The sequence below is a fragment of the Triticum urartu genome, chromosome 5A, assembly GCF_056163025.1.
Source record: "Triticum urartu cultivar PI428250 chromosome 5A, HENAU_Tu73, whole genome shotgun sequence".
Classification (NCBI taxonomy): domain Eukaryota; kingdom Viridiplantae; phylum Streptophyta; class Magnoliopsida; order Poales; family Poaceae; genus Triticum; species Triticum urartu.
The window spans coordinates 40,653,920-40,726,008 of NC_141877.1; the positions used below are offsets into that span (position 1 = coordinate 40,653,920).

The 72,089-nt window shown below is 45.1% G+C and overlaps 1 protein-coding gene across 1 annotated transcript; it reads left to right on the forward strand.

Moving 5' to 3' along the window:
* The first annotated feature begins 25,480 nt into the window (after positions 1-25,480).
* Positions 25,481-31,645, forward strand: LOC125507724 (importin subunit beta-1). The gene is made up of 3 exons (XM_048672216.2): positions 25,481-25,702; positions 27,168-29,581; positions 31,205-31,645. The coding sequence occupies exons 1-3, from the start codon at positions 25,529-25,531 to the stop codon at positions 31,302-31,304; spliced, it is 2,688 nt and encodes an 895-aa protein (XP_048528173.1). The 5' UTR covers positions 25,481-25,528; the 3' UTR covers positions 31,305-31,645.
* Positions 31,646-72,089: the final 40,444 nt, after the last annotated feature.

A 72,089-nucleotide genomic window follows, 5' to 3' on the forward strand; every position in this document is an offset into this window, starting at 1 on the left:
TGTTTTCAATTTTGCCGATGATGTTGTAGTTGATCCGTGCATGCTATGCTATTGTTCTTGCCATGTCTGGCTTGCATTTTGTGTGTTCTTGATAGGTGTATGCTTAGCTTATCATGACTTGCTCCGTACTGAGTGCATCGAGCTCATAAACATGCCTACTTGAGATCTGTTTTCAGCATGTCCCAGTTTTCACCAAGTCTGAAAACTGATTATGTTTTTGCCATGTTCACATGCTTGCAAATGTATTTTGTGATCCCTTTTGGCTCAAGGTCACTAAGGGACTTTAGTTAAGCTCTTTGAGTAGCTCCATGCCATGCTTTACTTTGTCATGTTCAGGTCCTGTAGCATGTTGTTTTGTTGCTCCGAAGAGGGCTACCTGATCCGAAATTCCAGACAAGTGTTAATTTCACTAAGTCTGAGATCTGTTTACCATATGCATTTTGCCATGCTTGTTTGAAACTGTTAATGGATAAATTGGCCGTAGCTCAGTGCTAGACTTTTGTTAAGAATCCTGAATGCATACCTGCCATGTATTTTGTTGCCATGTTTGGGTGCTGTAGCATGTTCATCTCATTGCATTTAGTTGGCTACTTGCTGTAAATCGCAGATCGTGGTCATATTTGAATCGCTTGCCATTTCCAAACCGTAACTCCGATTCCGGTGATCTTTATATCGTTTTCAAGCGATTTCATCTCATATTTCCAGTGGCACACTTAGTTTTCGAAGTTAAGGCCAGGTTCTTGCTTTTCCTGCCACATCTTGCATATGCATCCCGCATCGCATCCCGCATAGCATATCATCTTTGCATCATATTGTTTGATCCTTGCACGTGGTTGATTGTGTTCTTGTTTCTTGTTTGTCTTGTTTGGGTAGAGCCGGGAGACGAGTTCGCAAATGAGGAGCCCGTTGAGTTTGCTTTCGAGGATCCAATCAACTCTGACAACTTTGCAGGCAAGATGATCATACCCTCGAAATCACTACTATCTTTGCTTTGCTAGATGCTCGCTCTTTTGCTATGCCAATGCTACGATGCCTACCACTTGCTTTCAAGCCTCCCAAATTGCCATGTTCAGCCTCTAACCCACCTTTGTCCTAGCAAACCGTTGATTGGCTATGTTACCGCTTTGCTCAGCCCCTCTTATAGCGTTGCTAGTTGCAGGTGAAGATTGGAGACCGTTCCTTGTTGGAACATTATTTACTTGTTGGGATATCATTATATTGCCATGTTATCTTAATGCATCTATATACTTGGTAAAGGTTGGAAGGCTCGGCCTCTCGCCTAGTGTTTTGTTCCACTCTTGCCGCCATAGTTTCTGTCATATCGGTGTTATGTTCCCGGATTTTGCGTTCCTTACGCGGTTGGGTTATAATGGGAACCCCTTGATAGTTCGCCTTGATTAAAGCTTTTCCAGCAATGCCCAACCTTGGTTTTACCATTTGCCACCTAGCCTCTTTTCCCTTGGGTTTCCGGAGCCCGAGGGTCATCTTATTTTAAACCCCCCCCCCCCCGAGCCAGTGCTCCTCTGAGTGTTGGTCCAAGCAGAGCCACTTGCAGCGCCACCTCGGGGCAACTCGAGGGTTGGTTTTAGTTGTACGTAGTGTTCATCTGAGTGTGCCCTGAGAACGAGATATGTGCAGCTCCTATCGGGATTTGTCAGCACATTCGGGTGGTGTTGCTGGATTTGTTTTGACCTGTCGAAGTGTCTTGAAGAACCGAGGTACCGAGTCTGATCGGAACGTCTCGGGAGGAGGTATATTCCTTCGTTGACCGTGAGAGCTTCTCATGGGCTAAGTTGGGACTCCCCTGCAGGGATTTGAACTTCCGAAAGTCGTGCCCGCGGTTATGGGCAGATGGGAATTTGTTAATATCCGGTTGTAGATAACTTAAACATTAACTTAATTAAAATACATCAACTGTGTGAGTTACCCTGATGGCCTCTTCTCGGCAGAGTCCGGGAAGTGGACACGGTGTTGGAGTAATGTTTGCCGCAGGATTGCCCTCTTTAGTTATGCGTTCGCGCTTTGCCTTCTCTTCTCGCTCTCTTTTGCGAATAGGTTAGCACCCTATATGCTAGTCGCTTGCTGCAGCTCCACTTACATTTACCTTGCCTTACCTATTAAGCTTAAATAGTCTTGATCGCTAGGGTGCGAGATTGCTGAGTCCCTGTGGCTCACAGATTACTATTACACCAAATGCAGGGCCAGATGATACAGCTCCAGATGGCGCGCTTGAGCTCAAGTGGGAGTTCGACGAGGACTCTCAACGTTACTATGTTTCTTTTCCTGATGATCAGTAGTGGTGCCTAGTTGGGGTGATAGGGACCGTGTCGCATGTTGGGTTGTCTTTTATTTTGGCGCCGTAGTCGGGCCATGAGTGTTTGAATGATGTAATGCTATTTATGTACTTGATTGATGTGGCGAGTGTAAGCCAACTATGTTATCTCCCCGTTTATTAATTATTTTACATGGGATGTTGTGCAGATTGCCTAACTTGCGACATATGCCTTCAATGCGATTATGCCTCTAAGTCGTGCCTCGACACGTGGGAGATATAGTCGCATCGAGGGTGTTACATAATTACATGCCTCCCTCCGAAGACGAGGCAAGCCTCGGTGACGACGAATTTGTCGTGCCTGAGGATCCCGTCGAACAAGAGCGCCTTAAGCGCAGGCTTATGGCCACGGCAAGTAGCCTTAAGAAAAAACAGCAACAGCTTAGAGCTGATCAAGATTTTCTAGCTGGCGGATGGACTGAAGTTATTGTGGCCGAGGAATACGAACTCGAACGCCCCTCCAAGAGCTACCCAAAGCGCAGGTTGCTACCCCGATTAGAGGAGGAAGCACCTAACCCTACATCACCAGCGCATGATGCGGCTGACCGGCCACCTCGCGGCCGCGACAAAGAGGCCTCTCGGCCCTCCACTCAAGCCGCACCTCGGCGTCGCTCAAAAAATACCAAGGCACAAGGAAACGCGCCAGACCTGCGAGATATGTTGGAGGACAAGGCAAGGCAAACTAGATCGATCTACGGATCACGCGGGCGCCCCACGACACGAGACGATAACCATCACACCGGATACGGTAAATCCGGCTGGGCCGAACACAGCAACAAAGCTCATTTGAGCTACGTCGTGATATAGCCCAGTACAGAGGCGCCGCACACCCACTATGCTTCACAGATGAAGTAATGGATCATCAAATCCCAGAGGGTTTCAAACCCGTCAACATCGAATCATACAATGGCACAACAGATCCTGCAGTATGGATCGAGGACTATCTCCTTCATATCCACATGGCCCGCGGCGATGATCTACAGGCCATCAAATACCTCCCACTCAAGCTTAAAGGACCAGCTCGGCATTGGCTTAACAACTTGCCAGCAGAATCAATTGGTTGTTGGGAGGACCTGGAAGCCGCATTCCTCGACAATTTCCAGGCCACCTATGTGCGACCCCCAGACGCCGATGACCTGAGCCACATAATTTAGCAGCTAAAAGAATCCGCCAGACAATTCTGGACACGGTTCCTAACCAAGAAAAATCAAATCGTCGACTGTCCAGACGCAGAGGCCCTAGCAGCCTTCAAGCATAACATCCGTGACGAGTGGCTGGCCCGGCACCTTGGACAGGAAAAGCCGAAAACTATGGCCCCCTCACGACACTCATGACCCGCTTTTGCGCGGGAGAAGACAGCTGGTTGGCTCATAGCAATAACATGACCAAGAGCCCTGGTAATTCGAATACCAAGGACAACAATGGCAGGTCGCGTCGCAACAAGCACAAGCACCGCATTAACAGCGACAATGTTGAGGATACGGCAGTTAATGCCGGATTCAGACGCTCTAAACCCGGTCAGCGGAAAAAGCCATTCAAAAGAAATACTCCGGGCCCGTCTAGTTTGGACCGTATACTCGATCGCTCGTGCCCGATACATGGCACCCCTGAAAAACCAGCCAATCACACCAAGAGAGATTGTTGGGTGTTCAAGCAGGCCGGCAAGTTAAATGTCGAAAACAGAGACAAGGGGCTGCACAGCGACGAGGAGGAGGAGCCCCGGCCGCCGAACAATAGTGGATAGAAGGGATTCCCCCCACAAGTGCGGACGGTGAACATGATATATGCAACCCACATCCCCAAAAGGGAGCGGAAGCGTGCACTCAGGGACGTATATGCGTTGGAGCCAGTCGCCCCAAAGTTCAACCCATGGTCCTCCTGCCCAATCACTTTTGATCGAAGGGACCACCCCACTAGTATCCGTCATGGCGGATTCGCCGCATTGGTTCTAGACCCAATCATTGACGGATTTCACCTCACGAGAGTCCTTATGGATGGTGGAAGCAGCCTGAACCTACTTTATCAGGATACAATGCGGAAAATGGGCATATATCCCTCAAGGATTAAACACACAAAAACGACCTTTAAAGGCATCATACCAGGTGTAGAGGCCAACTATACAGGCTCAGTTACACTTGAAGTGGTCTTCGGATCCCCGGATAATTTCCGAAGCAAGGAGTTAATCTTCGACATAGTCCCGTTCCGCAGTGACTATCACGCACTGCTCGGACGAACCACATTTGCAAAGTTCAATGCGGTACCTCACTACGCATACCTCAAGGTCAAGATGCCAGGCCCTCGAGGAGTCATCACGGTCAATGGAAACACCGAACGCTCTCTCCGAACGGAGGAGCATACGGCGGCACTGGCAGCGGAAGTACATAGCAGCCTCTCAAGGCAATTCTCCAGTCCGGCTTTTAAACGTCCGGACACCGTCAAGCGTGCCCGGAGTAACCTACAACAAGACCGCCTGGCACGTTCCGAGCAAGCGTAGCAATATGGCCCCAACCCCAGCCCTCACGAAACTGCAAAATCAGTACCACGCGTATATAACTACGCTCTGAAAATCCCATGGGCACAGGGGGAGGGGCACGGCCACGACATGCCCTAAATGCGGCTCAACCGCACTAGGGGCTCCCGATTTCATCATTTTTTTCTTACTTTCAGGACTCCACTATCCGAAAGGCCTGTCCGGCAGGACAATCGCCGAACACACGATGCAACAACCAAAGAGGCAGAAAGCTACGTTGAATTCCCGGGTGGTCTCTATAACGAGCAAAATACCTGTCTTACATACCGTCTTGCAGCTCACCCCTAGAGGGGGGCATGTCAAATAGTCCCATCTCTTGCTTATCGCACTATTTGTATCGTTCTGCTTTTACAACAGCATTTTAAAATAAACAATGCTTAGCTTCAGCTTATCATTGCATTCTCTATTCATTTATTTTTCAATACATATGTTCAGTTGTGACATTTAGCACCCGTACACTTTGGTACGGTCAATACGCCAGGGGCTCAAGCACCCCATAATACGGTGTGAGAAGTCCGAACACTTTCACAAGTGCGGCCCTCCGAACTTATAGCATTATATGCATCACCTCCGAATCATGTCTTTGGTCAATAGTTGGGTTTTCCCGGCTCCCATGTTTTGGTACCTTGCGTTCCGCTATATCGGCTAAGGTAGCGCTGGGAGAACTACTGCGATTGTGCCCCGGTTGAGCTGGACTAAGCACCTCAGTAGAGAAAGCTAAAACTGACTGTCATGATAGGGCGAGAGCTGGTCGCTATTCGCGAGGTTTCGAGTCCCTAAAGACTTATGACGCTTCAAGCGAGGAGTCGGCTTTGTCTGGCCTAGGCGTGTATAGCGCCCCGAATTTGGTCTTCCGAACACTAGGGGCTTCGCCGAAATTTAAAATTATAGAATTCTCTGGCTAAGTGAGAGTGATAACGCATTATAGTCCGATTGCCTTGTTCGTTGTGCTGAGCACCTCCCTCGAAGGACCCAAGAATGGGAAAAAGAGTGCTCAGGTTTATCCCGAACACCCCAGCACTCGTGGCATGGGGGCAGAAGCCGACGACTCGCCATCTCTCAAATTTAATAAATGGCCACATAGAAGGTAATATTTTAAATTAACAAGCGTTGCATAGCGCATATGAACAAGTTTTCAGCGTACAGGATAACACGAGCGAGTTTACTCAAATATCACATCTCTGGTACATTCATCCGCCACAAGGTGGGCACCCTTCAGGACACCCTCATAGTACATCTCGGGGTGGCGATGCTCCTTGCCCGGCGGTGGCCCGTCCTTCACCAGCTTCTCTGCATCCATCTTGCCCTAGTGCACTTTCGCGCGGGCAAGCGCCCTACGGGCACCCTCGATGCAGACGGAGCGCTTGATGACTTCAAGCCACGGACAGGCATCCACCAGCCACCTCACCAGCCGGAAGTAGCTCCCAGGCAGGGCCTCTCCAGGCCACAGCCAAACTATAAATCCCTTCATGGCCTGTTCGGCCACCTTGTGGAGCTCGATCAGTTGCTTCAACTGGTCGCTCAAAGGCACCGGGTGTCCGGCCTCAGCGTACTGAGACCAGAAAACCTTCTCCGTCGAGCTTCCCTCCTCGGCCCGATAGAAGGCAGCGACATCTGACACGCTGCGGGGCAAATCTGCGAATGCTCCTGGAGAGCTCCGGATTCGGGTAAGTAACAAGTAATTCACTTTCACGTGCTTGCTTTGCATACAGAATGCATTACCCGCCGCTATCTTCTTCATCGCCTCAACTTCCTGGAGGGCTTTCTGGGCTTCGGCCTTGGCAGATTTGGCGCTTTCAAGGTCCGTCGCGAGATCGGACTCTCGCGTCTTTGAGTCAAGCTCCAAACTCTCGTGTTTTTTCACGAGAGCCTGGAGCTCTTGCTGCACCTCGCTAACCCGTGCCTCATGCTTCTCCTGCTCGGTGCGCTCCGTGGCCACCCTCTTTTCAGCCTCAGACAGCGCTTGCTTAAGGGTCACCACCTCAGTCGTGGCCCCTAGGACACCAATAGCGATCATGTCATTTTTTGCAACTGCATCTTTTTAAATATACTCCACAAGGTTACCTTCTCTTTCCTCGAGCTCCTTCTTGGCAAGGCCGAGCTCTTGCTCGGACCGCTCGAGGCTCTGCTTCAGTGCATCCACCTCTGCAGTCAGTGCGGAAGAGGCTAGCAGCGAAGCCTGCATACGCATATTGACTTAATTCTATTAGACTCCTGCGAATGTTATTAGATCCTCTATTCGACTTTTCTTTCCGAACGCCAAACAGAGCATCAGGGGCTACTGTCTATGCGGTAATACTTTCACATATTTTTTACATACCTCAAAGCCTGTTAGAAGGCTGGCACAGGCTTCAGTCAGCCCGCTCTTGGCGGACTGAACCTTTTGGATCACCGCACTCATGATAGTGCGGTGCTCCTTGTCGATGGAGGCGCCGTTAAGCACCTCCAACAAGTTATCTGGTGCCTCCGGTTGGACGGAGGTCACCGGCATCGTAGGCTTTCCCTTCTTAGGGAGCCGCCTGCCGGACTCTGGAACCTTTGAAGGTTCCGGTACGGTGTTCGGCCCAGGGCCGGGCTTGGAGCCCTTGGGGGTCTTATCCCCTTTGCGCCTGGAATCCGGGAGGCCGCCTTGCGGCGCTTCCAGGACCACCTCCTCCTGGCTTGGAAACTTTTTGGGATAGCACCTCGGCGTCGTCCGTAGGGCGAGGGGAGGTAGCGGTCGGAAGTGAAAAACTATTCACATCCGACGAATCTAGGGAGCCGCTCGACGACACGTCGAGCCGGGCCTTGGGCGGACTGCACAATTATATTCGGCGTCAGAACATACTGTGCAATAAAGGAACACCATGAGTCATGCTAGTATCTGAATAGTTACAATTTCACGAGGGGCTTGGCCCTGAGCGGCCATTCCTCTTCGTCGTCGGCGGCGTTGGTGGAGTAGTCTGTAGGAAGGGTCCTCCCTTTCTTGGACCCTCCGGCCTCCCCGGTTGGGGCGTCCTTCCTTTTCTTCCGTCCCCCCGCTAGGGAAGAGAGCTCTCTTTCCTCCTCCTCATCTCCGTGGGAGGAGTCCGCCTCGGAGTCATCGGATGATGAATCCGACTCCACCGGGCACCGGGAACTCTTCCGGGTTCCCGTGGCCTTCTTCTTGGTCTTCTTCTCCAGCACCACGTAAGGTGCCGGAACCAGCAGCTTCGCCAAGCGGGCGTCTGCTGGGTCTTCGGGCAAAGGATCCGGACAGCTGATCTGCCCGAACGTCTCCTGCCACTCCTGTCAAAGGTACGGGAGTTTAGATCCCGCATAGAGTCAAACTATGAAAGACTAATATCCTGTAAGTAAAAACAGCTTACCGCATTAGCTTGACGCTGCGCGCTGAATCCGCGATCCTCGGTAGCGGATGCGGGAGCCTCGGCGCCCTTGAATAGCACCTTCCAGGCATCTTCGTACGTTGTGTCAAAGAGCCTGCTCAGAGTTCGGTGCTGGGTCGGGTCGAAATCCCACAAATTGAAAGCCCGTTGTTGACACGGGAGGATCCGGCGGATGAGCATAACGTGGACCACGTTGACAAGTTTGAGCTTCTTGCTCACTAGGTTCCGGACACATGTTTGGAGTCCGGTCACCTCTTCCGAACTGCCCCACGCCAGGCCCTTCTCTTTCCAGGAGGTGAGCCGCGTAGGCGCTCCAGATCGGAACTCAGGGACTGCGACCCATTTCGGGTCACGCGGCTCGGTAATGTAGAACCACCCCGACTACCACCCCTTTATGGTCTCCACAAAGGAGCCCTCGAGCCATAGGACGTTGGGCATCTTGCCCACCATGGCGCCTCCGCACTCCGCCTGGCGGCCGCCCACAACCTTCGGCTTGACATTGAAGGTCTTCAGCCATAAGCCGAAGTGGGGCCGGATGTAGAGGAAGGCCTCGCACACGACGATAAACGCCAAGATGTTGAGGATGAAGTTCGGGGCCAGATCATGGATATCCAGGCCATAGTAGAACATGAGCCCCCGGACGAATGAATGGAGGGGGAATCCCAGTCCACGGAGGAAATGGGTAAGGAAGACGACCCTCTCATGGGGCCTGGGGGTGGGGATGAGCTACCCCTCATCTAGGAGCCGGTGTGCGATGCCGTCGGGCAGGTATCCGGCTCTCCTTAGCTTTTTGACGTCTCCCTCCGTGACGGAGGAGACCATCCACTTGCCTCCCGCTCCAGACATGGTTGGAGAAGGTTGAGGAAGAGAATGGGGACTTGGGCGTTGGAGCTCGAGTGTGCAAAAATGGATGAGCAAAGGAGGAAGAAGGCGTAGGTGAAAAGGTGGATCCTTATCCCCTTACATGGGCGGATGAAACTACGTGTCCCCACCAGCCTGGTAAAACTCGCTTATCTCCCAAGCGCCGTAATCAATGGCGCGGTTGGGTTACCCATGCCCGTATTGATGGGAATCCCGGAATAAGGGGACACGATCTCTGCTTCGACAAGACATGCCAAGGAAACCGCCTCGCTAAACGCGCTGAGGTGGGACAGTAAAAACGATTTGAATAAAGGGCTTGGCTGTGGTGTGATGACACACTACGGAATACGTCAGCAGATTAGATTTGTGTAAATACTATTCTCTCTATGGCAGTATGTGGAACTTATTTTGCAGAGCCGGACACTATCTTGTGTTCAAAATCTTCTATGAAGTATTCGGAGGAGGAACCCGCCTTGCAATGCCGAAGACAATTTGCGCGCCGGACTCGTCGTCATTGAAGCCTGGTTCAAGGGCTACTGAGGGAGTCCTGGATTAGGGGGTGTCCGGGTAGCCGGACTATAACCTTTGGCCGGACTCTTGGACTATGAAGATACAAGATTGAAGACTTCGTCCCGTGTCCGGATGGGACTTTCCTTGGCGTGGAAGGCAAGCTTGGCGATACAGATATGTAGATCTCCTCCCATTGTAACCAACTCTGTGTAACCCTAGCCCTCTCCAGTGTCTATATAAACCGGAGGGTTTTAGTCCATAGGACGAAGAACAATCATACCATAGGCTTGCTTCTAGGGTTTAGCCTCTCGGATCTCGTGGTAGATCTACTCTTGTACTACCCATATCATCAATATTAATCAAGCAGGAGTAGGTTTTTACCTCCATCAAGAGGGCCCGAACCTGGGTAAAAACATCGTGTCCCTTGTCTCCTGTTACCATCCGCCTAGACGCACAGTTCGGGACCCCCTACCCGAGATCCGCCGGTTTTGACACCGACAACCATGAATAAAGTGTGAACCACCATCAGTCATTAAATATCTAGGGACTCCAAACCTCGGAAAAATAACTTCCTTAAGCATTTTAATAGAAGTGTTATAATCATCACTACTAGTTGGAATAGCTTCTACCCACTTAGTAACGTAATCAACAGCCACTAAAATATGTGTATATCCATTAGAGGCAGGAAAAGGTCCCATATAATCATAGCCCCAAACATCAAATGGTTCAATAACAAGAGAATAATTCATAGGCATTTCTTGACGTCTACTGATATTACCAATTCTTTGACATTCATCACAAGACAAGACAAACTTACGGGCATCCTTGAAGAGAGTAGGCCAATAAAAACCAGATTGCAATACCTTATGTGCAGTTCTGTCTCCAGCATGGTGTCCTCCATAAGCTTCGGAGTGACACTTGTGTAGGATCTGTTCCTATTCATGCTCAGGTACACAACGTCTAATAACACCATCTGCTCCTTCTTTATAAAGATGTGGGTCATCCCAAAAGTAATGCCTCAAATCATAGAAAAACTTTTTGTTTTGTTGGTATGTGAAGCTAGGTGGTATAAACTTAGCAACAATATAATTAGCATAATCAGCATACCAAGGAGTACTACGAGAAGTACTTATAACATTTAATTGTTCATTAGGAAAGCTATCATTAATAGGTAGTGGGTCATCAAGAACATTCTCTAACCTAGACAAGTTGTCTGCAACGGGGTTCTCAGCTCCTTTTCTATCAACAATATGCAATCAAATTCTTGTAGCAGGAGAACCCATCTAATGAGTCTAGGTTTAGCATCTTTCTTTTCCATAAGATATTTAATAGCAGCATGATCAGTGTGAATAGTTACTTTAGAATCAACTATATAAGGTCTGAAATTATCACAAGCGAATACAACTGCTAAAAGTTCTTTTTCAGTAGTAGCATAATTTCTTTGAGCATTGTCTAGAGTCTTACTAGCATAATGAATAACATTTAATTTCTTATCAACTCTTTGCCCTAGAACAGCACCTATAGCATAATCACTAGCATAACACATAATTTCAAAGGGTAAATTCCAATCAGATGGCTGAACAACAGGTGCAGAGACTAATGCTTTCTTAAGTATTTCAAATGCTTCTACACAATCATTATCAAACAAAAATGGTATATCTTTTTGAAATAAATTAGTCAGAGGCCGAGAAATTTTTGAGAAGTCCTTAATGAACCTCCTATAAAATCCGGCGTGACCAAGGAAACTTCTTATACCTTTGATGTCCTTGGGACATGGCATCTTTTCAATAGCATCGACCTTGGCTTTATCAACTTCAATACCTCTTTTAGAAACTTTGTGCCCCAAGATAATACCTTCATTAACCATAAAGTGGCACTTTTCCCAATTCAAGACAAGATTAGTTTCTTCACATCTTTGCAAAACTCGATCAAGATTGCTCAAGCAATCATCAAAAGAGGAACCATAGACGGAAAAGTCGTCCATGAAAACCTCACAAATCTTTTCACAAAAGTCAGAGAATATAGCCATCATGCATCTTTGAAAGGTAGCAGGTGCATTACATAAACCAAAAGGCATACGTCTATAAGCAAAAGTACCAAAAGGGCATGTAAAAGTAGTTTTTGATTGATCTCTAGCCGACACAGGTATTTAAGAGAAACCAGAATAACCATCTAGAAAGCAGTAATGTGTATGTTTGCATAATCTTTCTAGCATTTGATCAAAAAAAGTTAAGGGGTAATGATCTTTCTTAGTAGCTTTATTTAATTTGGGGAAATCAATTACCATCCTATAACCGATAATAATTCTTTGTGGAATCAATTCATCTTTATCATTAGGAACAACAGTAATACCTCCCTTCTTAGGGACACAATGGACAGGACTTACCCACTGACTATCAGCAACGGGATAAATTATACCTGCCTCCAGAAGCTTGAGTATTTCTTTTCTTACCACTTCTTTCATTTTAGGATTCAGACGTCATTGAGGATCACGAACTGGTTTGGCATCTGCTTCCAAATTTATTTTATGTTGACATAGAGTGGGACTAATGCCCTTAAGATCATCAAGAGTATATCCAATAGCAGCACGATGCTTCAGAGTTTTCAATAATCTTCCTTCTTCATGCTCTGAAAGGTTAGCACTAATAATAACAGGATATATCTTCTTTTCATCAAGATAAGCATATTTAAGATTATCAGGCAACGGTTTAAGCTCAAACACGGGATCACCCTTGGGTGGAGGAGGATCCCCTAAAATTTCAACGGGAAAATTGTGTTGCAGAATAGGTTCCTGTTTAAAGAATACTTCATCTATTTCCCTTCTTTCATTCATGAACATATCATTTTCATGGTCTAGCAAATAGTGTTCTAAGGGATCACTAGGAGGTACGGCAATAGAAGCAAGACCAATAATTTCATCCTTACTAGGTAATTCTTCCTCATGATGTTGTTTACTAAATTTAGAGAAATTAAACTCATGAACCATATCATCCAAGCCAATAGTAACAACATTCTTTTCGCAATCTATCCTAGCATTAGCAGTGTTCAAGAAGGGTCTACCAAATATAATGGGACAAAAGCTATCTTGCGGAGAAGTAAGAACAACAAAAATCAGCAGGATATTTAGTTTTCCCACACAAGACTTCAACATCTCTAACAATTCCCATCGCTGAAATAGTATCTCTATTGGCAAGTTTAATTGTGACATCAATATCTTCTAACTCAGCAGGTGCAATTTCATGCTTGATTTCTTTATACAAGTCATAAGGTATAACACTAGCACTAGCACCCATATCACATAAGCCATGATAACAATGATCTCCTATTTTAACAGAAACAACAGGCACGCCTACCACAGGTCTATGTTTATCTTTAGCACAAGGCTTAGCAATTCTAGCAGTTTCACCATCGAACTGAATAACATGCCCATCAATATTATCAGACAAGAGATCTTTAACAATAGCAATATTAGGTTCTACTTTAACTTGCTCAGGAGGTGTATAAGTTCTAATATTGCTTTTATGAACAACAGTTGAAGCTTTAGCATGATCCTTTACTCTAAAGGGAAAGGTGGTTTCTCAACATAAGAAGTAGGAACAATAGGATCATTATAAGTGACAGTCTTTTCTTCAACTTTAATAGGTGCAGCTACCTCTACTTCTATGGGAGGATGATATTTAAACCACTTCTCCTTAGGGAGATCAACATAAGTAGCAAAAGATTCACAGAAAGAAGCTACTATCTCAGAGTCAAGTCCATATTTAGTGCTAAACTTACGGAAAATATCGGTGTCCATAAAAGATTTAACATAATCAAACATAGGTGTCATACCTGACTCCTTACCTTCGTCGGGGTCCCAATCTTCAGATTTGCGTTTAATTCTATCCAATAAATTCCATCTAAATTCAATAGTCTTCATCATAAAAGAGCCAGCACAGGAAGTATCGAGCATGGTTTGATTATTATGAGAAAGCCGAGCATAAAAACTTTGCATAATTATTTCTCTCGAGAGCTCACGATTGGGGCATGAATATGACATTGATTTAAGCCTCCCCCAAGCTTGAGCGATGCTTTCTCCTTCGCGAGGCCAGAAATTATATATATAATTGCGATCACGATGAACAAGATGCATAGGGTAATACTTTTGATGAAATTCCAACTTCAATATTTTATAGTTCCATGATCTCGTATCATCACGTAGCATATACCATATCAATGCATCTCCCTTCAAAGATAAAGGGAAGACCTTCTTCTTAGCAACATCATCGGGTACACCTGCAAGCTTAAATAATCCACAAACTTCATCCACATATATTAAGTGCTCATCAGGATGCTTTGTTCCATCTCCTGCAAAAGGGTTAGCTAGCAGTTTTTCCATCATACCCGAAGGAAATTCAAAAGGAGTTTCATTTTCAATAGGTTCAGTAGGTTGAGGAGCAACTCTTTGCTCTACTGGACGGGGTGAAGATACCCCGAACAAGCCCCTCAGAGAATTACTTTCCATAGTAGCAAGTGACAGTAAATTTCAGCACACTATATAAATTTTTCCTTACCAAATTCCACCTACCAAAGGCGCTACACTCCCCAGCAACGGCGCCAGAAAAGAGTCTTGATGACCCACAAGTATAGGGGATCTATCATAGTCCTTTCGATAAGTAAGAGTGTGGAACCCAACGAGGAGCAGAAGGAAATGATAAGCGGTTTTTAGCGAGGTATTCTCTGCAAGTACTGAAATAAGTGGTAACAGATAGATTTGTGACAAGATAAATTGTAACGAGCAACAAGTAACAAAAGTAAATAAAGTGCAGCAAGGTGGCCCAATCCTTTTTGTAGAAAAGGACAAGCTGGAACAAACTCTTATAATAGGAAAAGCGCTCCCGAGGACACATGGGAATATCGTCAAGCTAGTTTTCATCACGTTCAGATGATTCGTGTTCGATACTTTGATAATTTGATATGTGGGTGGACCGGTGCTTGGGTGTTGTTCTTACTTAAACAAGCATCCCACTTATGATTAACCTCTATTGCAAGCATCCACAACTACAACAAAAGTATTAAGGTAAACCTAACCATAGCATGAAACATATGGATCCAAATCAGCCCCTTACGAAGCAACGCATAAACTAGGGTTTAACCTTCTGTCACTCGATCTGAACATATGATCTTCCACCAAATAAACCAACTAGCATCAACTACAAGGAGTAATCAACACTACTAGCAACCTACTAGCACCAATCCCGGACTTTGAGACAAGAATTGGATACAAGAGATAAACTAGGGTTTGGAGATGAGATGGTGCTGGTGAAGATGTTGATGGAGATTGCCCTCTCTCGATGAGAGGAGCGGTGGTGATGACGATGGCGATGATTTCCCCCTCCCGGAGGGAAGTATCCCCGACAGAACAGCTCTGCCAGAGCTCTAGATTGGTCCCGCCTCGTGGCGGCGGAGTCTCGTCCCGAAAGGTTTCTTTTGATTTTTTTTCTCATCGAAAGACTTCATATAGCAGAAGATGGACGTCAGAGACCCACAAGGGGGCCCACGAGGTAGGGGGCGCGCCCTAGGGAGGGGGCGCGCCCCCCACCCTCATGAGTAGGGTGTGGGCCCCCTGGCCTTCATCTTTGGCGAGGATTTTTCTTTATTTATTTTAAGATGTTCCGTGGAGTTCCAGGACTTTTGGAGTTGCGCAGAATAGGTCTCTAATATTTGCTCCTTTTCCAGCCCAGAATTCCAGCTACCGGCATTCTCCCTCTTCATGTAAACCTTGTAAAATAAGAGAGAATAGTCATAAGTATTGTGACATAATGTGAAATAACATCCCATAATGCAATAAATATCGATATAAAAGCATGACGCAAAATGGACGTATCAGTCCCCAGCACAAACTGTTCAAATGGGCTCTGAAGAACCTCAACCCACTACATCTGTTCAAGAAGAAATTCCAGCCACTAGTGCTGAAGAAACTGCTGCTGATGAACATCTGAAGACACAAACTGCCACTGAAGAGGAACCAGAAATTCCTCAACCTGAAGAACCTGAGATTGCGATTCCTGAGGTTATGATGCAACTCACTGACACTCCTCTGCCCAAGCCAAAGGATCCATTCTCAAGGAAGCAAAAATTCAAGGCTGATGATTTCTTCGGCGAGCACATATTCTTCACAGACTACAACCCCTATGACTCTGCTTGCATAAGGAAGAGGCGTTTCTGGACTGCCAGCTAGGCTAATTTCTATTCCTCAGTGATGTTCAACAAAGACAAAGTCTTCGATCATGAGCACATTCCTCACGTGGACATGGAATCTCTGTCGTGCTTCGTGCCAGTCCTTAGTGTTCTTCACGACACTGGACTGCTAAATTTCTGCACTGAAATATGTGATTGGAATGAAGAACTCATTCTTCAATTTTATGCAACGCTGCACATCACCGGAGACTCTGAAGATGTGAATTCATGGGTGCTGGACTGGATGTCTGAAAACACTCACTACAAGGCACCAACTACTGAATTGCTTCGTGCTTTACCACTCAGTCCTCCCCTTGAAGCAACTCGTTGCATCTAAAGTGAACCTGAGCTTACAGATCACTACATGCAAGTGCTGATGAAGTCATTGAAGCCAGGTCAGGCCCCAAGAACCAAATTCCTCGTGAAGGAATTGATATATGTGCCTCGGACTGTCTATCGCATTTTGACGAAGACATTGAGTCCAATCAAGGGACACGACTCGGATGAAGAAGAAGTCATTGGCATCATGAAGAATCTACTTTTCAATATCATTCATGGCGTTCCCATAAACTTCCATGATTTCTTCATGAGGACTCTGGCCAATGTCGCCATGTCACCGTTTGAGTTGAAGCCTTATGCACCTTGGATTATGAGATTCATCAGAACAAGGTCTTCACTCAACTATAAAGCTGATACACTGAACCATTGCAGCTACTTGCCCCCAATTGAAGACCTCAAACGGACATTTTCCTCAGCTAATGACAAGGGCAAGGCCGCTGCTGCTATAGATGAAGGCATTCGTCCATTGGATGGTCAATTTCGCAAGGCTGCATCCTACTCAACCAATGACGACTCTGCCACCCATGACTCTACTGCCAACACAACCAAGCAAAATCCTCAAGGCACAGCACCCAAGGTGATGACTGATCGTGAGCTTCTCCTCAGTCTTCATCAGAAAGTTGATCGCAATCATAAATGGGTCAAGCGTCAGTTTGGTTCAATTCTTCACAACATGACTGCTACTCACAATGCAGTGAAGAAAACCACTACTACCTCCATGAAATCTTCAACCGTACCTGGGCTATTCTGTCTCATGTCTACAGCAAAGAAGACCTGAAGAAAATGGGTCTCAAGGAAGATTTTCACTGGTCTGCGCCTCCACCGAAGAAATACAAGAAGGTCAAGGTTCCTTCCTTGGTGGCAAGCTCCTATTCTTCATCGCGCGACACCAACGAGCATGGAGACTTGGACGACAGTGTGGCAGGCCCTACAACAACAAACGACCCCAACAACGTTGGCACTCCTTCATCTACTTGATATTCTTCAGGGGCGTTAGTCCTCATTTTCGATCCTTTTCGTCATTCGATGACAAAGGGGGAGAAATTTGAGGTAGTCTTCAAGCGGGTCTATCTTATATGGGTGTTTTTTTTCCCACTAAGTTACAACTCTCGTTCTTTTGAAGACTTTGCTGGATTGAGTTGTAAACTGAAACTCTATGGTGGCCTGATACTTTTGCTGTGTTCTTCTGCATGCTTATTCCTCATTAATGTTTACGCACGCATGTTGAACTACATCAGTCACCATATTTCATCATGCATTTCAAATTCTTCATATCATATGTCAAATGTGTGTATGAATTACAAGATATAGGGGGAGATCTCCATGATTCAACTCTTCAAGTGTGCATTGCTTCAAAAGCAAATTTCTCACTATGCACATCTTCAGGGGGAGTTCTTCTATTATCTTGCAATCAAATTCCTCAATATCAGTATTTACACTTCATATGTTTATCCCCGTTGAAAACCTAAACTATATTGTCATCAATCACCAAAAAGGGGGAGATTGTAAGTGCATCTAGTGCCCCTTAGTGATTTTGGTGTACTGAAGACTTATAGGTTAAGGGACTAATGTGTTTATGAGTGTACACAGGTCTATAAGTCTATGAGGAGTTTGATATTTACAGAGAAAGTCGACCCCTAAAAATGAAGTTCTTCAACTGAAGACTTAGGATTTCTGAAGACTTTCTGAAGACTTTGAAAGTGAAGAAATTGGTGTGACCTTGAAGACTTGGTATTCATTCGAGGAACATGAAGCGTGAAGACTTTTGTTTTCGTAGTTTCATTTTCTCTTTCTTGAGTCATATGAAACACCGTGTTTTTAAAGGGGGTCGAGGAAATACTAAGGAAAAATTTCCATGTGATGCTCAACTCAAAATCCTACACCTACCAATCCCTTCGAGTGAAGCCATTGGAAATCTCATACAGTTCAGTCATATTCTTCAGTGACAGAGACGAAGTTCTTCTGGTCTCTGAGGAATTTGTTCTGATTGGGGAGTTAGGAATTCGCCGGTGCAGATTACCTACACTGTGAGGAACATGATAGCCCTGAGGAATTTGATACTCAAATTTCCGACCGTTGTTGTGCTACGCGCCAGCTGTCCCAAAATATCTTATCCACCTAACGATCATATCCTTGAAGGGCATTTATGTCTTATCATGTCGGGCTGCTCCCTAGGCTATAAATAGCCGCCCCTACAACCACTAGCTGGTTGGCTGCTCCGAGAGAAACTGACACTTGTCATTTGAGAGCATCCCATCCTCCGAGGACTTTGAGCGAAAATCATCGAGTGAGGGAAAACCCAAACCCAAACACCTAGAAACCCAAAGTGATTGATCATCACTGAAGAGATTGATCCTGCGTGGATCCACGCTTGTTACCTTTGAAGTCTGTGCTTCTTCCAGACGGTTAGGCGTCATGGTCTAGAGCATCCAAGAGGAATTGTGGATCGCCGAGTGACCGAGTTTGTGAAGGTTCAGAAGTCACCTGAAGACTTACCACGAGTGATTGGACGAGGTCTGTATGACCTTAGTTCAAGGAGAATACGGTGAGGACTGTGTGTCCGGGACTATGTGTCCTCAGGTTTAAATACCTAGCCGCTCCAACCAGATGTACAACTGAGACAGCAGTTGGAATTGGTCTACCAAATCATTGTCTTCACCAAGCCAACTGGTTCTATTTCCTCAACTCTTTCATTTCCTCATAACTTTGTTGTGCGCTTGTTCATATCTGTGCTTGAAGACTTTGACTGAAGACTTTCCCAATTTCCTCAGTTCAATTTCTTCAGTCTGTTTGTCTTCAACCTGTGTTATCCTGTGATTACGCTTTCTGTACTCTGTGCTTGTCTTCATTTCATCATGATGACCATGCTTGTGTTCTGTTATGTTTGCTTTTGAGTACTTATTCCGTTGCTAGTAGTTCTTCGCCAAGGAATTTCCTCACCGGCAAATTCCTCAGTGAAGAATTCATAAAAATCGCCTATTCACCCCCCTCTAGTCGATATAACGCACTTTCAGTAATGCACATTTACTATAGATCAAACCTGACATTTACAATAAATATCATACAAGTCAAATAAACATAACTAGTGACAAGGGTTCTTGCGAATCTATCCCCAATGTTTGCAGAAATGACACCAAGTTTAATTAAAAAATGCATCACATGCATTGGATACTGTACTTGATACTGTTTGATAATTGCTCCAATTATAGCTAAAACCTTGTGACTTACACAAAACTCAGAGGACATTATATGCATTCTATATTGAAGTTAAATCCAACTAGCCTTACAACCCAAATCACACCCACATTTAAGGTCATTCGTTCACTTTAGAACCCTAACATATCTAAATTAGACAAAAAAACATGCTTGGGTTGTGCCGCATTTGGGGACATGCAGCCCAAATAAGTCGGGAGAACATCGCAGACACGGCCAATTGATAGCAAATGAAACAACAACTAAAGCAATGCTCTCTTGAGAGAAAAAAATAAGCAGAGTGAATTAACTCACCTTGTCAAGGAGAAAGTTTCGTCGTTATCTAGAAAATGAATACTGCTACTATGTAGGCAGGTCGCCACCTCCAACATGTAGTGATCGTCACTGCTCGACAAAGGGTAACTGAAGAACTATGGTTTCACTAACCAAGTTGTGAGAAAAAATAGTCAAGGAAGTATAAACAGTATAACATTCATCTATTTTAGACTTATGAAACTTTGAAATTAACTGTGGTTTTCAGACTTATCCCCTCAAAAAAATAATCTATTTCAGACTTATTACGACTTTGCATAAACGAGTTGTCAAAACTGAAGAACAAAACAGCGTCACTGAACCAACTCATTCAGCGAGCAAACAAAAACACTATTGCAAAACTTGCAATTCCAGCATATGCTCTCGTCATGCAAAAATCATCCAAATTAGCAATTCTAGCTCGGAAAAGTATATATTTTGTCCCTGAACTCTTTTAGAAGTATAGAAATGGCCCCTTAACTAAAATATATGCTCAGTCATTGACGTTAAATAGAGTACAATTTCTCCTCAAATTATGTTATCCCTTCTTGATCTGTCATTCATGAAGTAGCAACTGTTAGTGATGCAGATTAGTGTTTCGTATAAATTTTGGTCCAATATATGTTTAGCTTTGTCTGCCTAAACTCTTCTTTCCACACAGGAATCCCAAGATTTACATGTCTTCAGTAATGGAATGGAAAAAAATATTCATTGAAATTATGTCAATGACCTGGCTTGTTCTAAATCTTGTTCTCTATTATTCAATAATGTGTATGATGCTTTTAAGGAAATGGTTATGATGGCTAATAAATTAATTGCATTGCTTTTATGTGCAATTTGGATGATCGGGTAACCTGATGGTTCAAAGCTGAAACCTGCCATGGATTGCAATGCCTAGCATTCCATGCTAGATATTTCTTTTGCGACGATAGGTGTTTCGTCGTTGTTGAAACAACAACTGCATTCTACTCTCCCAACTAGAGCACTGGTGCTTCAGTTTTTTTATCAAGGTAATTCAGTTATTGTGATGCACAACAGTCACTGGTAGAAAAAGGGCCTGTAGTCCCGGTTCGTAAGGGCCTTTTGTCCCGGTTCTGGAACCGGGACTAAAGGGTCGGTACTAATACCTCCCCCCTTTAGTCCCGGTTCAAACCAGAACCGGGACAGATGGGCATCCACGTGGCCGCTGCCGGTAGCCCAGGCACAGGGGGGCTTTTGGTCCCGGTTGATGACATAAACCGGGACCAAAAGGCTTCCACGCGTCAGCAGCTGGCTGGAGCTAAGGTTTTTCTCTTTTTTAAAAAAAAGTGGCTGTTTTAGGGGTTTAGGGGGTTATTTTTAGGTTGTTATTAGCTAGCTAATAGAGAGAAGTGTCCTCTCTTATATCTTCATCCTTGGTTTACCAACGCTAGCTACTGCTATGTTCATTTCACCCGCAGATATATAATAACTCATGCATGCCCGCATCATACATCATCATATATAATAACAAGTCCTACTAATCAAGCATCATCATACAACTTCTACTCATTATTAATAATTAGTCATACGATCATCATCCTCATAGTCATCAAACCCAACCCTACATAATTGTTCTTAGCACATGATCATCAGTATCAGGTAGGACCTAAACACACTTAAGGTAAAATAGCATAAAACAATATAGACCCTGACTCTCCATTATGAAGAATGGAGATCATCCTGTCTCCAATTCTTGCGCCTCGCTTCCTTTTGCTTCCAAGAAGCTCTTTACGACTGTCCATACATTTTTTCCATTCTTTGATTGTCATGTCTCCACTTCTTTTAGAAATCCGGTATGGACAGTTGAGATTCGTAGGATGACCTGGATATATGTTCAAAACACGAAGGCTGCCGCCATTCAGATACATCAAATGAGGCACACAATCCTCTGGGATTCTCTGTTGAAAAACATAGTAATAACTTCGTAGTTAGCAATGATGTACTAGTTTTAGAAGTATGCAAAAAGATGCACGGATGTCGTAATAGTAAAAAATCTTACCAGGGTATCTCCATAGTAGTTACCGTAGTTCAACACATGCACTAGTGGCACGTATTGACCATAATGTTGAGGAGTTCGATTGTAGATATTGTAATTCTCAAGATCATTACAAAATCCAACCAGATGAGTTTTCTCCTTGTAAGTTAACTCAGAGCCATCGGTGTAGTAAGTTCTATCTACCATCTTCTGCACATTCTTTGATACTTCAAAATAAGCTGTCAATGAAAATAAGCTGTCAACTATTTTGAAATGAACAATATAAATTAGTTAATAATTAACTATGTTTGAGAAACTCACATAGCGATAGAACTGGAGGCGTATCAACAAGGACCCAAATGTCCATATTGTCTTGATCGATTTCAAGATCACCAAGATCCATGGTGACAAGCATACCCTCATCAAAACCATACAATTTGCAAAATGCTTCCCAATTTTTGCAACCAAAATGGGTTACGCTCTCAGCATTATATAACTTTACTTCAAAATCCACATCATGATGGGTCCTTAGGTGAATTTTCTTCGTTTCAAAATTTTCATGGTCTTCAAAATCCATCCTCTCCAAGACATAGCGTCTTGCATGGCATGGGATAAACTATACTCGAATTGTAAAAGATGAAAATTACACGTTGAAATAGTTGAAGTCATGCTTAATAATGAAAAAAAACACTTGTCGTCGTTGCGTACCGTTTCAACTTCGAAGGTCTCCTCGAGCTTAATGTTGAAGCGCCGACCATCGTCCAGGTGAGGCCTGTCGCACTGACTTCGATCGTCGTGGCACCAGTCGCACTCCCCCGGGAGACTTCCGTCGTCCGATGATGACATTTCCTATACGTTCATAATTCAAAGACTAGTTCTTGCTAAAAATAAACTACTTCTATAGTAAAATAAACCAGTTTTATTAAATCAACTAGTTCAACTACTAAGCACTTACTATAAATAGAATAATGTAGTACTTACTAAAAATAAACAAGTTTACCTAGTTCTAACTAATTCTATTAAACACGTTCTAAGTAGTACTAATTACTAAAAGTTATCGTGGAGGGGGGTATATCGACAACGACATACCCGATAACAAAAATAAGAAGAGGAAGAAGAAGAAAAAAAAGAGGAGAAGAAGAAGGAATAATAGAGGAGAAGAAGAAATTCTTCTTCTTTTTCTCCTCTATTCCTTCTTCTTCTTCTTCTTCTTATTCTTCTTCTCCTTCTTCCTCTTCTTATTTTCCTTTTTTCTCTCCTTCTTTTTCTTCTAAATATGAACATACACGTAAATTGACAAAGATAATTCTATGAACAAAAAAATCATAAAAATTCTATGAACAAAATTACAACAGAAAAAAATCATAAAAAATCTATGAACAAAATTACAACAGAAAAAAATCATAAAAAATCTATGAACAAAATAAAAATTCTATGAACAAAATTACAACAAAAAAATTCATAAAAATTCTATGAAAAAATTGACATATTCTTTGCATATATATGAACACACAAACTTTTGCATATGCAACAATAATATCACCAAAAAAATGTATGAACAATAAAAAATTCTAATTTTTGCATCTAAACTATACATCTAAATTAACTACAACAATTCAATTAACTATACATCTAAACTACGCATCTAAATTAACTACAACAACTCAATTAACTCTACATCCTAAATTACGCATCTAAATTAACTACACATCTAAATTAGGAAATTACGCAACGGGCCGGGGCGGCGATCGATGAGAAGGCCGGCAGGACACGGGGGCGACGGTGAGGGGCGTGGCGACGGCGACGGTGAGAGGCGCAGAGACGGCGATGGTGAGGGGGCGCGGCGCGACGGGCGATGAGGAGGCAGGGGGCGGCGACAGCGACGGTGAGGGGCACGGCGTCGGCGGCGAGGAGGCAGGGGGCCACGGGGCGGCGACGGCGTCTGCGGCCGCGCGGGACGGCGTCGGAGGCAGGGCGACAGCGAGGCGCAGCCTGGCGGCGTCGTCGGGCGGGGAAGAACGAACTGAATGAAAAATTTCACAAGTGCTACTTATATAGACGAAGCATTGGTCCCGGTTCATGACAGAAACCGGGACGAATGCCCCCTTTAGTCCCGGTTGGTGCCACCAACCGGGACCAAAGGCCACTTTTCGGCAGCCCAAAGGGCGGGAAGCGGGGGCCTGTGGTCCCGGTTGGTGGCACCAACCCGGACTAAAGGGGGCATTCGTCCCGGTTTCTGTCACGAACAGGGACCAATGGCCTTGCGCTGGCGCGGTGGTGGGAGTTTAGTCCCACCTCGCTAGTTGAGAGTGACCAGCACCTGTTTATAAGCTCCGCTGCCTCTTCCCTCTCGAACCCCTCTGAAATGTAGGCTTATGGGCCTAATTGGACACTGCAATGCCTGTGGGCCTACTGGGCCTGCTGCGGGCCTGAATCCTGGCCCATGGTTGGGTTTCTAGTCGTATTCAGGCCGTGCTGGCCCAGTAGGTGGCATTTTTTTCTTTTTTTCTATTTATTTTTTTTTGTTTCTACTTAGAACTAAATACTTATAGTTTTTTAGTGATTTCTTTTTTCTTTTAGGTCACAAAAATTATAAACTTTCTGTTAGTGCCATTAGCTTTAGAATTTGAATAGTTTAAATTTGAATTTTTAAAAATTTGTGTGAATCACTAGTTTATGAATCACTAGTTTACTAAATTTGTGTGAAAACACTTTGTAGAATAGTTAAAATTGATTTTTGAGTCAATCTTTTTCCTGCTATTTAATAGTAGGTGGCACTTTTTTTTTGTTTTGTAGTGATTTATTTTTTATTTTAGGTCACAAAAATTATAAACTTTCTGTTAGTGCCATTAGTTTTAAAATTTGAATAGTTTAAATTTGAATTTTTTAAAATTTGTGTGAATCACTAGTTTATGAATAACTTTACTCAATTTGGTAATTTTAGTTAGTCATAACAAATATTATAGGCATTTTTTTTCCTTTTTGCTATTTATTTTTTCATTTCTACTTAGAACTAAATACTTATTGTTTTTTAGTGATTTCTTTTTTCTTTCAGGTCACAAAAAATAAAAACTTCTCTGTTAGTGAACATAGATGCACTTATAGAGAAAATTAAACATAAATTCATAATTAATTTCTATTTATGAATTTAGGTCCAATTTCCTCTATAGGTGCATCTATTTTCACTTTGAGAGGAGCTCAACAACGCAGAGAGGGACGGGCTTATAAACAGGTGTGGGCGCCCATTCGGTTGGCGAGGTGGGACTAAACTCTGGGCAAACCCTTTAGTCTCGGTTGGTGACATGAGCGGGGACTAAAGGGGAGTCTTTGGTCCCGGTTCATGCCACGAACCGGGATCAATGGTGGTGGGCCAGGAGCCAGGCCCATTGGTCCCGGTTCGTCCCACCAACCGGGACCAAAAGGTCCAGACGAACCGAGACCAATGGCCCACGTGGCCCGGCCGACCCCCTGGGCTCACGAACCGGGTCCAATGCCCCCATTGGTCCCGGTTCTAGACTGAACTGGGACTAATGGCCTGACCCGGCCTGGACCAAAGCCCTGTTTTCTACTAGTGAGTACAAACGGTGAGTTTACATAGATATATATAAGGTTCGGCTACCCACATAAAAAAAAGTAAGGTTCCAGCTCTGGAACTAAAGATTGGAGTTGCAGAGAATAACTTAAGAGGGCTTTTACGTGGGCAACCCGCATCCACTTGCAATGGGCCGAGTAGGGAATACCAATGGCAGTTGCGGGTAATTTGGTTGTAGTTGAGGTGGCGAAGGTGTTGTCGGCCGACCTTTATTAGAATTGAATTTATAGTTACTGCGGTGTGGAGTTCCCCTCTCCATCCCGACCCCGATCCGATCCCAATGCCTAAAAGAAAACGAGAAACCACGCCGCTCGCCGCCACCGCCTCTCCTCCACCGGGACCGGGACCGGGACCGGGTGCGGGAGCGAGCGGAGAAGCCACGCTCCGCCGGCCGCTCGCCGCCACCGCCTCTCCTCCACCGGTACCGGGAGCAAGCGGAGATCCCGCCCCGCTGGTAAGATCCGCGCGCCTTCCTTCGTTCGTTTTGCTCCATCTGCCCACCTCTCTCGGCTTTTGGCTCTGGCTCTGGCTCTGGCTCGATCCCTAACCCTAGCCCGCCTCCTCAAGCTCCTTCCCTTGGAGGTCCGTCGCCATATGTTCTCGAATCCCTTCGGTCCCGGAGATCCCAAGTTGGCTTGACGCTAGCTCCCGGAAGAAACCCAACTTTTCCCTCTCTCTAGCTGCATCCTTGTCCATCACGCATGGGGATGTAAGACATTCCTTCCTTCTCTCCCCATTGGAGAAGCATATACAATTATTAATTGATTGATTAATTAAACAGTACATGCATTAGATTAGACCCAAAGTCCAGCACAGCAGAATCCCTAAATTTACTAGTCAAAGGGCCTTCTGGTTATATACAGTACATACGTACCCTGACTACGCACACCACACCACACCACGGTGCTACTTAATTTAGTTTCAATTTCATCATCATCATTATGGAACAAGGAAATTTAGTTGTCTCTTTCTGTTGCTTGCTTGTACTACTTCACCAAGGAATTTATTTACTTTCTCAATCTATATATAAAGAAACACTTTAATTTCGATTAGGTTTTGTCCTCATTGGTTGAATCCATTCTTTCTTTGTATATATCTGCATATATGTACATACGTACAGTTTTTTTTCTTAATCTGCTGCTTCAGCTTAATATACTATTTTATTTTACATGTTGAAAGAATGCACTGTTCAAAGTATATATATTGTGTTTTCGTACGCTGGTATTATTTCGCTAGCTAGGATTTTTCGCAGTTAATGTTCTAAAGCACTTTTTGGGTATATATAACATTGTAAAAACACACAAAGGCTGTTAGCTAGCTAATCCCAATCTCACCTAGTCACCTTGATTAGGCCCGAACGTATATCCATGCTTCAGTAAGTTCTTGGGTTACATCGGAGCTTATATTAGGACCATGCAGCTTGGTCCAGAAACTCCCTCCTCTCTTTACTCTGTTCTGGTGTCAGCAGTTTTCCTAGTCTTTGCATTTTTAGGCTCTTTACCTTACCGTATACTCAGCAGGCTATGTATGAGCTTATATACATGGCTCTGTTCAGCCAGGATTAATTTGGGATGGCTAAATCCCTACTTGCCGGATATAGAATATTAATTAACTAGCTTAGCAATGGTGGTCTATTGGTGCCACTTGATCCTGCTGCTGATTTTTTCTTTACATCCATCCATCCTTATAATTTGCAAGACACATCTCTTGTAGCTTAATAATTTGTAACAGTCCTGTCCTTGCGTGGTTCTCATTGCACAAGTCCAACTAAGCTATATATGTCAAATTTGTCTAGTGGCCCTTTCTTAGGACGGTTTGTATCCGTTTTCTTTGTTAGTTTGTGTGTAACCAGGCTGCTTTCTTTCCCTTTTTTCTATTTCTAACTGAACCATTCTGGATGCTTTTTGCATGTTTGCCAGGACGGACAGTTGATACAGCCAGCTATGGATAATATCACTCCAATTCTAAAAGATGCTCAGGATCCGGATAACAACATAAGGCTAGCAGCAGAAGGCAAACTCAAGCAGCTCCAAGAGCGTAATCGTTCCAACTTCCTCCTGTCCTTATCAGCAGAGCTCTCGAGTGAGGCAAGTCCACCCGAGTGCAGATGCCTTGCTGGCATTATCCTGAAGAACTCTGTGGAAGGAAAGTATTCTGAAGATAACAGCCTCCTCATCAAACAATGGAACAACCTGGATCCATGTATCAAATCCCAGATTAAGGAGTCATTGCTGATAACACTAGGATCTTCAGCTCCTCAGGCGAGGCATGCCTCATCACAGATTATTGGCAGGCTTGCATATATTGAGACACCCTCCGAGAGATGGCAAGATCTCATTGGCAGATTACTGCGCAACATGGCACAGCAGGGTGCATCTCCTACACTAAAGCAAGCAACTCTAGAGGCGCTGGAGTATTTGTTTGAGGAGGAGAACTTGAGGTTCGACAAGGACACAATTAATGGTGTTCTGGATGCCGTCATCCGGGCAATGAACCACCAGGCAGAGAAAAGTTCTGAAGTCCGGCTTGCAGCGGTCAAAGCTCTACGGAATGTTCTTACGTTTGCTAACTTCGCAAATGATGATGATTGCAGAAATCATATAATGACTGCAATCTGTGATGCAGCTAAACACGATGAAGCAGCGGAGATCAAGCATGCAGCATTCGTCTGCCTTACTGCAATTGCATCCAATTATATTATGGAGTTAGAACCTTACATGGAAACCACACTCAGCCGTACAACTGAAGCTTTGGGCTTGGAAGGAGGTGTGGAAACAGTTGCACTTGAATGTATCGAGTTCTGGAGTACTATTTGTGGAGAAGTGATTGAACTCAGAGAACGAAAAAAGCGTTTTGCTGATGCTATCCCGAGTGCAGATTGTCACTTTACTGAGAAGCCCCTCTGTTCGCTTGTTCCACTTCTGCTACAAACTCTGTCGTTACACCAAGAAAGAGATGTTGATGAACTGAACATCTTCATGAGTGCTGTGGCATGCCTAGGCCTCGTCGCTAGAACTATCGGGGATGCAGTTGTTCCACTTGCAATGCAGTTTGTCGAGGGTAACATCAAAGTGGCAGATTGGCGTAGTCGCAAGACAGCTATTTCTGTACTAGGCGTTATGCTTGAAGGGCCCTCTATTGAGAAACTCGCTCCCGTGGTCGGTTTGTTGATGGACAGGATGGAAGACCCACACATGGAGGTAAGAGGCACCGCTGCATGCACTCTGGGGCGGGTGTTTGAGCTTCGGCATTCTCCAGCTCTTGATAAAAGATTTTTCACAAATGAAGACTTTCCACGCATCATGGCTGCGTTGTCGAAGAGTGGTAAAGATGTTCCAGAAGTGTCCAAGGAAGTCTGTGGAGCTATATATTTTCTTGCCCGAGGTTATGATGTGGCAATCTCATCTGAGGTGGACCATTCAAAAAAGCGAATCTCATCTGAGCTTTCACCTTTTCTTGGTGGTGTTATTGATGCTCTCCTTTCTGCTTCAGAACTTGATATGAAGACCCCTTTCGGGCTTCCAGCATCTGCATCTGCTTATGGCGCATTGATTGAGGTTGTGAGAGTAAGCAACATATGGGATTTGAATGCTGTACTAGCTATTATAGTTTTAATGCCTCGTATCATGAGAAGATTAAACACCACGCTTGATGCCAAAGCAATTTCATCAGATGACAAGACTAACAAGCACGATCTTCAGGCATTGCTGTGTGACGTACTGCATGCCATAATCGAAAAACTGGGCAATTCACTTCACGGGGACAAGGTTAGGGAGTCTGCTCCGTTTATGTTGCTTCAGTTTTGCCGTGTCCTGACCTGCGACTGCTCTACTGCACGTGATAAAGCAGCGCTCACCATTGGTGCTCTCGCTCGTGCTGTTGGTCCAAAGTTTCTGGATTTCATGCCAATATTTTTGCAGTATTACAGTGTGAAGCTATTTTCCCCAATCTATTTAGAGGCGATTGGCACTATCTTTCATGCCTTGGGAGATGAAATCCTGCCATGCTGTGATCATATGATGGATGTTCTTTACAAAGGTCTCTCACAACCCGAGCTTAAACCTCAGATTTTGGCATGCTTTGGAGAGATTGCTCTTGCTATCGGCAAGATTTTTGAGGAGAAGTACCTGAAGGCTGTTAGGAAAGAGCTGAAAGAAGCTGCTAACCCAAGATATTATGATGAGGATAAGGTTGATTACGGTAACCAGCTTAGACAGGGAATATGCAAGGCTTACTCTGGCATATTGAGGGGTATAAAAGACCGAAAATCTGGGTTGAAGGTAGCAGCGGATCTAGTTGAGTTCATTGAAGCTGTCTCCGAGGACAAGAGCAGGTGCACATGATGTTCAATGCCTTCTTTTTGGTCAACTGTTCCATACGATTAACATGGCATCATTTTAATTAGTTACCTTGCTCTTGTTTCTTATATGGGCGACTGTCCCGTACAATTATTTGCACATGCCATCATTCTAATTAGTTGCCTAGCTTGCTCTTGTTTTTTATATGGGTGGCTGCTCCATATGATTATTCGCACATGCCGCCATTCTAATTAGTTGCCTTGCTTTTGTTTTTTATATGGGTGACTGCTCCATAGGATTATTTGCACATGCCACCATTCTAATTAGTTGCCCTGCTCTTGATTCTTGTATGGGTGACTGCTCCATATGATTATTTGCACATTACCATCATTTTAATTAATAGGCGACATAGCCCCTAATTGCTCTCCCATAGTGGTTACTCGGCAAGGGACTCTATAGTTGCCCTTCTACAACAAGTTAGACTTCTAACAGTGTAGAGCAAAGTAGATAGTATGAGATAAAATGAAGAAAGGTTGGCAGACCAGGCAATTTAGTACTCCCTTTGTAAAGAAATATAATTACTTTTAACAGTGTAGAGCAAAGTAGATATTATTAGATAAAATGAAGAAGGTTGTCAGACCAGGCAATTTAGTACTTGTTCTGTGAAGAAATGTAAGAGCGTTTAGATCACTACTTTAGTGGTCTAAACGCTCTTATATTTCTTTACGGAGGGAGTACTAATAATCTGGAAAGAAAGGAACCCTGTTCCTGTTTCTCCCAAATAGACTTTTAAAAGGTTGGTGGACCAGGCTTTTAAATGTCATTTGCTGATATCAGCACTTTCTTTTATTAGTATAAAATAGCTAACTAAGCCGATCAATCAATAGAGAAAAATGCACGAGTTGAAACCAGAAAGCTATGCAGTTTCAGTTCATTTTATAGTGAAACAGTAATGTTAAGACACATATAGAAGTTGATATTCATTAATTTATTGCCCGTCTAAAGCACCTTGAAGCACACACTGCACTTTGAAATGTGTCCTCTAGCCAGGTGCAATTTAACTTGGCTGTTGTGTTTTCTGGAGCATTCTTGTCTCAGGATTACAACAAGGAATGTCGCAAGTTTCAACATTATAATTTCCTCGTAGTGATTCTACTTGTTAAATTTGTCGCCTGGGAGGAACTTTCACTCTCCAAGCTATATATGGGTAGTCTTTCCTTCCCATGAGGTATTAGTCAAGTATTCCCCTCCATTACATGGGGTCATCTCATCCAGTCAATAATCCATCCCTTTTATCTTGTCAACTTGCTACCTTTCATGTAGCTCAATAATCAGAATCTTTTTCGGGACTATTATTTTCGGTCTAGATGCAAAGGATCTTCACAGAAGGGGGTTGTTGACTGAAAGAAGAAATGCGTCTGTGGTAGAGTACTTGTAATGAGTAAAGACTGTCATAAAAATTAGGTGGATACCTTGTTTATTATAGAAGCTGAAATTCAGGAACTGTTTACTTTGTGAAACAAAATGCACAATCTGCAAACAAAAGGAATCCCTTTCTATCAATTCCATGTTTTATAGTAGTATATAGTTTCCTCTTGCTGCTGCTGCTGCTGCTGCTTATATGATTATGTTGTGCATCTTTGATTTCTTTGTTTCAGGGGTGTAGGGGTGACATATTCTGCAGTTGATGTGTTGGATCAGTTTGGTTTCACGGCGGAGTCATGGAAAGAAGGACTGATTTCGGAATTATGGAGGTAGTAACATATATGAGGAGGAACTCGTTCTGCTTCTTTTTTGGCAAGTTGCCACAGATGCATGGAAGGACAGCAACATGTGTGTGGCGTTGGTAGTATGATGATGTATTTTGGTGGCAATTGGATGAACAGCCAAACTGAACTCGTCTAGTCGTTGGCATATGTCTATTTGCTAGCTGTTGTTGAGCTTGCAGATTATATATGATTAACCGATCCTGAATTCCTGATTGTGACTGGTAGGGTGTGCTGTCGACCAGTTGTTGGAGCTGGCTGTGCTGTTGGCATGCATGAACCATATATATTACTCCCCCCATTGCTAAATATAAGTCTTTTTAGAGACTCCAATGCGAACTACATACGGAGCAAAATGAGTGACTCTAAAATATGTCTATATACATCCATATGTAGTCCTTATTAACATCTCTAAAAAGATTCCTACTTCCTAGTCTAAGGAGGTTGTTGTTTAGGTGCGTAAATGAGAAACATCTGAAGCACCCCACAACTGTTGGTTGTTCTGTACTGCATGTCGGTGTTTCTCTGTTTTTCATTTTCCACTCTTGGTGGTGAGGATCGACCTGACCGGTATTCTTTCTGAGCTGAGCAGAGCAGTGTGGATATGATTTTCAGGACAGCTTGCTTGTTGCTATATATGCATGGTTTAATTTTCATGACTGAGATGGCTCACTTGTCTGAATCTTCTATATCTTCTTTATTTGATCACTCACATGAGCAATTTATTTGTTAATTCCATTCATAGTTACACACGGAATCTCAATTCGGACAGCATCTGCGTGCAAAAACAATATTAAACTAGCAGACGGAGGCACGGTGTCATGCCGCGCCCGTCGTGAAGCGTGTGTATGTGGTTTTGTTGTTTTTCTTATAGAAGAAAAGAAGGCGGTGGGTAAGCGAGCTGACAGTTGGTAATGTGCAAACCAATTTATAACTTAGATAAATACCGAAAGGTATTAAAAAAAACACTTCACCCATGGTTACAGTCAGTTATCTTTATATCTTAAATGTTTCAGCCAAAGTTGTTCCTACCATGCTCGCCAAAGTTTGAAAATCATTTGGTTAAACTAAAAGTTTTACGAAATAAAGCTTACTTCGAACCAAAGAAAAATTGTCTATTATACATTTTAAAGATCTCATTTTACATATAATACCCCATCCTACAACAGATGAAAATTTGCATTAGTGGACGAAGCAAGATACAGAAGAAGGAAAAACACCAAAAAAAGTGATTAGAAAATAGAAAGGATTAAACTTTATACAAAGGTCCACTCTTTTAGGCTCAGTATTGGCAGCCCAATGAAGAAAAAAACAACTATGTGATTCTTTCCTGCAATGCATACAAATTTTAGTTCACAAAACAGTAAAAACTGAATGAAAAATACTCTAGTAAAAAGATAGAATCTTTGGCATGACAGTGTATCGACGATTTCTTTATACACGATATTTTAAGTAATATTTGTTGCATCCTATAACCCTTAGTCGTGAGAAATAGCACGCATGAGTAACGGAATTAGAGATGCATTGTCAATCAAAATCTAGCATACTTCTCACAGTCTAAATGGATACTCAAAGGTACATAATTTTCTTTGATTTGCTTAGTCTATGGTGTCCTGTAGAAAAAGTTGTTAGGCATCGCATCATAATTATCTTAATTTTTTATAGAAAGTAGAATGAGCAAAGAATGCTTACACCTTGTACCACTCATAAAGTTATATGGATAGGGTGTACGTGTGTGCATTTATAGGGATGCGCGTATTATGTTGTATTATGTTGGCACTGGTGCTCGTATTTTTCTGGATTTATTTCAGGCGCTCCAAATAACGTTATAGGGGCATAGTGTACATGCATGTGTTTATAAAGGTGAGTGTGTGTGAGCATCTATGCTGTACCATGTTTAGCAGACACAAAAGAAAGAACCGAGTAGTATCCAAAAAAAAAACCGTGTCAGTTAGGAAAGCACTTACGCCAAAGTACTTCAAACGCATGGCATCAATGCTCCTCAGTAGCTGGCGATATCCGTTCAGTGAGAGGAGACGTTCTTGTACACTACGAAGGCACTGCAGTGGCCTCGACGATCTCAAGATGTTGTTTATCAGCTTAATATCTCGAAGGTTCTCGTAATTACAGGATGTGCGTACATGTATCTATAGGGGTGAGTATCTATGCATATACGTGAGCATCTGCATTGTATTGTGTGAAAAAATTAACAAACACAAAAGGAAAAACCAAGTAATGAACAAAATGAAAAACCAATGTCAGCAACTGCATTGACGCTGGGCCACACGGCAGTAAAAAAGTTCAAAAAGAACAAAAGATCGAAGAAAAACCGGTGGACCAGAAAGAAAAAACAAGGACACGTGTCCACGGAGAGAGAGTGCTAGCTAACATTTGGGAACTCATGAGAGGAGGCCCTCCTTAGCCACTTTAATTATCTTACATGTGTTTATAGGGGTGAGTATCTATGCATATACGGGAGCATCTGCATTGTACTGTTTGAAAAAATTAACAAACACAAAAGGAAAAACCGAGTAACGAACAAAATGAAAAGCAATGTCAGCAACTGCATTGACGTTGGTCCACACGGCAGTAAAAAAGTTCAAAATAACCAAAAGATCGAAGAAAAAACGGTGGACCAGAAAAAAAAACCAAGGACACGTGTCCACGTCAGAGAGAGTGCTAGCTAACATTGGGAACTCATGAGAGGAGGCCTTCCTTAGCCACTTTAATTATCTTATTATATATTCAGGGTTTACCAAGCCCATAGTTGAATATTAATTTTTGCCCACTTGTCAGTCCTTTTTACATAGATGTGTATTTCATCTCATTAGTAGGGGAAGAAGAGTACACTACAACAACACTAACACCAAAAAGTTTCAAGTGCAAGTCTGTGAGAGTATGAGATTGGTGTAATATGTTGGAGGATTGTATTGATCCTCTCGGACGAGTATCTACTATCCCTATGAAAACACGAGAAAATAAATCCAAATCATCATCTAGACAATCTAACGATAAAATCTGAAGGTCTAAAACCTCTCAATGCTAAACTAACCTAACATCTTCGGTTCCGGTAAGAAAAAAACAACTAGTCTCTTCCCTATTGTTTCTCTATTCAAGATAATTGCTTGACCTGATGCAATAAATTTTCTTGAAAATTGAACCTTCCCGCATATATAGCTTACGTGCAGATGGTATGTCATCATAGTGACTGTATTTATTTGTTTGCTAGGCATAACTTGAGAAATAGTATTGTTATATTACTTGCAAATGTCTTAGTATACTTGCGAAACCTGTTGTACCGTTAGCTGCATCTCTACACTTTGCTCTAGGTAGCATCTATGCATCTCCACACGACATGGCACCAAATGTAACAAGTTCAAACTGTGAATTTCAATTCATTTCAGAATTGTTCTATTTCGTTGCATTAACACAACAGAAGAGTTCACTCACAAGATTTTGTTTTGTTGACTGGAAAGTTCATGACAAGATAGTAAACTAATTTTTATTTTCAAAACATCACATGGATGCATCCTATTTCAAAAGTCAGGATTCATATTCTAGATTTTCTTTTAAACAAATCATTCTAGCAGGCATTTTCAGACAACAAGCTAGTATAGTTCAACCGCCAACTAAAGAGATGCAATTATGACTTGGAAGCCTGGAGGGATATGGTGGAACAATGAGCTGCACCGGACCTCCGCAGGGGCTTCGACATCTTGGATCTAAACGATGGTATCAGATGGGAGATCCGAACATCAATGCTACAATACAAGGCGTGGCAAAGGATTAGCGGCAAGGTCGCACTGGCACATCCATATTCCAACAATGAAGGGCTCCTTGGCCTCTCTATGATGCAGAACCTGAGGCTGCAACTGTTCTACGCGACCCAGAAGGACCACAATGAGGTGTCTCTATTAGGACCGAGAGTATATCGACTGATGGGGGGGGGGGGGGGGTGAATGGGAGATTTAAAATTTCTTTCAAAACTTTAAACCTCTCAACACAAAGCAGCGAAAGAAGAACCAGAATAGGAACACTAAAAGTAAATGAGCACAAACACACGAAGATAAAAAAACTAAACAAGAAGGACTATGCAAAAATTTTGATGAAAACAACGCTAAACTTTCGAGTAGTAACAAAGAACTTTCACGAAGACAATGCTGAAACATAATGGAAGCAAGACAAACAACATAAGTTGAAAGTATGAACAAAATAGACCTGACAAATAACAATCCTATCAAGAGATGTTCATCAGGACATAGCTCGGTTGAATAACAAAGTAGCGCCAAAGGGTGAGCAGATGAGCATACATACAAACTACTTTGAGAACAACGAATTGAAATATACTAGACAAGATAGACTGGGTGCACATAAAGATCAGTGAAACATAAGTTATCGTGGATACCTATACACAAAGCATAGAAAATAAAGTACCAAAGAAATTGCAGTAGAGAAGAAACGACCAGTGGTGCTCGATGGTGATAGATGATTTGGTAGACCAGTTCATCGTTCTGCAAAAGAGATACGTCTGGTTGGAGGGACTTGTGATTGAACACATGAGCAAACCTTTGTTCATCCTCTTCTCCTTCAACACGAAGCTGATCAGACTTGGTTGATTTCACTCAAGGTAGACGCTTATCGACGATCTCCAAACCTTCGACAGACTTGCTTCACGAACCACAATTACTCTTGGTTGCTGAAGTCTTTGCTTGGTAAAGACTAATAACCCACAAGTATAGGGGATCGATTGTAGATTTTTCGATAAATAAGAGTGTCAAACCCAACGAGGAGCTAAATGTAGAATTAATATTCTCTCAAGTTCCATCGACCATCGGTACAACTCTACGCACGCTAACACTCACTTTACCTAGACACTAGTAGAAAAAAGGCCTAATTTGAAGCACATTAGTCCCGGTTTGTAACTGAACCGGCACTAATGTCACATTAGTGCCAGTTCCAACGGCTAGGCAGGCGGTGCTCATTAGTACCGGTTCGTGGCAAACCTTTAGTACCGGTTCGTGCCACGAACCGGTACTAATGAGGTGGTGGCAGGCTTGTGTCAGGCTGGGGCCCGACCCGAACCTTTAGTACCGGTTCTTGCCACGAACCGGGACTAGAGACGAACCTTTAGTCCCGGTTCACATAACCAACTGGTACTAAAGGTCACACTATATATAGTGCTTCGTCCAGCCCGAGCCGAAGCGCTCCGTTCTTCCCCTCTCCTCTGTTTTCTTCCTCTTCCTCTCGAGCACACGCTCCATTTTTGCCAAAATTTGTGAGGATTTGAAGGCACCCCATCCATCCAAGTGATCACAAAGGTTTGAAACTTTGTCCTTTCATCTCTCATTGCTAGATTAGCTCTTGCAATGCTCTATAAGTATAGTGATTTGTTGGTTTTATTTTGGGAGGAATTATATGTGGTAGTATTTGATTTATATGTAATTTGAGGTCAAAATATATAACACTTAGTTTGCATATGTGTGTGTGGTTTACTTAGTGCCTTCCCATCTCCGTCCTAACCACCGTCGATCGCCCGCACTGTCCCGTCGCTGGCACCACCTTGTGGTGAGCCTCTTGTTCTTATATTTTTTATATATAAAAACATGTTTGTGTGATTTAGATATATAGTTACTCGTATAATTATCTTACCCGTACGTTGTCTGTTATACATAATGCCATGGTTTTGATATCCTTCCCCGTCAGCCCTCGTCTGGGTTATGATTCGGATGTGGTATATTCTCTTTTATAACTATTTGTTGCATTTGGTGTTTATGACAAATTATGCCCATCAAGTTGACATAGATATTTTTATCTAGGAGGTATGTGAACGGAAATTCCAACCGACCCTATTGTCGAGAGGTCAAGTTTAGTTGAAAGAGAAAACAAGTATTTAAAAGAAAAATTGAAAAGAATTGAGGGGGAGAAGATGGAATTGGAGTTGCATGTTGCCGATGTCGTCGATGATCACAAGATCAAGATGGAGAAAATGCGCTTGGAGATTAGAAAGATTAGAAAATATGTCATTGATAGTGAGGCTTGGTATCACTATGCTGTTGGATCAGTTGTTACCTTAGTTGCGATCTTGATCGCATTTGTTGTTGCATTTAAATGCTTTATCTAGAGAGTTATTTGTATGTTGCCTTTAAGTGTTGTATGAACTTTATGTATGAAAGTCTATTAATTTGGTCTATTCGGTGCTGTGTAATGAAGATGAGTCGGCAATGCATGTACGATGAGTGATGCTCTCCCCAGTTCGTTAATGGTGTGCAAACTTTTCTACTTGCGGCTGGGGCAAACAAGAATGATCATAATTACTCTAAGTCAAGAACCATTCACGTCCACCTGGTTGAGTCCGGTATCAGGCCCCACTATAATGTTTGGATCAAGCACGGAGAAAGAGGGGTTATGATGGAAGCCAATGAAGAAGAATAGGACGACGACAACTATCTTTGCCATGGGTTTCCTGAATACGATGGTACAACAATGGGGGAAGAAGCTGAGCCGGCAATGCGGGAAGAAGCTGAAGAAGAGGCATTAGATGAGCCCGCTGATGATCTAGGTCGGGCCATTGCCGATGCAAAGAGAAACTATGCAAGTGAAAAGGAGAAGAATAAGTTGCAGCGCATGTTAGAGGATCACAAGAAATTGTTGTACCCGAATTGCGAAGCTGACAAGAAAAAGCTAGGCACCTCACTGGAATTGCTGCAATGGAAGGCAGAGAATGGTGTGTCTGACAAGGGATTTGAAAAGTTGCTGATAATATTAAAGAAGATGCTTCCAAAGGACAACTAATTGCCCGAGAGTACGTACGAAGCAACGAAGGTTGTCCGCCCTCTAGGGTTAGAGGTGTAGAAGATACATGCATGCCCTAATGACTACATCCTTTACGGCGGTGAGTACGAGGATTTGAACGCGTGCCCGGTATGCGGTGCATTGCGGTATAAGATCAGCCGCGATGACCCTGGTGATGTCAAGGGCGAGCGCCCCAGGAAGAAGATTCCTGCCAAGGTGATGTGGTATGCTCCTATAATACCATGGTTGAAACGTATGCCAAGTTGATGCGATGGCATAGAGAAGACCGTAAGAAAGACGGGAACTTGAGAGTACCCGCTGATGGGTCGCAGTGGAGAAAAATTGAGAGGAAGTACCGGGAGGACTTTGCAGGTGACGCAAGGAACATATGGTTTGGTCTAAGTGCAGATGGCATTAATCCTTTTGGGGAGAAGAGCAGCAACCATAGCACCTGGCCTGTGACTATATGTATGTATAACCTTCCTCCTTGGTTGTGCATGAAGCGGAAGTTCATTATGATGCCAGTGCTCATCCAAGGCCCTAAGCGACTTGTGACGCCCCCAATTTAATCGTACACTAATCATACACGCAAACGTGTACGATCAAGATCAGGGACTCACGGGAAGATATCACAACACAACTCTACAAATAAAATAAGTCATACAAGCATCATATTACAAGCCAGGGGCCTCGAGGGCTCGAATACAAGAGCTCGATCATAGACGAGTCAGCGGAAGCAACAGTATCTGAGTACAGACATAAGTTAAACAAGTATGCCTTAAGAAGGCTAGCACAAACTGGGATACAGATCGAAAGAGGCGCAGGCCTCCTGCCTGGGATCCTCCTAACTACTCCTGGCCGTCGTCAGCGGACAGCACGTAGCAGTAGGCACCTCCGGTGCAACAGGAGTCATCGTCGACGGTGGCGTCTGGATCCTGGGCTCCAACATCTGGTTGCGACAACCAGGTAGAAGGGATAGGGGGAAAAGAGGGAGAAAGCAACCGTGAGTACTCATCCAAAGTACTCGCAAGCAAGGAGCTATACTACATATGTATGCATTGGTATCAAATGGAATAAGGGTATCATATGTGGACTGAACTGCAGAATGCCAGAATAAGAGGGGGATAACTAATCCTTTCGAAGACTACGCTTCTGGCAGCCTCCGTCTTGCAGCATGTAGAAGGGAGTAGACTGAAGTCCTCCAAGTAACATCGCATAGCATAACCCTAACCGCTGATCCTCCCCTCGTCGCCCTGTGAGAGAGCGATCACCGGTTGTATCTGGCACTTGGAAGGGTGTGTTTTATTAAGTATCCGGTTCTAGTTGTCATAAGGTCAAGGTACAACACCAAATCGTCCTGTTACCGAAGATCACGGCTACTCGAATAGATTAACTTCCCTGCAGGGGTGCACCACATACCCCAACACGCTCGATCCCATTTGGTCAGACACACTTTCCTGGGTCATGCCCGGCCTCGAAAGATCAACACGTCGCAGCCCCACCTAGACCAACAGAGAGGTCAGCACGCCGGTCTAAACCTAAGCGCCCAGGGGTCTGGGCCCATTGCCCTTAGCACACCTGCACGTTGCGAACGCGGCCAAAAGCAGACCTAGCCTAGTGGCCTTCCAGTCCAATCCGGCGCGCGCCACTCAGTCGCTGACGTCACGAAGGCTTCGGCTGATACCACGACGCCGGGATACCCATAACTACTCCCGCGTAGATGGTTAGTGCGTATAGACCAAATGGCCAGACTCAGATCAAATACCCAGATCTCGTTAAGCGTGTTAAGTATCCGCGAACGCCGACCAGGGCCAGGCCCACCTCTCTCCTAGGTGGTCGGAACCTGCCCTGCCGCTCCGCCTCAAAACTCCACTCGCGGGTGCTCCTCAAGCCGACCCATCTTTAGTCACCACATGTATCATGTATAAAGTATATAGTATATACCCGTGATCAACTCCCGAGTGATCACGGCCCGATAGTATAGCATGGCAGACGGACAAGGATGTAGGGCCACTGATGATAAACTAGCATCCTATACTAAGCAATAGGATTGCAGGTAAAGGTAACAACAGTAGTAGCAAGGACAGGCTATGCATCAGTATAGGATTAACGGGAAGCAGTAACATGCTACCCTACTCTAATGCAAGCAGTATAGAGAAGAGTAGGCGATATCTGGTGATCAAAGGGGGGGCTTGCCTGGTTGCTCTGGCAAGAGAGAGGGGTCGTCAACTCCGTAGTCGGACTGGGTAGCAGCGGCGTCGGTCTCGGTGTCTAGCGGAAGAAGAGGGGGGAAGAAACAATGAATATAATGCAAACAGATGCATAACGATGCATGACAAGACAAGTAACGGTGCTAGGGGTGCCCTAACGCGGTATTAGGTGATACCGGTGAAGGGGGATAACATCCGGGAAAATATCCCCGGTGTTTCGCGTTTTCGGACAGATGAACCGGAGGTGAAATGTTGCAGGTTCACTATGCTAGGGACACGTGGCGGACGAACGGGCTGCGTATCCGAATTCGTCTCGTCGTTCTGAGCAACTTTCATGTATAAAGTTTTTCCATCCGGGCTACGGTTTACTTTATATTAATTTTTAAAAGAATTAAATCATTTTTAAGATTTAATTAATTAATTTAATTCAACATTATCCAGAATAGTGTTTGCTGACGTCATCATGACGTCAGCAATTGACTTGGTCAACCTGACAGGTGGGTCCCGTTCGTCATTGACTGTTTAAACTAATTAGGGTTTAATTAAGCTAACTAGTTAATTAGGTTAATTAAACATGATTAATTAACTTAATTAATTAAATTATTATTTATTTATTTTTAATTCTTTTTATTATTATTATTATTATTTTAATCATTTTGGGCGTGGGCCCCGTTCGTCATAGGCCCAGGGGGGCTTATCGGGCGCGGGTTAACGGGGATGGAGCGGAGCAGAGCCACGGGGCTGCGCGGGCGGCGACCCGAGCAGGGCTGGGGCACCAGCACCACAGCAGGCGGCGGGGCGGCCAAGCAGCGCCATGGCACGGGCACGGAGGTGGAGGTGGTGAGCGCGGTGGCTACGGGCGCAGGCCTCGCGGGGCCGTGGCGAGGTCGAGGCGAGGCGACGGCGCAGAGCAAGCAAGGCAGCAGTAGCCAGCGGCTGCAGCGGACGGGCAGGTGCGGGCGTGGTCGGCGCGGGCCACTAAGGCCGGGTTGGAGCCGAGCGCGGGGGGCGGACAAGAGGGGCACGGCCGTGGGCGCGTCCAGGGGCACCGAGGTGGTGCGCGTGCAGCGAGGGCGGCCCGGAGCGTGAGCTCCGGCACGCGGGCGCTGCGGGGTGGGGGGGAAACGGCGCCGGCGACAGAGAAGGGAAGGACGGGAGCTCACGGTGGGGAGTTGGGACTGTGGCAGTGGGCTCGACAGAGGTCGGGGGAAGTCCGACGAGGGAGATCCGGCGACGGGCGGCGTTAGTCCGGCGACGACGGGGTCCCGAGCTCGTGCTCGTGGTCGAAGAGGAGCTAGCAGACGATGGCGTCCGGCGTCGGTGAGGCGGGCGCAGTCCGGTGGGGAGGAGGATGGGGATGCGGTGCAGGAGGTTGGGAGCCGCGAGGAGGAGGCCGGGGGTGGCGGTTCCCGGCGCCGGCGGGCGGCGGCCTCAGGGGTGCGGCGGCTCGGGTGCCCACTCCACCAAGTGTGTGTGCGTGCGTGTGTGTGGCGGCGGAGTGGGAGGATGAGGGAGACGTGGGGATGGGGGGGAGTGGGTGGACCGATCTAGGTCACCGGGGGAGTGGGGTGGGTTGTAGGCGTGGTTGGGCCGGGGGAGGGAGTTGGGTCGGCCTGGCTGGGCCATGGCCCAGTTGGGCCGAGCGGGAGTTCTTTCTATTTTTTGGTTTTTTTACTTATTTCTTTTCTGTTATATTTTGTTCCTCTTTTTTCTGTAAAGTACCAAAATGACCTCGAAATTAGTACTACCACTAAACCCACTACCATATAAAGTTTAGACCCTAAATAGAATAGTTTAACATTTTTATTAATTATAACAGGCATTTCAATAATTATTTCGCTACACTTTTATTCACTTTAGAGTATTTAAAGATTTTATAAAAGCGGGGTTTCTTCACCAAGATTTAATATGGATTATTTGGCTCACTCCGAACATTTTAGTTTTAATATTTGAAAACTTTTATTGTTTGCTTGATTTTGAATTTGAATTCGAACCGTTTTCGAACTAATGCGAGATTACCAACAGTAATCAAGGTGACGTGGCATCATTAGCAGAGGTTCACTGTAGCCTAATTATCCGGGCGTCACAATTCTCCTCCACTACAAGAAATCTCGTCCCGAGATTTAAGAAGGGAGTAAGGGGGAAAGTTCTGGTTACGATATTCTAACGGATCTTCTCGAAGAAGTTAATCCCTTTCATTGATGTCTCCAATTCTTTATTCCAATGCATCATGATGATGTTTTCGTCCTTTCTTCGGGGAACTCCATCATACTTACAAATAGGTAAGTGGCAGCTCTACAATGATAGGATGTTATAAGGGAAAATCCTCTGGGGGTATCCCAAGAATGAACATATGAGTATCTCTCGAGTTGAACAAATGAAACACATCGAGAGCATAGTAAGATGGTGCAATAAGAAGTTTCAATGGTATCGGCAATCGTTCATTGCCTGAAACAGAGTGTGAAAGGGGTTCAGAGCGACGGGAATAAGTATTGTGTCCGCTACCAGAATTGATCACTAGGAAGGTGGCTCGCAAATTACATATGAAACGAGGCACAAGGGATAACTTCGAAACAGGGATGTATAGGAGAGTCAGGTTTCGATCCTGCGGAACTGTGGGTTATGGGCCCACCATGTGGGTTAAAAGTAGAAGGAGCGGTGACATCTTGCTCGGTCATGATAGCAAGGCATGTCAAAGGGTAGCATGTCAATTATGTCGGCAACAACGTTGGTACCAAGGGCGAGGGACGAAGAGAACCATTTTCCTGCTCGTTGCAATGAGGCGGACCAATAGGTAAAGTTCTCGTCCATCGGTGGTTATCGGAATGTCATCAACAAAAGTAACAGGGTCTTACTGACAGAATTGTACACGAGGGGTTTACATAAGCAGGGAATTAATACTGCTTAGACCATAATGATCACCATAAAGGTTAAACCAAATAATGGAAAGGAAAATATGATTATCAGATATTTCAGGGGTATATCCTTCCCAATGATAAGCAAGGCACGATATCCATGACAGGATATAATGTAGAAAACCCTTTAGGTAAGGGGAGAAAATTTTCATGACATTACCCATACAATGGTGTTCGGATAATTGAGCAAGAAACATTTGGCATTGGGATTCAAAGGTTCTTGTTGAAAATCGGAGTACCATAGACATGCTTCTAGATAGCATTGACATGGTCGATAGGTGAAGATCAGACTTTGGAAACAAAAAGGATCCATCAGGAACAACTTATAGAATATGTCTTACAATTTCCTCATGGAAGAATGGTTAACCTTGCTAAAATGGAAACTATAACAATAGGGCCTCTGTCCAGGTGTGCTAGGCATGACATCACCTTACCGGGTCTTATGAAGACCGATGTTATAACTCTTGGAAATATGTTCCAACCATCATATCTAACCGAGATTCAGATCTGATTGGTGTCAGGATAACTCAAAGTCAGGATGCCTGAGAAGAAAGGTGCAACACAAATTGACGAGATCACATTGTAAGTTTCTCGGAAGTTGAACTATGGAAGCGAGTTCCGAAACAAGAGTTCATCATTAAATCAAGAAGAGGTGAGGGGGTGGCTGATTGACTCAGCGACAATTCATTGAGATTTTCAAAAGATGGATTTCTACACTTATGTGAACAAGGAGACAACATTTGTCAGAACAAATGATATAATGTGGTATGCTCGAGGAGAACATACACAGTTAAACATTGGTTGAAAAGTGCACCCGAAATATGGGTTTAGGTAGCATGATCAATGTTAGAATGGTGATTCGATAACCAATGGTCTAAAAATGAAATGATGACCCTTAATTTCGAAGCAATAGGGTTGTTAGAAATTTAGAATTTACACATCACAGACCATTTGTCGGTATTCCGGTTTAGAACAACACGGAGACCAAGAAATGAACGCAAAAGGCGAGAGATTTTACTATATCAAGAATTCTCAAGAGGTGGTAAAATTACCACGACATTCTTGACATAAAAGGTGGTAATATTCCAAGGTAAAGAAGAACAAATGCTGGATAGCAAGGATCTCAAGGTATAACACAAAACATGAATAAGTTTGTGTTGAACGGAAGGCAATAAAGTGGTCGGTGATAACACAAACCATTGAGGGGCGAGGATGGTATTTCTCATCAAGAATTCGTTATATATCTTGGAAGAGCTCAGGATGTTGATGATGACCACGACACATTTGTCGAGAGATTTCATGAAGATGTAATCGGTTGGCGATGACATCAAGTCAAATGACGATGCAGCGAAAGTCGGATAATACTTGAAAAAGAACTCATAAGAAGTTATGCAGTTCCGTGATAATCTCGAGATACTAGAGGGGGTAATACTCGATGACAGATCAAAGTAGAGGTTGGACTGGTGTATTGCTCTACAGAAGACAAGCGCTTAAACTTGCACGTGAAATGGTATTTAAAGGAGAACAAGGTCGGAACCACGATTGCAAAAGGCCAGATCACAGATATAAGAACTTATACCAAGGGAAAATTTAATTTAAGAGAAGCTCTAATGACAAGATCTACATCGTGTCCATGGGCATGAACACAAAGTTCAAGGTCGACTCCCACTTCTTCAATGCATAACCTTTCATTCACTGCTCTAGATAAGAATGATTTCAGTGTCAAAACCTACCTGGTGAATTACCATAGGAGTATGACCCATGAAAACTTTCGGGTTCACACAGATTAAGAAAGGCATAAGTTCAACCCGTCAGGGTATCGTGGAAACATATACCACAAGCTTCAATCGTAAATACCACCAGCTCGAAAACAGAGCATGGTTGAGAAAATAGAGGATACAATTTACCAAAAGCATTATGTATCCGAGGAAAGGCTCACAAGGTTATTGAATAAGGAGGACATTATCGAATAATAATCCAATAAAGGATCTGACGGTCCATAGTGGAGCTGAAGTGAGCATCGGCACACAGTCAGTTGAAGAAAGGATGCAAGGGCATCAGACTATAGGACACTTGAATGATTCGATGCTTAGATATCAAAGGAATTATGATTTCCAAATAGAAGGATCAAAAGCAGACGCTCCGATCAAGGGTGGATAAGTTCAATAGACCTAAGGGTACAATTGACGGCAAACAGATTGGTCGAGAACAAGCTCATGTTCAAAAATGACGTCTAAGCCAGAAAGACAACTTAAAAGGATCAACTGATGATTGCGTGCATTCGCACTCATGTTGAATCAATAGGATCAAAATGACGGTGTCTAAGGATACTAATGAATATTGCCAGACATATGGAAAGCACCCATAATGCAAGCAGACAAGTATTGCAGAGCAATAAGCTACTAAGGATTTTTTTTGGAGGATCGAATAGTATTTCGAAGACCTTAGTGAAACACATAAACAACTGGGGATGGGCGGATACTCGGTAAGTGCAAGGAATTATCCGTTGGGGTGACCATGTGGGTAATGAACTGCAAGGCAGTAGGCACAAGGTATTCTCGAAACAATAGAGAGAATTTTTGGGGCATCTTGTAATAACAAGATCAATGGGATTGAAAGGACAAGTGTATGTAGTTATCCATAATAATATAACAGTGGTAGGGAATGTGCAAGGGCGGTGGGCACAAGGGTCTCGGGAAAACCTCGGAGAGTATCTTCCGAATCTTCTGGTGCAGCAAGCGATCATCTGGAGTGAGGGGCTCTCCGGGAGAAAGTCTTTCGAGAACCTAAAGTTAGTCCTTTTTTGCAAAATCATTTAACCCAAATAGGGGAGAGATTAGAGTCCCAGAGTAAAGATCGAGGAGTAAAAGATCCTAATACCACCCAATGGCGACGTGGGCCCGTAAGGCACACAGCCATGTTAGTAAAAGTTTTGTAATGTCTAGACTCAACTTCGGCCAAGGAGTGTGGAAGGGGAATTCCTACAGGCAGTCGGCTCTGATACCAACTTGTGACGCCCCCGATTTAATCGTACACTAATCATACACGCAAACGTGTACGATCAAGATCAGGGACTCACGGGAAGATATCACAACACAACTCTACAAATAAAATAAGTCATACAAGCATCATATTACAAGCCAGGGGCCTCGAGGGCTCGAATACAAGAGCTCGGTCATAGACGAGTCAGCGGAAGCAACAGTATCTGAGTACAGACATAAGTTAAACAAGTATGCCTTAAGAAGGCTAGCACAAACTGGGATATAGATCGAAAGAGGCGCAGGCCTCCTACCTGGGATCCTCCTAACTACTCCTGGCCGTCGTCAGCGGACAGCACGTAGCAGTAGGCACCTCCGGTGCAACAGGAGTCATCGTCGACGGTGGCGTCTGGATCCTGGGCTCCAACATCTGGTTGCGACAACCAGGTAGAAGGGATAGGGGGAAAAGAGGGAGAAAGCAACCGTGAGTACTCATCCAAAGTACTCGCAAGCAAGGAGCTATACTACATATGTATGCATTGGTATCAAATGGAATAAGGGTATCATATGTGGACTGAACTGCAGAATGCCAGAATAAGAGGGGGATAACTAATCCTTTCGAAGACTACGCTTCTGGCAGCCTCCGTCTTGCAGCATGTAGAAGGGAGTAGACTGAAGTCCTCCAAGTAACATCGCATAGCATAACCCTAACCGCTGATCCTCCCCTCGTCGCCCTATGAGAGAGCGATCACCGGTTGTATCTGGCACTTGGAAGGGTGTGTTTTATTAAGTATCCAGTTCTAGTTGTCATAAGGTCAAGGTACAACTCCAAATCGTCCTGTTACCGAAGATCACGGCTACTCGAATAGATTAACTTCCCTGCAGGGGTGCACCACATACCCCAACACGCTCGATCCCATTTGGCCGGACACACTTTCCTGGGTCATGCCCGGCCTCGGAAGATCAACACGTCGCAGCCCCACCTAGACCAACAGAGAGGTCAGCATGCCGGTCTAAACCTAAGCGCCCAGGGGTCTGGGCCCATCGCCCTTAGCACACCTGCACGTTGCGAACGCGGCCGAAAGCAAACCTAGCCTAGTGGCCTTCCAGTCCAATCCGGTGCGCGCCACTCAGTCGCTGACGTCACGAAGGCTTCGGCTGATACCACGACGCTGGGATACCCATAACTACTCCCGCGTAGATGGTTAGTGCGTATAGACCAAATGGCCAGACTCAGATCAAATACCCAGATCTCGTTAAGCGTGTTAAGTATCCGCGAACGCCGACCAGGGCCAGGCCCACCTCTCTCCTAGGTGGTCGGAACCTGCCCTGCCGCTCCGCCTCAAAACTCCACTCGCGGGTGCTTTTCAAGCCGACCCGTCTTTAGTCACCACATGTATCATGTATAAAGTATATAGTATATACCCGTGATCAACTCCCGAGTGATCACAGCCCGAGAGTATAGCATGGCAGACGGACAAGGATGTAGGGCCACTGATGATAAACTAGCATCCTATACTAAGCAATAGGATTGCAGGTAAAGGTATCAACAGTAGTAGCAAGGACAGGCTATGCATCAGTATAGGATTAACGGGAAGCAGTAACATGCTACCCTACTCTAATGCAAGCAGTATAGAGAAGAGTAGGCGATATCTGGTGATCAAAGGGGGGGCTTGCCTGGTTGCTCTGGCAAGAGAGAGGGGTCGTCAACTCCGTAGTCGGACTGGGTAGCAGCGGCGTCGGTCTCGGTGTCTAGCGGAAGAAGAGGGGGAAGAAACAATGAATATAATGCAAACAGATGCATAACGATGCATGACAAGACAAGTAACGGTGCTAGGGGTGCCCTAACGCGGTATTAGGTGATACCGGTGAAGGGGGATAGCAACCGGGAAAATATCCCCGGTGTTTCGCGTTTTCGGACAGATGAACCGGAGGTGAAATGTTGCAGGTTCACTATGCTAGGGACACGTGGCGGACGAACGGGCTGCGTATCCGAATTCGTCTCGTCGTTCTGAGCAACTTTCATGTATAAAGTTTTTCCATCCGGGCTACGGTTTACTTTATATTAATTTTTAAAAGAATTAAATCATTTTTAAGATTTAATTAATTAATTTAATTCAACATTATCCAGAATAGTGTTTGCTGACGTCATCATGACGTCAGCAATTGACTTGGTCAACCTGACAGGTGGGTCCCGTTCGTCATTGACTGTTTAAACTAATTAGGGTTTAATTAAGCTAACTAGTTAATTAGGTTAATTAAACATGATTAATTAACTTAATTAATTAAATTATTATTTATTTATTTTTAATTCTTTTTATTATTATTATTATTTTTTTAATCATTTTGGGCGTGGGCCCCGTTCGTCATAGGCCCAGGGGGGCTTATCGGGCGCGGGTTAACGGGGATGGAGCGGAGCAGAGCCACGGGGCTCGCGGGCGCGAGCGCCAGCGGCCAGGGGCTGTGCGGGCGGCGACCCAAGCAGGGCTGGGGCACCAGCACCACAGCAGGCGGCGGGGTGGCCAAGCAGCGCCATGGCACGGGCACGGAGGTGGAGGTGGTGAGCGTGGTGGCTACGGGCGCAGGCCTCGCGGGGCCGTGGCGAGGTCGAGGCGAGGCGACGGCGCAGAGCAAGCAAGGCAGCAGCAGCCAGCGGCGGCAGCGGACGGGCAGGTGCGGGCGTGGTCGGGCACGCGTGCGGTCGGCGCGGGCCACTAAGGCCGGGCTGGAGCCGAGCGCGGGGGGCGGACAAGAGGGGCACGGCCGTGGGCGCGTCCAGGGGCACCGAGGTGGTGCGCGTGCAGCGAGGGCGGCCCGGAGCGTGAGCTCCGGCACGCGGGCGTTGCGGGGTGGGGGGGAAACGGCGCCGGCGACAGAGAAGGGAAGGACGGGAGCTCACGGTGGGGAGTTGGGACTGTGGCAGTGGGCTCGACGGAGGTCGGGGGAAGTCCGACGAGGGAGATCCGGCGACGGGCGGCGTTAGTCCGGCGACGACGGGGTCCCGAGCTCGTGCTCGTGGTCGAAGAGGAGGTAGCAGATGATGGCGTCCGGCGTCGGTGCGGCGGGCGCAGTCCGGTGGGGAGGAGGATGGGGATGCGGTGCAGGAGGTTGGGAGCCGCGAGGAGGAGGCCGGGGGTGGCGGTTCCCGGCGCCGGCGGGCGGCGGCCTCAGGGGTGCGGCGGCTCGGGTGCCCGCTCCACCAAGTGTGTGTGCGTGCGTGTGTGTGGCGGCGGAGTGGGAGGATGAGGGAGACGTGGGGATGGGGGGGAGTGGGTGGACCGATCAAGGTCACCGGGGGAGTGGGGTGGGTTGTAGGCGTGGTTGGGCCGGGGGAGGGAGTTGGGTCGGCCTGGCTGGGCCATGGCCCAGTTGGGCCGAGCGGGAGTTCTTTCTATTTTTTTGTTTTTTTTACTTATTTCTTTTCTGTTATATTTTGTTCCTCTTTTTTCTGTAAAGTACCAAAATGACCTCGAAATTAGTACTACCACTAAACCCACTACCATATAAAGTTTAGACCCTAAATAGAATAGTTTAACATTTTTATTAATTATAACAGGCATTTCAATAATTATTTCGCTACACTTTTATTCACTTTAGAGTATTTAAAGATTTTATAAAAGCGGGGTTTCTTCACCAAGATTTAATATGGATTATTTAGCTCACTCCGAACATTTTAGTTTTAATATTTGAAAACTTTTATTGTTTGCTTGATTTTGAATTTGAATTCGAACCGTTTTCGAACTAACGCGAGATTACCAACAGTAATCAAGGTGACGTGGCATCATTAGCAGAGGTTCACTGTAGCCTAATTATCCGGGCGTCACACCACCCGACAACGACATTGATGTGTACCTAAGGCCATTAGTTGAAGACTCTTAAAACTGTGGAATGGAAAAGGTGTACCTGCATGGGATGAGCTCGATCAGGAAGAATTTGACCTACAGGCATTGCTGTTTGTGACCATCAATGATTGTCCTGCTCTCAGTAATCTTTCAGGACAAACAAACAAGGGATACCACGCATGCATGCACTGTTTGGATGATACCGACAATATATGTTTGAATAATTGTAAGAGGAATGTGTACCTGGGACATCGTTGATTTCTTCCGAGCAGGCATCCCGTAAGAAAGAAAGGCAAGCATTTCAAAGGTGAGGCAGATCACCGGACGAAGCCTCGCCACCGTACTGGTGCTGATGTACATGATATGGTCAAGGATTTGAAGGTAATCTTTGGAAAGTGTCCGGGCGGACAACCTGTTCTGAATGACGCTGACGGACGCGCACCCATGTGGAAGAAGAAATCTATATTTTGGGACCTGCCCTATTGGAAAGACCTAGAGGTCCGCTCCGCAATCGACGTGATGCACATGATGAAGAATCTTTGCGTGACCCTGCTTGCCTTCTTGGGCGTGTATGAGAATACAAAAGATACACCGGAGGCACGGGAGGACCAACAACGTATTCACGGAAAAGACGGCATACATCAGGGTCATGCCAGCTACGCTCTTACCAAGGAAGAGAAGGAAATCTTCTTTGAATGCCTGCTCAGTATGAAGGTACCGTCTGGCTTCTCGTCGAATATAAAGGGAATAATAAATATGGTAGAGAAAAAGTTCCAGAACCTAAAGTCTCATGACTGCCACGTGATTATGATGCAACTACTTCCGGTTGCATTGAGGGGGCTTCTACCAAAAAATGTTTGATTAGCCATTGTGAAGCTATGTGCATTCCTCTATGCAATCTCTCAGAAGGTAATCGATCCAGAAATCATACCAAGGTTAGAGAATGATTTGGTGCAATGTCTTGCCAGTTTTGAGTTGGTGTTCTCACCATCCTTCTTCAACATCATGACGCACGTCCTAGTTCACCTATGCGAAGAGATTAACGTTCTGGGTCCTGTATTTCTACACAATATGTCCCCTTTGAGAGGTTCATGGGAGTCTTAAAGAAATATGCTCATAACCGTGCTAGGCCAGAAGGAAGCATCTCCAAGGGCCATTTAAATGAGGAGGTCATTGAGTTTTGTATTGACTTTATTACTGACCTTAAGCCAATTGGTGTTCCTGAATCGCGGCATAAGGGCAGTCTGGGTGGAAAAGGCACGCTAGGAGCGGATCAAATAATATGTATGGACGGGCATTCTCTCACTCAACCACACTACACAGTTCTACAAAATTCTTCCTTGATGGCTCTGTATATGGAGGAACACAAGAATTTTCTATGCTCCAAACACCCAGAGCAGTCTGACAACTAGATTACACGTGAACAAAAGGGGACTTTCATCAGTTGGTTGCAAACATGTGCCATGCATGATGCCGCTGTTGAAGATGACCTGTACTTGCTGTCTCAGTTACCATCTTCGTATATAGTGACTTTCAAAGGGTACGAGATAAATGGGAATACATTTTACACAATCGCCCAAGATAGGAAGAGCACCAACCAAAACAGTGGTGTCCGCTTTGATGCAGCAACAAAGAGGGGAAAGGACACATATTATGGTTACATAGAGGACATATGAGAACTTGACTATGGATGTGGTTTCAAGGTCCCTTTATTTCCATGCAAATGGGTCAATATGACACGAGGCGGGGTAACGGAAGACCCGCAGTACGGAATGACAAAAGTGGATCTGAACAATCTTGCGTACGCAGACAAACCATTCGTCCTAGCCAATGATGTGGCGCAGGTTTTCTATGTGAAGGACATGTCTACCAAGACCAGAAAAAGAAAAGATAAGGATGCAAATACATCATACAATGAGTCAAAGTGCCACATAGTTCTTTCATGGAAAAGAAACATCGTGGGAGTGGATGACAAGACAGACATGTCAGAAGATTATGAGAAGTTTGATGAAATTGCTCCATTCAGAGTGAATATTGACCCGAGCATCCAGTTAAATGATGAATATTGTCCATGGTTACGGCGCAAAGGGACACACACATGAAGAAAAAGTTTCACACACAAAGATCCCACTCTGGGATGTGATCGGCTTCACTGTCATCACTTTCTTCTGTAGTGTGTTTTCGGACTTGTATATCTAGAAAGTCCCACTTTGAACAAACCGTAGGGAATCTTTGTAATAGTTAGGGTGCTTATGTGTTTTGGCATTTGTAACGTGTACTTTCGTGCTTCGGACAAACGTGTACCTTTCTGACTTCATCTGCTATTTTTCAGCTCATTTAGTGAATATTTTAGAGCTAAATGACCCTGAAATTGAAAAGCACTACAAATGAACTCTGAAAAGGTTGAAAGTTGGCATGGCATCATCATTTCACCCACATAGCATGTGCGAAATAGTTGAGAGGGTTACGGCAAAAACTGAATGCACTTCGTGTACAAAATGGACCATCTCTTTCGAAGTATCAAGGTTTCGAACGAAAACTCATCCGTAACAAAGGCATTTCATTTTTTAAACCTATTACAACTCCAGACTTTTTGTGCGTTCAGTATGCATCATTCAAAGCCACGTCATTAATTTTCAACCCTTTCTGACTTCATTTGCTATTTTTCATGCATTTACTAATTTTTTTGAGCTAAATGGCCCTGAAATTGAAAAGCATTACAAATGAACTCTGAAAAGGTTGAAAGTTGACATGGTATCATCATTTCACCCACATAGCATGTGCAAAAAAGTAGAGAGGGTTACGACAAAAACTAGATGCACTTCATGTACAAAATGGACGATCTCTTTCGAAGTATGAGGGTTTCGGACAAAAACTCATCTGTTACAAAGGCATTTCATTTTTTTAAATAACCTAAGTATTACCAAATTGAATATAATGATAAAACACACTAATATTAAAAATAAGAAAAAAGAATCACAGAAAAATCTATTTTTAAAGTTAAGTTATTCACAAACTAGCGATTCACACAAATTTCAAATAATTTAAATTTAAACTATTCAAATTTGAAAACTACTCGCACTAACAGAAGTTTGTAATTTTTTGTACCTAAAGAAAAAGTATTCACAAAGAAATTCTAAATACAACAAAAAACAACTCAGAAATAAATAAAAGAAATTAAATAAAGCAGAAAAGAAAAAAACTAAATAAAAAAGCCCGCCTACTGGGCCACAGCGGCCTGCATACGACTAGAAACCCAACCTATAGTTGGGCCAGGATGCAGGCTCGCAAGCCCAGTAGGCCCAACAGGGCAGCGCAACACATGTAGGCCTAGAAGTCTGCTTTAGAGAGGAGCTCGAAGGAGCAGCCGCGGCTGGGTTTATAAACTAGTGCGGCTGCCCTTCGCTCGGCGAGGTGGGACTAAATTTTGTGCACCGAGGGGTGGCACCGCACCCCCTTTAGTACCGGTTTGTGGTTCCAACCGGTACTAAGGGGGGGGGGGTCTTTAGTACTGGTTGCAGCCACGACCTAGTACTAAAGGGGGTCGCTTCCCACCATTTGGCCTGGTCAAATTTGACCTTTAGTACTGGTTGGTGCCACCAACCGGTACTAAAGGCCCCTCCTATATATATAGCACTTACGAAAATTCCATTTCATCTCCCACTTCTCCAATCTATTTCGACATCGCGACCGCCCCATACGCTGCCCCCGTCCTGCGCCGTCGCCCATCGCCGCCCCCGCCATGTGCCGTTGCCATCCCCGTCATCGCCGCCCCCATCCCCGTCGACACCCCGGCCCGTCGTCGCCGTCCCCGTCGCCGCGTCTCGTGCCGCCGCCCCGTACGCCACCGCCCCGTCGCCGCCGCGGTCGCCCCGCGGTGTAAGCCCCCTACGCACGCCATGGTCGCGCCCCGATCGAGCCCCCGCTCGTACACACACACACGCACACGTACACGCGTGCATCCACACACACACACACATTTTTTTACTTATTTTTCGTTTTCTGTTTTTTAGATTAATGTCAAAGTTTTAGCTAGCTAAATGAATTAGATTAATGCATGTCAAATTGTTAATTAGATGATCGAATTAGATGAATTACCTAGATAAGAATGTTAGATTAATGTCAAATGTTAGATGAATTAGATAGAAAAGTTAGATATAAATGTCAAATGTTAGATGAATTAGATGAATTAGGTAGATATTAATTAATGTTAATTAGATGAGTTAGTTTTTTATACTTTTATTTATAGATGAATTAGATATATTAATGTTAGATGAATTAGTAAGTGCTTAGTTGAATTAGTAACAAAATTAATAAGTGCTTAATTGAATTAGTAAGTGCTTAGTTGAATTAGTAAGAAAATTAATTATTTTTATTTATAGTAAGTGCTTAGTTGAACTAGTTGAATCAACAGAACTAGTTTATTTTTAGTAAGAAAATTTAGGTATATGAGATTTGATGATCTAATTAAAATTTTACTATATAGAACTAGCTAGTTTATTTTTAGTAAGAAAATTATTAGAACTAGTTTATTTTTAGTAAGTGCATAGTTGAATTAGTTGAATTAATAGAACTAGCAAGTGTTTATCAATTAATGTTTCAACTATGAACATAGGAAATGTCTGACGATGAAAAGGATTTCGGTATGTGCGAATACTGCAAAGACGAGTGCGGCCTGTGCGACAGAAATTTCCTAGTTGATGGTAGGCGCTTCAGCATCAAGCTCGATGAGACCTTCGAAGTGGATACAGTAAGTCACAATGACAAGTCTTTTTCATAATTAAGCATGACTTATGCTTCATTTGCTTCAACTTATAATTTTAAAATTTTACTATTCTACTAGCATATCCCCTGCCATGCAAGAATTTTTGTCTTGGATAAGATATGTTTCAGTCCTATGAAAACTATGGAGCTAAAGAGGGTTTACTTGAAGACCGAGCATGGTTATACTTTCGACGCAAAATTATACAATGCAGACACCTACACATATTTTGGATGCAAAACTTGGCAAGCACTATGCAAGGCTTATGCATTTGAGCCTGATATGGTTATCACCTTTGATATTCGTCCAGAAGATGATATTGAAGGTAATATCGACATCTGGGTCGATGTGTAGACACCTCCAGTTCTACCACTATGTGAGTTTCTCAACCATATTTATGTCTTCGATATTGTTTATTCAAAAATAGTTGACAACTAATTTCTATTGACAGCTTATTTCCATTCAAGCAAACATGTCCGGCGCTTGGTAGACAGGACTGTCCATTGTCCCGGGGCTGAACTAAACTACGAGGAGATAAGACATTATGTTTCATGGCTTGAGGATATTGATGCTATTAAGAGAAATTATTTTCCTAGAATTTCAAATCTTAGCACTCAAAACGTGCGACCAATAGTGTTCGTATTGAACTACGGTCACATATATTTAGGAAGGATGATAAGATTTTTACTATTCATCCTCAGTGCATCTTTTGCATACATTATTCTAAAGCTAAACTTCATTGCTAAGTATGTTACTATACGATGTTCTTCAACAGGGACTCCCGATGATAGTTGTGCCTCAGTGGATCAAGACTAAATGTCGCATGTCAATGGTTAGCTTACAGCCAAGACATCCTACATCGCACATGAGTGCATTCAGGATTTCTAAAACCGAGGAATGCTTAATAGTGAAAGACTGGAGCAAAATTGTAAAGGATTGCAGAGAAGTACTAGCAGGAAGCAATCAGAAGCGCATCCCACGATTAGGAGACATGTTCATCTGCATGCTCCAATATGATGAATCAGGAGAGGTACAAATGTTCTATGCTATTTTACCTAAGGGAGAGCAGCAGGAGTGATTAGCTAGTTCCTGCTCTTAGTACTTCTCCTCTCATGTCCGTGTTCTTCGTCTTGAACTTAATCTCAAAGTGATTTGCTTTTGGGGTCTTATGAATGCTTATAATCTCATGACCATGTTGAACTCGATGATATCTTTGCTTCTGGTACAAGTGAATGTTTCTTCTTTAATCTAGTGTTGGTGGTGATTAGATAGCGGTAACGACTATGATGATTAAATAGTGGTAATGACTATGATGATTATTAGCTAGTGTTGTTGGTGATGATATGGTGCAAGAGTTTTTATATTAATATGATGATGAGTTATTATATCATTTATGAAAGAACCGCGGATTAGTCCCATATTACTTGATCACTTAGGATCCATCCACTTAAAACTAATCCGCGGTTCTTTCACCTAGTGATTTAATAACTCATTATAATGTAAAAACAATCTCTAAATTAAATGGAAAACACAAAATGAAAGAAAAAATAAATAATAAAACCAAAACCCCCAAACCTTTTAGTACCGGTTGGTGTTACAAGCCGGTACTAAAGGTCTCCCCGCCCCCGGTGCTGGCTCGTGCCACGTGGTGGCCCTTTAGTGGCGGTTCATGTTGAACCGGTACTAAAGAGGGGGACCTTTATTCCCCACCCTTTAGTGCCAGTTACAGAACTGACACTAGAGGGCCTTACGAACCAGTGATAATGCCAGGTTCTGCACTAGTGAGAACAAGAGTAAAACTACTTTGCGAGAATAAAACTAGAAGTACTTTGCCGGAATAAAAATATAAAAGTTAGTTGTTGTTTTAGTTGAGAGATTTTGGAGAACAATGACAAGCTATATATCATTTCTCGGTATTCTCCGAAACTCTTCATAACCCCGAAATGCCTTCGGTTTCTCTCAAAACTATTTCTTGAATATTTTCTCATAACTCTTACTTCACTAACACTCAACAGATTGTGATTCCCTTAACCCCGTGACCATGTAGGTTCGGTAAAACATAGACATGAATGAAACTCCCTTTCATTCAATGACCAATAGCGGAACTGTGGACATTCATATTGATCCCTATGAATACACGAATGACCAGATGAACTTCATCATTGCAACTCGACAAATGCGTCAGCTGACTCGGAGATTTCTAAAGGCTTCACTCGAAGCGGTGTGTGTCTATAGGTTTTGAGCATGTTTGAGCATCACTTTGGAAATGTGAAATATGTTTCACCTAGAACCCCTTTAATAGTATGGTTTTTCCTATGATCCAAATAAGAAGAATGAAACTGTGAAAACAAAAGTCATCAAGGTTGAAAAGTCTTCACATCAATTTCGTCGAAGGTCGTACCAATTTCATCATCAATTTCTTTAGTTGAAGAAATACATTTTTAGGGGCCATCTTCCATGTGTTAAACCAAATCTTCAGGGACTATAACACCTATGAACACTCAGAAACACATTAGTCCCTTAACCTATTTGTCTTCAATACTCCAAAACTACTAAGGGGGCACTTGATGCACTTAGACTTGGTAACATGCACACAGTTATCATAATGCCGGGACGGGAGGCACATAAATATAACCATGAACCAATCATGGATCGATAAACCTTTTGATCAACGTGTTTGCCATCCTTTGTCAAGTCAAGATGTCCGGTAGTAGGCATGGGAGTTTTCATACCTTTACTCTCTTGCATGTTGAACTTCTTGAATAAGTCCTTGGTATACTTTGCTTGAGAAACAAAGGTACCATATTTAGTTTGCTTGATTTGCAAACCAAGGAAGAATTTGAGTTAACACATCATGGACATCTCATACTTCTCCGACATCAACCTTCCAAACTTTTCACTAAAGAGAGGGAACTAGATCCAAATATGATATCATCAACTTATATTTGGCATATAAATAGTTCACCCTTAACTCTCTTAGTGAATAAGGTTGAATCAATTTTCCCGATTTCAAAGCCTTTCTCAAGAAGAAACTTCGTTATGCATTTGTACCAAGATCTAGGGGCTTGTGATGACCCACAAGTATAGGGGATCAATTGTAGCTCTTTTCGACAAGTAAGAGTGTCGAACCCAACGAGGAGCAGAAGGAAATGACAAGTAGTTTTCAGTAAGGTAATGTCTGCAAGTGCTGAATTTGTAAGTAGCGGAGTAGTTTGATAGCAAGATAATTTATAACGAGCAAGTAACGGTAATAGTAAGAAAAGTGCAGTAAGGTAGCCCAATCCTTTTGAGGCAAAGGACATGCCAAAACGGTCTCTTATGATAATCAAAGCATTCTTTAGGGTACACAGGAATTTCATCTAGTCATTTTCATTATCTTGGTTTGATTTGTGTTCGCTACTTTGATATGTGGGTGGACCGGTGCTTAGGTGCTGTTCTTACTTGAACAAACCTCCTACTTATGATTAACCCTCCCGCAAGCATCCGCAACTATGAGAAAAGTATTAAGAATAAATTCTAACCATAACATTAAACTTTTGGATCCAATCGTTCCCTTATGAAATAGCGCATAAACTGTGATTTAAGCTTCTGTCACTCTCGCAACCCACCATCTAATTGCTACTCCACAATGCATTCCCTTAGGCCCAAATATGGTGAAGTGTCATGTCACTACAAAAAAATACACTTCCGTGATGATACGTGTTTGTCACAGTAGGTCACGTTTTCTGTCATGCATGTACATCCATGACGATTTTATGACAGAATCAAGATAGTCATACCTGTGCTATCGTAGAAGTGTTCCATGACATTACCAAAATTATCATCACGGAAGTGTCCACTTCCATGACGATAAATGGAGCGTCATGGAAGTGTTTTCGTCAATGGTGACCAACATGTGGCATCCACCGTAACGGGTCACCATTAAGCTATGGGTCTGGTTTTGGATCCGATAACCTGTTAATAGCCCAAACCAATGGGGATTTTCCACGTGTAAAATTCTCATTGGCCAGTGGAAACACGTGTTGGCTCACCGTTGGGATAGATGTCATCCACTCATTGGACAGGAGGCGCCTATGATATGTCGACACGGGGCACGACCCAACAGAGGCCCATTCTGGTAAAAAGGCTGGCCCGTTTGACTTGGTCAAAAGGTAACGGGCCGGCCCACAGAAAGCCTGTTAACGGCCTGTTCATATATAGCCCATTTACGACCCGCTAACTCCCGACCCATTATGGCCTATCAGAATTAAGCCCAGTAGCCTCATCTGGGCCGTCCAATATGATTCCAGCCTGTTGTAACTTCCAGCCCATGTATGGCCCATGATGTCTTTCGGCCCATATGAGGCCCTTTGTAACTCTGGGCCCATTAAAGGCCCAAGATGAAACTGGCCCATAATGAACAGTGTATCGCTTTATACCCATTAACGACCCATTATTCCGTCGGCCGTTTCTAGCCCGTGTTAACTTTCGGCTTTCTAAGGGCCCATTTATTCTTGGGCTCATTTCTAGAATTCGGTTAGTTACGGTCCGTTACTCGCATGTTCCGTTTGTGGGCCAAATTCAGCCCGTGGTTACATTTGGCCCGTTTGTGGCCCGTTAACACGTTGGGCTGTTTTCATAGCGTTATCAAATACAGCCTATTAATGGCCCGTTATGGTCCACGGATAGTAAGGCCCATGTTTGGCGAAAAGATTATACGCCTCGTAGAAGGCCCGTGGATCCTATGGCCCATAGAAGGCCCATGGATCCTACGGCTCGTAGAAGGCCCATGGATCCTACAGCCCGTAGAAGGCCCATAGATCATACAACCCGTAGAAGGCCCATGGATCATATGGCCCGTAGAAGGCCCATGAATCGAACGGCCCGTAGAAGGCCCATGGATTCTACATCCCGCAGGAGGCCCATGGTTACAACAGTCCGTGTGTTGCCATGATTATTGTGACCTAGTTACCAAAAATAGGTTAATGTGGCCACTAGAAAAACGTGAAAAAAGAACTGCAATGACTACAAACAAACAACTAAACAATACAATAAGGAAATAAATAAGCAAGCAACTAATGCTAGCCTATTACAATTATTACGCATATTACATCCACTGGGCATCAAAGTTCGCCACCAGTGCAAATATAGGGAACAAAGCAGCATATTACATACACTGGCCGCCAAAATTGGCCACTAGTGCAAATAAATGCGACAACAAAACAAGTCCATAACTGAAACAACTTCAGAAGATCTCAAGAAACATTATCCCGGGTATCCACCATGCTGGCAATAAGCTTATCAAGCTTATTAGCTTTGTCCTGTTTGGCGTTAAAATCCTCCAATGCTTGCTGTTGCACCAGAAAGTTTGCATCTGAATGCTCCAGGGACTTCCGCAGTCCTTCCGCTTCTTGTTGCAACACAACTGATCGATGTCTTTCAACTTGTAGTTGAGACTCAAGAAACCGAACAGATTCAGACAGTGAGTTTGAATAGCTTGTGCCAGCGGTAGTGGCCAGTAACTCGAACACTAAACCAAGACAGGACTTTGGGGTTGTCTCACTGTCTTCAAGATAGTTTTCCTTAGCTGTTTTATCAGCTTTTTTGGAGACCAACAAGGATGTCTGACTATCCTGAACCTTATCTGCATTACTTCCTTTACCGTTGCTTAATAAGGCACCATTCCCCAATATTCTGTCAGCATTCTAAAAGAAGAAACAAGCAGACACATAAGATGTTTAGCACGTACTAGTATATGAAACTCATTTCGGTGAACCAGTTCATTAGTAAAAGGTGGACAAGATTAAACTACCAAGTCTTCTATTGCCAAGTAATACATTATAAAAGCATCAAACAAACATGTATCTATGTCCTATGGTCACTGCATTGTCTTGCCAAATCAAAATAGAGACATGATTGAAATCATACCAGTTCAAGAGAAAGCAGCACTGAAAGAATAAAAAGCATGGGAAACTACACGACACAACAAGATTTCAGATGGGTACCATGGGTCTACATGTACAACAACACTATTGGCCCTGTTGTGATGCTAGTAATGTGCATGATATGAGAAGTCAACTGTGTACACAATTGGAATTGAAATCAACAAAGCTATTTATAAGAGCAAACCTATTAAAGAAACATGCGTAAACTTACCTGTTGTGCCATTGGATTTTCCATTGGATCGTTCAATTTAAAAATAAGTTTGTATGAGTAAATACAGTGATACAAGAGTAAAGCAGTATGCACGATAGCAATGGAATCTTAAATGAGAACAGTTGTTCTTCACGTTTAAGCACTTGTTCTACATGAACAAAGTACAGTAAGACGCAAGCATATAGTACTTAAAATAAAATGAGCTCATAGAACTTACCACATTCTTGGTTTGGGACCAATAAAGAACAAGGCATTCCTAGTCATCGTCTAGTAAATGTGTCTGAGGAGAACGTAAGGGAATTTGATGAGTTTCTTTGCCAGTGAAGTACGTTTTCTTTAGGTAATTCCGATACTGCCACCAAGCATTCTTGAAGATAGCAGAGGTATTAGCATAGGTTACCTCATCCTGAGTTTCCAAATTGGTCCTTCTCTATAGAGAAATATGGGAAAAATTTGCTGTATTATAACCATCATGGAGGTAGAATGTATGGGACAAAGCAAAGTAATTGCCATGAATAACATTACTTACACATAACTCTTGGACAAACACCTGCAACTGGCATTTTCCTTCATCTTTATTATAATATTTCCATGATGGTAAGATACACACATAGGATTTAACAACATCAAATGCGATAGATGCTAAACTATGAATGGCTGGTTGTGCTTCCTCCACAGGAACAGGTGTACTAACTAGTGGAGGTGGGGGTTCACCGTGGTAGTACTGGCGCTTTGGGCACTGGAGCTGCCTCACTAACTACTCTTGTTTGGGAGCTCTGTGGTGGAGATGGTGCTGTGTCAACAGGAACTGGGTTACTATCTGCTAGGGTTGGGGTTAGATTGGGTGAAGCCGGTTCTCTATCCATCATAGTAGGGGTAAAATCTGCGAGAGTCTGGGTTATGTGTGGTAGGGATGGTTCTCGTGCATGTACAACCGGGGTGCTATCTCCACCAAGAGGTAGCACTGTTTTATTTGAAGACCGTGTTTTTACTCCGCTAGATACTGCCATCACCCACTCTAATTCAAATGGCTGATAACAGGAAACATAGTTGAAAATGTACTGACATTGTATGAGAGACAGATGCAATAGATAGTGTGGAAAAAAGAGGGCATGAAATAGTTGACATGTATATTGTTTAACTTAAACGGATAGCATGACATAATTTCACATACATGATGTCTATCTAAACTGGATAGCATAGCATAACATAATTCAAAGATATGATGACTAACTAAACAGGATCGCATGACATTATTAACATACATGTTATCTAAGTAATCAGGATCGCATGATTTAATTCACATATGTGATTTATATGCTAAGTAGAGGGCATTCGCATATATGATGTCTGAACTAAGAACATGGTGTTGAATATTGTGTATATGATGTCTAAACAATGCAATGCAAGACACCATATGCATGATATGAGTAGTATAACCGTGCCAAGTAAGAGCATACACCTCGGTGGGGGAATAGGACTTCTCATCTGTCTCTGAATCCATCTCTGAGGAGCTATCAGGACCCAACAAGAGATCTGCTTCGACATGTAGCATTGTCTGCTATGAAGGCCTTGTTTTCACTCTAGATTTTTCCATCACCCGCTCAAATGGCTGATTCACAGGAAGAGTAGTTTAATGTACAAACATTGTCGACAAAATGGAAATGTAATGAAGAAAAGGATGGGCAAGATATCATTCAAATATACGATGCCTGGTTAAACAGGATGGCATTGCACATTTCACATATATTATGGGAGGCTAAAAGACATGAGACTGCATAATTCTCATATATGATATTGAAACTAAACAGGTGGCATTACAGAATATGTCTAAACTAAGCAGATGACATATATGATGTCGAAAGTAGGCACTGCAAGGCAACATATGCATGATATGACTAACATCGTCATGCCAAGTTAGAGCAAACACCTTGGGGGATAAATAGGAGTGGTCAGCTACGTCTGAATCTGCCTCAGAACAGATATCTTCCTCTGGATTACAATCTGGAGAGGGGGGAGGGTTTGCCATTGAACCCACCATGGAGCAATGTCTGCATGACATTGTTTTGCCGCGCAAAACTCTTCTCTTTTTCTCTACATGTTTAGCATGACTGTGTACAATATCTGACATACATACAAAAAAATATAGTGAGATTATGTAAGGAGAGCATGCAGAAATCTAGAGTGATGGTAACAACTAGTGGATGGATCCGAAAATAATGATAGCAGGCTGATGATTGCTTTAATTTAATAAAAAAATAGATGATGATTTCTTTACTATTTGTTTCCCACCCAAGATGAACAACATAGGCAAACCCTAGGTGAACCAGATATTAGACAGAGATACTATTCATTGTTGCCTCGATATGTGCCCCACAACTAATTTAGAACTCAAGTTTGAACATCAATTTGGACCTGACTTGGAGTCTAAGAGGTGAACAGGACAATAAAGTAGCAGGTAATACTAAGCAATGCATAACATAAGCAAAAACAAAAGAGTGCGACCTCTCTTGTTGACCCGTGTACTCCTCAGGTTCATCTGCTGAGTCGATGATGGTGATGCCATTGCGGTGGGTGCCGGCGGCAGGGAAGGAGATCTGAGGCAGCGAAAGACGGTCAGGAGTCATGATGTCTGGTTTGGTGGATGCTTCTGTCGATGGAGCAGCTCAGGTGAGGTGGACGACATCGCGGCAGGAGCAGGACAAACCACACAAAGTTTTCTTCAACACCTACCTGTAACTGAAGTAATTCTGTAAGGGCTCATTTGGCTTGCATGATTCTAAAAACTTGGGATAGGAAAACACCAGAATAGGATAGGAATGCACATGGGAAACAGAGCATTTGTGAACACAGGATTTCTGTCAACTTGTGTCAGTGCGAACAACACCTATGGGATCACTGGGACCCCTTCTACGGTCGGCGGGCGCGGGGTTGTGAGAAGAGAAGGCTTAGGAGCAAGCACACAGATCGTTTACCCAGGTTCGGGCCGCGAGGACACGTAAAACCCTAGTCCTGCTTTGGTGGATGTAATGAGTGTTCTTGAGCTCTCAAACTAGCTATGGTGGCTGTGTAGTTCCAAAAAGCTGAATCCCCCTCCAGTAGGCCTCGGGCCTCCTTTTATAGTCCAAAACGGGTTGCCACAGTGGCACACAGGAGGTGGAAAGGGGTATAGTGCGCGAGCTTATCGCTCGGTATTATGGGACAAGGCGCATTAAATGCACTAGTTAGGTGTCCATTATGTTTATCGGGGACGGGAACAAGGCCCGTCCCGTCCATCGCCGCTCCTCCTCGCTTTGACACGCGCCCTGGCTAGCGATGCATGCAGTGCCATGTAGGCGGGCAGGCAGCTGAGGTGGCGTGATGGTAGGGTCTTCACGAAGATCTGGGTGCCACCACGTAGGTGCTTGCTGATTTGGCCTGGAAGCTGCATGTTGCCACGTAGGTGCCTGCCCAGCTGGTTGGGCTGGCAGCTGCATGTGAACGGTGGCGGAGTCTTGGTTGGTGTGTGCCTGACAGTGGCCCCGCTGACGCCCTCGGCAAGGGCCTTGCCGTGGCGTCGCGGTCGTCCCCGGCAAGCGTCTTGTGGGTTTCCTTGCCGACGATCTCGCCGAGGGTCGTCGTCTTCTGATCCTCATCTGATCTTGTGTATTTATGATCTTGATGAAGATCTGCATGCCACCACGGAGGCGCCTCCCGAGCCCTGGTCCCAATGTAGCCAGTTGTGTTGGAACCTGTGGGCTCGAGGGTGGCTCGCTCTGTTGGTGTTTGGGCAAGTTGCCCCGGCAAGGCTCTTGCCGGGGCCGTGGAGACCGCCTCGGCAAGGGTCTTGCCGGGGGAGTCCACCTTGCCCCCTTTGCTCTTTATGTTTTCTGGTCTTGGCGTTGCCTCTGATCGTCTTGTGCCTTTGGCTTCTCTCCGGCTTCCCTCCCCTGCCCAGCTTAGTGTGGTTGCGGGCGCGGCTCCGACTGTCCGTGCACAAGTAAAGGGGTAAAAAGGAGCGCCCCTACTTTTGTACACCGACAGGAGCCCCCGGTCCTGGGCCACACATAAGCGCGACATGCTGTTGGGCCAGGCCCAAAACGCTGCGCGGGCAGTCGGGGCGGGATTTTTACCGCAGTAACTCTTCGTCCGCTACGCTTCCCCACGACCTGCGCGCAATGTGGAGGGTCATGCGTGATGTGGGGGTCATGCGTGTGGCGGTTTCCACATGCATGCGTCACATCGTGGTAAAGAGGCGGCTCGCGCCTTTCCCATAAAAAGAGGGAGGCATCGAGGCGCGGCTCATTTACTGGGTGGACTCTGGTCGTAGTCTTCAAGGCGCCCACGCCCCGTGGTCACGGGGCAGGGAACGGTCGCCTCACCCGTCCCTTTGGTCCTGTTCGCTCGCCACGCGCCCTCCATGCAAGTGGAAGGCGGTGGAGGCGGGAAACCGGGCCGTCGCTGATTGGGGCAGCGGGTCAGTCCTGATTCCCTGCGCCCCCGATGGCTGGATTGGCAGAGTGGGGCAGCCGAGCCTCGACCCCGCCGCTTTATAAGGAGGGGGACGGGGGGGGGGGGGGGGCGTCGTCCCACATTCCTTCAGTATCCATCCTCCTTCATCTTCGCTCCTTTCTTCCACCTGCCATGGGAGAAGAGGTGCTGGGCCTTCATCGGTGGTGGCGAGGGTTGCCGCTCATCAGCGCGTCCCCCCTTCCCATGAGCCCGCGGCGGCGGAGCCGGCCACAAGAGGAAGGGGAGGGGGCGTGGCCGAGGTCGCCGCAGCGGTCGGGGGAGAGGGGGACGAGGCGGCGCGATGGCCGTGCCTCCGCCAGCGGTGCCTCCCGCGACGAAGGGTCACGTCGGGGACTAGCCCCGCGAGTTCTTCATCAGGCTGCGCCGGCCACCGCGTCGTCATCTCCGTCTCCCCACCCCCTTCGCTTAGGAGATGGAGCTCGATCCGCCCCAGACCCTCAGATTGCACATGAGGGGCTGTGGGACCAGCGGCACGCGGGTCGACGTCGACTTCCCTGCTCCTCATGTTATGTATATCCGTCGCGGATGGAAGACATTTGCTCGCATCCATAGCCTGACGGTGGGGCTCGTCCTCTACGTCAAGTTAATGGAGGGCGGCCTGCTCGCCGTCAAGGTCTTTGGAGATCTTGGCACTCGCCTGAAGTGCTGCGTGGAGAGCTCCTCCGATGATGAAGATTCCTCCTCAAGTGGGAGTGGCGAGGAGGACAGCGACAGCGGCGAAGAGGGAGTCGAGCGGCAGGATGCCGACTCCGACTTTGACTGACCGCGCCGCCCCTCCCTCGGCCACGCGCGCTGCTGAGGGCCATCCTTGCCAAGCTCTCCATCGGGGTGCTCCCCGTCATCTCCTTGGGCGGCTGGCGTAGGAGGGCCGGGGAAGGCAAAGAAGGCGGGTGGCGTCCGTCAAATCGGAGTACGCGGGCACCGATGCCTTCATCGCGTATTGCCGGCCCGCTGCCTCGTCTTCCAGCTCCTTTCGTGGCACCAAGATGTTCTCTTGGTGCCTTCTGCTCCTCGTACCTTGCCTAGGCGCTCTTTTGGCCCTCCTGCTGCCTTGTTCCACCTTTTGTGGAGAGGGACAAGAAAAGGATTACGGCACCTTATTTCTTTTCAGTTTGTAAGCCTACGGGCACTTGTTAATTTTAAGACCTGTAATCCCCTTGCTCATGTTCTTAATTCCGTATGAACTGTACCTGTATGGGATATTTTTAATGAAAAGGGTGCTTGCCGGGTTCTTTGTGCGTGAGCGAGGCCCATGCCAAGGATGAATCCGTGTTATTTCTAAGATAAACATGGTCGCCCGGCAACAGGCCTTGCCGTTCCCCCACTTCAGTCGACCATTCTCGCGCTCTTGGCGGAGGCAGGGCAAAGTAGAGTTAGGCCCCTCGTTCATCTCCTCGCCACAACGACTACTACCAGATTCTGACCTAGGAGGTAGCTCTTGGGTACAGGAAAGGGGGAGCACGGTGGTTTTAAGAACACAAATGAGGTTTCACATATCCCAGTTCTATATGGAAGCGCATAACAGGGGGATGAAAGACTTATCTGAATCCGCAGCCCCCGGCAACCTTGGCTTGCCGTGGTTGGATCCTTGTATCTTCAAGTTCTCTTTTTCCCAAGCGGCTCAGCAGAAGTGTCCGCGAGCCCTGCGAACCAAAGAGAACAGAAAGACGCACACTCGACCTCTAGGCTAGGGGTTAGTCACCGCTAAGCACAATCAACCCTAACCGAGGGAGAGACTTAACCTAGCATACATGCTATAACTTAAGGCGCCAGCGCTTCGTTTATTTATGCTCAGGATCTGCACCATGCTTTGTACAAAGGGTTACATGCCTTGCCAACAAAGCTTGTACAAAAGGTAGCTTGCCGGGGAGCCCGGCAAGCCGCGCCTTATGGGTAAAACTTGCGAAGATGCTCGATGTTCCAGGAGTTGCTCATTGGGAGATCATCTTCGGTCTCCAGGAGGACTGCGCCGGGCCTGGTGACTCGTATTATCCGATAAGCGCCTTCCCACTTCGGCATCAACTTGTTGCAATTCTTAGCCGATTGAACACGCTGAAGAACAAGGTCGCCTTCCTCAAAGCTTCGGGCATGAACCTTGCGGCTATGGTAGCGGCGCAAGGCTTGCTGGTAGCGCGCTGCTCTCAGAGCTGCCCGAAGACTATCTTCCTCAAGGAGCGTTGTGTCATCTTGCTGCAACTGCTCTTGCTCAAGCTCGTCATAAGCGAGCACTCGAGGTGACCCGTATATGAGTTCCATGGGGAGAATTGCTTCTGCCCCATATACTAGGGCAAAGGGGGTCTGGCCGGTGGCTCGATTTGGCGTCGTCTTGATCGACCAAAGAACCGCCGGCAACTCATCAATCCAGCGCCTTCCGCTCTTGTGCAGCCTGTCAAAAGTCTTCGTTCTCAGGCCTCTTAACACTTCAGCATTTGCCCTCTCCGCCTGGCTGTTGCTCCGGGGGGGGGGGGGTGCCACGGAAGCAAAACAGACCTTGCTGCCGAGGTCTTGGATGTATTGCATGAAGGTGTGGCTTGTGAACTGCGTGCCGTTGTCGGTGATGACCCTGTTTGGTACACCAAAACGGCAGACTAGCCCCTTGAAGAACTTGACGACTGACTGTGCTGTAACCTTCCTCACTGCCTCCACCTCCGACCACTTTGTGAACTTGTCGATTGCAACGTACAATTACTCAAAGCCCCCGACAGTGCGAGGGAAAGGGCCTAGTATGTCGAGCCCCCAGACCGAAAACGGCCAGGAGAGAGGGATTGTTTGAAGGGCTTGAGCTGGTTGATGAAGCTCCTTCGAATGGAACTGACACGCTTCACACCTGGTTACTAGTGCTGTCGCATCCTGGAGGGCGGTGGGCCAGAAGAAGCCTTGCCGGAATGCCTTGCCGGCAAGGGCCCTTGACCCTATGTGGGAGCGACATATGCCTTCATGTATCTCTGCCAACAGCTCCAGTCCGTCCTCCTGGGGGATGCACTTCAATTTCACACCGTTCAGTCTTTTTTTGTACAGGACATCATCGACGAACTGGTACAAGGCAGACCGACGGGCTACTTTCTCTGCTTCTTCTTGCTCCTGAGGAAGTTCCCCTATCTGGAGGAAACGGACGGTATGCTGTGCCCATGACGGAGCCTGGGGCTCGACGGCAAGGACCAAGGGCATCTCTTCCGCCATGGGGGCAGCCATCTCTACGGCCAGGGCTTGGCGCCCTGCTAGAGCCAGCCGCCCCTTGGCAGGCTTAGAATCCGCGGCAACACCCTTGCCGGCAGCCCCTGGAGGCTCGGCGGGAAAGTACTTGCCGGGGCCTGATTTCCTCCGCTTGTTCTGCTCCGTTGATGGTTCGACGGATGGTTGAGTTAACCAGAGCAAAAAGGTACCTGCTTCCACAGGTAGCTTGAATGCAACGCACTTTGACAGGTAGTCAACGATGTCGTTCCCCGCTCGGGGAACGTGCTCCGCTTGTATACCGTCGAAGCACTCTTCCAGCTTCCTCACCTCATCTATGTAGGCCTCCATCAACGGACTCTGGTAATCTTTATTGACTTGTCTGACGACAAGCTGTGAGTCACCCCTGACGATGAGCTTCTTCACCCTGAGGTCTGCCGCGATCCTAAGACCGGCAAGCAGCCCCTCGTACTCAGCAGTGTTGTTTGTGGACATCTCCCTGGGAAAGTGCATCTGGACCACATACTTGAGGTGCTCTCCGGCGGGTGCGACAAGCAGCACACCGGCACCGGCACCTTGTAGCGAGAAAGCCCCATCAAAGTACATGATCTAGTCGCGACTTGCTTCCTTGCCGGGGAGAGCGGTCTCCTGGATATCTTCGTCGGGCGTAGAGGTCCATTCTGCAATGAACTCCGCCAAGACTCTGGTCTGGATTGTCGAAGTACTTTCAAACTTCAACCCAAAGCTTGACAACTCCAAAGCCCACTCCACAATCCTTCCGGTTGCATCTGGGTTGTGCAGTATCCATTGCAACGGGAGGCGGGTGATGACAGTGATCTCGTGGGCTTGGAAGTAATGACGCAGCTTCCTCGAGGCCATAAGGAGGCCAAAGAGCAATTTCTGCACACCGGAGTATCTTGACCTGGCCTCCTGCAAGAGGGCGCTGACAAAGTAAACCGGGTGCTGCATCATCTTCTTCTTCTGCACCACTTCACTTGGCTGCGCAGGCATGAAGGAAATATGCCCTAGAGGCAATAATAAAGTTATTATTTATTTCCTTATATCATGATAAATGTTTATTGTTCATGCTAGAATTGTATTAACCGGAAACATAATACTTGTGTGAATACATAGACAAACAGAGTGTCACTAGTATGCCTCTACTTGACTAGCTCATTGATCAAAGATGGTTATGTTTCCTAGCCACTAACATGAGTTGTCATTTGATTAACGGGTCAGATCATTAGGAGAATGATGTGATTGACTTGAACCATTCCGCTAGCTTAGCACTTGATCGTTTAGTATTCTGCTATTGCTTTCTTCATGACTTATACATGTTCCTATGACTATGAGATTATGCAACTCCCGTTTACCGGAGGAACACTTTGTGTGCTACCAAACGTCACAACATAACTGGGTGACTATAAAGGTGCTCTACAGGTGTCTCCGAAGGTACTTGTTGGGTTGGCGTATTTCGAGATTAGGATTTGTCACTCCGATTGTCGGAGAGGTATCTCTGGGCCCACTCGGTAATGCACATCACTATAAGCCTTGCAAGCATTGTAACTAACGAGTTAGTTGTGGGATGATGTATTACGGAACGAGTAAAGAGACTTTCCGGTAATGAGATTGAACTAGGTATTGAGATGCCGACGATCGAATCTCGGGCAAGTAACATACTGATGACAAAGGGAACAACGTATGTTGTTATGCGGTTTGATCGATAAAGATCTTCGTAGAATATGTGGGAGCCAATATGAGCATCCAGGTTCTACTATTGGTTATTGACCGGAGACATGTCTCGGTCATGTGTACATAGTTCTCGAACCCGTAGGGTCCGCACGCTTAAAGTTCGATGACGGTTATATTATGAGTTTATGTGTTTTGATGTACCGAAGGTTGTTCGGAGTCCCGGATGTGATCATGGACATGACAAGGAGTCTCGAAATGGTCGAGACATTAAGATTGATATATTGGAATGTTATATTCGGACACCCGATGAGTTCCGGGGGTTATCGGATATATATCGGAGAAACCGGGAGGTTACCGGAACCCCCCGGGGGTTATTGGGCCTCATGGGCCCAAGTGGTGGAAGAGGAGAGGCAGCCAGCTAGGGGTGCGTGGCCCCCCTAGCCCAAACCAAATTGGATTAGGGGGCTGGACCCCCTTTCCTTCTTGTTCTTCTCCTCCCCTTCCTTCCCCTCTCCTACTTGGACTAGGAAAGAGGGGGGAATCCTACTTGGAGTAGGATTGCCCCCCTTGGGCGCGCCTCCTCCCATTGGCCGACCCTCTCCTCCCCCCTTTATATACAGAGGAGGGGGGCACCACATAGACACAACAATTGATCTCTTGGATCTCTTAGCCGTGTGTGGTGCCCCCCTCCACCATAATCCACCTCGATAATATCGTAGCGGTGCTTAGGCGAAGCCCTGCATCGGTAGAACATCATCATCGTCACCATGCCGTCGTGCTAACGGAACTCTCCCTCAAAGCTCAGCTGGATCGGAGTTTGAGGGACGTCATCGAGTTGAACGTGTGCAGAACTCGGAGGTGCCGTGCGTTCGGTACTTGATCAGTCGGATCGTGAAGGCGTACGACTACATCAACCACGTTGTGCTAACGCTTCTGCTTTTGGTCTACGAGGGTACGTGGACACACTCTCCCCTCTCGTTGCTATGCATCACCATGATCCTGTGTGTGCATAGGAATTTTTTTGAAATTACTACGTTCCCCAATAGTGGCATCCGAGCCATGTTTTATGCGTAGATGTTATATGCATGAGTAGAACACAAGTGAGTTGTGGGCGATACAAGTCATACTGCTTACCAGCATGTCATACTTCGGTTCGGCGGTATTGTTGGATGAAGCGGCCCGGACCGACATTACGCATATGCTTACGTGAGACTGGTTCTACCGACGTGCTTTGCACACAGGTGGCTGGCGGGTGTCAGTTTCTCGAACTTCAGTTGAACCGAGTGTGGCTACGCCCGGTCCTTGAGAAGGTTAAAACAACACTAACTTGACGAACTATCGTTGTGGTTTTGATGCGTAGGTAAGAACGGTTCTTGCTCAGCCCGTAGCAGCCACGTAAAACTTGCAGCAACAAAGTAGAGGACGTCTAACTTGTTTTTGCAGGGCATGTTGTGATGTGATATGGTCAAGGCATGATGCTAAATTGTATTGTATGAGATGATCATGTTTTGTAAGCGAGGTATCGGCAACTGGCAGGAGCCATATGGTTGTGGCTTTATTGTATGCAATGCAATCGCCCTGTAATGCTTTACTTTATCACTAAGCGGTAGCGATAGTCGTAGAAGCATAAGTTGGTGAGACGACAACGGTGCTAAGATGGAGATCAAGGTGTCGCGCCGGTGACGATGGTGACCATGACGGTGCTTCGGAGATGGAGATCACAAGCACAAGATGATGATGGCCATATCATATCACTTATATTGATTGC

What these genes read in the sequence shown, in the direction of transcription:
- LOC125507724 (XM_048672216.2), top strand. Translation starts at nt 25,529, where the DNA reads ATGCCTAAAAGAAAACGAGAAACCACGCCGCTCGCCGCCACCGCCTCT. An exon ending in GCGGAGATCCCGCCCCGCTG is followed by an intron (nt 25,703 to 27,167) that starts GTAAGATCCGCG and finishes CATGTTTGCCAG; the next exon opens with GACGGACAGTTGATACAGCC. An exon ending in GTCTCCGAGGACAAGAGCAG is followed by an intron (nt 29,582 to 31,204) that starts GTGCACATGATG and finishes TCTTTGTTTCAG; the next exon opens with GGGTGTAGGGGTGACATATT.